Raw genomic sequence first — 65460 nt, forward strand, 5'->3', positions numbered from 1 at the left:
TCTTCTCGTTCCAAAGACTGAATATACACTTTCTTTCAATTATGGATAGCTCTGTGGGATCTATGGAATATCTCTCTCTCAACCACCCAAGTGAAGAAGAGTGAGAAAGATAAATAAAGATCAATCCAAAGATTTCTATATCACCTTTCCCTTCGGTCAAGTAGCTATTGCCCCGATCCATAACCTGCACTGATGACTTGAGCTACTTTGTTCGCACTTGAGATAGATTTCTACCCTTGTACTCTAGAAGAGCCTTAAACCTCAACCTTTCCTCTCGAGTCTATGAAAACCTCTCCTTAGTCTGGACAACAGCCACTTCCTCTTTTTTTATGATAAAACAATGGAGGAATAAGACGACAGTAGCATATTCCAACTCGGGATAGACTTCTGACTATTTTCCCCAAATCTGATGAATGAAACAGAGACATATTCCACATAATGAAAGGAAACTGCCACTGAATCAACTACAAATTCCTTGACTGCCAACCCTACAGAGGTCTAGCGGACTCATTCCCTTGATTTCGAGACTTCTGGTTCTTCAGCAACTACTACAGAGACAACCTCGTTCATTAACTTGCTATCGAAAAAAAGATCAAATTCTCTTGTTAGCAGAGAGCTTCTTTTCGGGGTTTATTCAAAATGAACCTTGAACTGCTCTTCCTCTTTCTTCCTCCTCAACTGGAACTGATCCCCTTTTATCCTACCTATCTGCCTACCGCCTTAATGAACAAGAGGGAATTAAGACTAATCGGCTGTAGATATGTCTTTCAGTTATGCTGCCGCAACCGTAGGCTTTCTTTTTCAGTCTCTATGTAGTGGCTTTATCTTTTCCTTGCATTCATCCCTCTAATAGTCATTGATTCATTCCACTTAAACTTCGTACAAACTCTCAATCTGACTGGAACGCATTCCTATGGGGACATCACTCAGGGAAAGAATATCCTTTCCTCCCCCTACATATGGTAAGAGCTATTTTTTTAGTCAAGACTTTTTTCAAATTCTTTGACCCCCAACCCAAGAAAGAAGATTAGCTCCGATCCAAGAGAGAATGAAAGAGAGAATACCCCTCCAACTCAGTCGAGACGGATTCCTATTGTTCTGACTCATGAAAGTGGATTCCTCTTCCATTTGGGAACTCTTCTCTTGTTTTCCCCTAACTAAACTAATTGAGACTCGGTCGAGAAAGCTAAATTATTCTTCACCTTGTGTCAGTGTCAACATCTGACACAAGATGAGTTAACTATTGGGTTGGCTTGTCTGTCTGAAAAGGCTTTTCTATGGGCTTGTATATGGCCCTCTTATAGCGTGGATAAAGCTTTGATAGGTTGGGTGTAATACCAATAATAGCAAGAATTCTTTCCTTTGCAAGTCGTTCATAAGCCCAAAAAATGCCAAGGCCTTCCGCAAAAAAAAATGGTGGATGAAGGTCAAATGAGAGAATTTCCCCTTCTACCTACAGATGAGCTATTTAGTTCTCTTTCCCCGAGTAAAGCACTATGGAGAGCTAAAATGAGACCACGAAAGAGCAGTGAACAAGGAAGCTAGTGGGTTATCTGGGTAGAGTGCAGCATATCTGGAAACTGAGGATTCTTACAACCTCCAGGCAGCGGAAGCGAATAGTGAAATGAGAGGAAGGGAAAATTATGCTTTTCTGTAAGAAGTAGTTTGTAGGCTAGCACTTCGGGAGTCCAAGTTGCACCCATTGTCTCACTAGCTTTTAAAAGATGAAGAAGTCTCACTCTCGTAGTATTGCTGCATGTATCTACTGAAAGAGAAGGGGGCTACCTTCAAATAAGTTGGATCATTGGAAAATAAGCTTCCACAATGGAAGGGACATGGAGGATGTGGCTATCGTGTGAAGTTAGGAATAAAACCTATTTTAACCTCTTTCTAGAGGCTAAGGATAATTGGGCCTATCCAACCCTCTCCTTTACAGATGAGATCTGGAACTCCAACTTTTTATCTTACTTTTATCTTCTTAGTTTAGTTACTTAGCTTACAAAAGATCTCATACTCAATTATTCTAATAGAAACTTTTTAGTGGCACTCTGTATCCACTCAAGACCCTAGGCATGAAGTTGAACCTTCTTCTTACCCTATCATCGACCGCCTTGATTCTACCTCTGAAGTGCCTTCTTCACTGATTGCGCTCCTCAAGACCTTTGGAATTGCCTTCTTTCTCTCTATCTCTGCTCCGGTCTGAACCCTCTCCATTAGAAGTATTATGGAAAAGAATATTGTGGGCTTTCTTCTTCTCAAATACTTTAAGCCTTTACCTTGAAATTAGTGTCAATATTCTTCATTCTTTGTGACTATTTTTTGGTCCGAAGAACTAAGTCTTTTAGACAAAGACAAAGTACTATTATCTTCTCGAGCTTTGTCATTCTTTGAGCCATAGAAGTTGTCTGAAATGGACTCGCTTTTTGCCTTCTAAAAGTAGTCTTTTGACTCAATCTTAGACTTTTCTTAGATAACGATAAAAGATCTTTTTCAACCTTATACCTTGCTGCTTTATATAAAGAAAAGAATAGCCAAAACCTTGCTAAAGAGGTTTTTCTTATCATCACGCAATATTCTTTGCACCGCTCCGTGGGTAGCTTAATATGCTTCAAATCTTCCACCTCTTGCCTCTCGCCTCTCCTTTCAATTGAGCCCCATCATCATCAAATTTCATTGATCCAAAGTCTACGAAATCCAATTTAACAAAATCATGACTCACATATTAAGGTTCCATGCAATATTCTTTGGTCATAGGTAGATGCACTTTGCACCTTCTGACTTCTTTATATCCATATTAACTTGTCTAAAGGACCCGTTGAATTTCTTTATCAAGCTTAATCTTGAAAGAAAGGTCCAGGTGACAATTATCTCAAACTTCCCTTTCAAGATCTGACGACTCCCATCGCGGAGGCTAATCTGCCTAGAGGAGTTCAGTAGTTGAAGAAGTGCTTTGTTTTTTCTCTTTCTTTAGAGTATTAACTTAGTCGATCACTCGAAGAGAATTAGATGGTAAGTTGTATTGCCTACAGCTTTCAACCCTTTCTTCCATAATCTCCAGAACAAGAAACCCCATATTCATCCCACCCCAAGGAAGGGAAGACCTAGTCGGCAGAAAAATAGGCCTCGTAGACCAAGGAAGAGTCTGAGGCTCAAGCCTCATCCCTTGAATAAGAGGAGGCGCAAAGAATATTGCGAAGATTTTTGCTTTCTTTTGTGGTGCAAAGAATATTGCGAAACTTTCCAAGTCAAAAGAAGCCAGAGGAGACGATAAAGGAGGGAGAGAGACTGACATCAAGATCAAGAGCAAGCCTTTCTTTTTCAAGTGTCGTTGCGGTGAGTTATCGTGTAGTCTATCGTGGCTTTTAACGAGCTGCTGATGAAAAGACAAGAAGAAGAAAGCCTACCCTTGAACTGCGGAGTATGAGTGAAAGGTTAGGCCTTACGAAAAAATTCCCCGATCGAAGAGCGCCTAACCGCTTGGGATAGCCTATGAACATTGATTCAGTCAATCCTACCTCTCTCTCAAGTAAACTAGCTGAAGCAGTTCCATTCCTCAAAATATGAGAAAGCTTCTCCGACTTGAGTTAGCTAGCTTTACCGTTTGTGACCTTGAAAATAGGCTTTCAATCGATTAGATAACCTCTTTAGTCGAGCTAGTCCCACTTACTATGGCAAGAAATAAGGAGCCCTTGCACTCCTCCTTATTGTCCCACTCCGAGAACTATGTTCGGAGTCTACTCTCCCCTCGAAAAGAGCCCACGTAGCATCAACTCATCTGGAGCTTGATTTTCTCCACTCCTACTTACTCTAACCTCTTGAAGTATAATAACCTTCCTTTTAGAAAGTCTGGAAAGACGGATGACTCCTACTGGTCAATATTTGGTCTAGTCGTCTGACTTTCCCCTTCTGAGCCTTAGCAAGTGAAAAGAAAGTGAGAATTCCACAGAGAAGATTAAGTTCAGGGGGAGCGAGCATCGAGGCTAATCTCCTTCACTATCTTAAATGGGACAGGTCCTATTCTTTCCTAATAGTGCATCACATGCCTTTCTAGATGATAGATGAGGAAATCCTAAACTCCCGACTAGTCTCTAATCCCAAGGATGGATAATATTCCACCTGAGAAAAGTCACCCATGGGGCGGTGAATTGGTCGTCTTTTAGCTTCTTACTCTACCCTAAGATGGAAAAGAAAGCTCTTCTTCTTCATGGTTTGAGGGCCTTTGGATTGATGGGACGGAAAGAGCAAAGTTCAGCAAGATCCATCATCAATAAAGAACACGAGGTCTACAATCTTTAACAGATGTCGCTCCCCTCTCGCCTTTACCTAGCCTATGCTGAATCGCTCCTCTTTAGACTCTTCTTTGCTCTTGGTCTGCGAGATAGCAAGATTGAATGCTAGGTAGTCCTCTTTTTCACCCTTTGCCTAGGCCTAGACACCTATGGAAGTGAGCCTTTACTCATAAGAACCGCTACTGATTACATTCCGTCTATCTTACCAGAAAGACTATTTCAAGGAATGCGGAATGAAAAAAGAATAAAAGCATATTCACTAGTACTCTCCAGCTGCTATGGCACCAACCATTCATTCAATCTCGATTCCTTTTTGCTTCTCAATTTCATCGAGCTCTTGTCCAATTCGTGCAAAGACTAGTTTACTAGTGTTATTTCTACAAAACGAATGTTCAGATAAGAGAAACTTCATCGAGAAAGAAAGCGAAAATTTTCACTGGGTTAATATGGATAGTCCTTCAGACCTGTCTCGCAATATGCTTTGCGTCTTATCCATAGATCTTTGCACCTTGCCTCTAAATTAGAGTAAAAGGCATAAATATAAATCATGATGATAAGGAAAAGTCAAAATTTATGAGATCAAACTCAACCTCTGTGCTCAAAGGGGTATGTACTGATTCCCCACCTCGCCCAGAGGAAAAGAAGAATGAAGGAAAGGTGCAAAGAGTTATGCCTTCAAACTAAAAAAAGGCGATCAAAAGGACAGGTCTTATCTTTGTTCATTGGTTCTTCCTACCAAGAAAATTGATCAGTCCCTAGAATTATATTTCTTACTTGATGATGGAAGACTTGAAGCCTCATTACTTGGAGTTGACTCCTTTGAAGCTACTATAGATGCTTTCGTTGAACCTTCTGAACCTGGGGTTTATGGTAAGCTTTCCTTTCGCCCTAGGAGAAGGCTATGTGGCTTTCTTTCTTTGTGTCTAGTAAGAGGAAAGCCGCCAAGGAATAGGAATCACTCAATTCATTCAACCTTAAGAATCGCTTCACTTCAAGCCTTCGTAGCTTAATAATTCATTCTTTCTCAAATTCTTTGATCATCTTGAGCCAGCCGATCTGGAGGACTTAAGGATTCGCTAAAGTTGCAAACGTTAAGAGTATTAAGGCCACTCCAAAGGAGTCTTACCAATAATATCCATCTTGATCCTTTATAAATAAATTTCAGACGTTAGGCACAAAGAATATTGTGAGTCCGCTCCTCTTGAGTTTGATTCCAATAATATTTTTCATGATTCTTTATAAAGCAGTTTCAAATTTTTGATGAATTTTACAATGAGCCTACCTTCCTCCCGTAGATCAATCTATGAGCCTTATGGTTGGGGCCTTTGTCCTTATGGCAAGAGTTTCGTTTGTCCCTGCTAGTTCATCCCTCTCCTTAATAAAGAAAGAAGAGGATATTCACAACAAATAAAGAAAAAAGAGCAGCTAATACGGCTAAGAAAGTGCCACGCCCCGCTCCGAGCACCTGCTTGCTCAACCCGAGATGTAGCGTGAAACCAACTGATGTCATTATTCTTCTGAACAACATTAATTGACCCTAACTATAACTTACTTCTAACAACCTATATGAATTAAAACTTATGTAGCAGAAACTAAGAGAAATAACTTGAACAGCTTTTTAAACTTTAAACAGGTAGTCGAGGCTAAATGCCATTAATTACAAACTTTACTTACAGACCAAACAAAAATTAAACAACTTAAACTTATGCAAACCATGTACATGATAAGATTAAAACCGACCCTTAAAAACTAACTATCAACAAGTTTCACACTGCAATCTGAAGACAACGGTCAGGTTCTCGAATCACGACCTCTACCTGGAAAGTGAAAAAACATTTTGAAAGGGTGAGCTAAAAAGGCCAGTGAGTGATAGTTTTATAAAACAAATATACTTTAAACATTTCAGAAATATAACATAAAGTCTTTAAGAAATCTCCTTTAACTTAACACTTTATAACATTCAAATACTTCTGTCATAAACAAGATAGCAGAGTGCCTTCTGTCATACTATCGCGTTAACCTCGATTAAATACTCGGTTAGGATAGCAGAGAACTGATCTTTTTATTCCTGCCTGAACTCGGTCAAGATAGTAGAGTACTGATCATATTATTCTTGCCTGAACTCGGTGGTAGCGACTAAGTGGTCAGCATAGCTCTATACCTCTACTGTGCACATTGACCATCGAGAACTCGATATATAGAGTACCATGATTTTCTCTTTAAAAAAACATTCTATTGAGCTCATGCTTTTTATAAATCATTGCTTGTAAGTCTTATAAATACATGCTTGCTAAAAATGTTTCTAAACTCATGTTATAGAATACTTTTTTAAATAACATGCATTAATATTTTTCATAAACATATTGATAAATAGAAATAAGATTCACTTAAAAGCCTACTTAAATAATAGCTCGAAAAACATATTAGAATCATTATCATTTTGCAAATTATAAGTTGAAATAATCGTAGTAAATTTATTTTTCACTCACTGATCGCAGATCAAACCCTTGGAAGATAAGCTTGTCTAATTTCCCCTTGTCTTGAAATGACGGAAAACAACTCCAATTAATTCCCTTTTATTCTAAAACATCAAATACATCGCCAAAACTCTTAGAAAAACCTTCCTCAAACCAAAATGCATGCCCAACATGCCATGCTAATTTCTTAAACTCGGCCACTGCCCAAAACCTCATTCTCGGCCATAACTCAGCTTCTTTAGAGCTTTAGAACTTAAAATCCAGAACTCAAATAAACATATATCCTTCTACAAAGTTGTTGAAAAACGTCTTGTTATTCATACCTAAAATTTTCAACTTCAGATTCCAACGGATGTACTCTACAGCCCTCTGGAAGTCCACATTGTTCAGAACCACCAGTATTCTGACCTTTCTTGCTTTCTACCGCCAAAACGCAACTCTCCGTTACTCAAATTAAATCAAAAACCCCAACTTAGAAAATAGACTCAAAATGAAAACTTTTAAGACTAATTTCACTCAAAACACTCGAGTGGATTGTGAGAAACTTAATACTAAATTTGGCCTATTTATAGAGTTCATTGCATGAGTACAAGTTGACACCTCATCCTTGCTTAAATTCACCTTAAACCTTCTTAGGGAACCTCCTACTTACTTTACACCTTAAAATGCATGCTAACAAGGTTTTACACCTCACTAAAACCTTAAACCGCTTGCCCTTATCATGCCACATAGTTGTCCAAAACGCATAGCTAACTTCCAAGGTCATCTCACCTAGTTTCTCGCCCAAACTACATAACCCAACTTAGAAAAGTTATAACTTAAAATCCATAACTCTTTTGACAAAACTTTCTTCTACAAAGTTTCTCTAAATGTGTTTTCTTCCCTAAAAAATTTTTCCTGAAATTTTGAGGGAAGAAAACGCCAAACGATGCGTTCTGTAGCGTTCTAAGAGTGTAGCTTGCTCAGATTCACTCGCAAACTGACCCTCTTGCCTTCTTTTGTCCAAACGTCAACTTTCTCATATCCAAAACGCCCAGCAACCTTCTTCAATAAACTAGACTCAAATTATGAATTTTCAAGTCTAGATTGAGTGTAATTTTCCGAGTTGTGAGAAACTCCTTTCTGAAGTTAGCTAAAACACCTAACCTCTTTAATCCTTCTTTCTTGCCAACCTTAAACACTCAAAACCCTTTCTAACCTCTAAAACCATTTTGCCAAGTCAACCCAATACGCCTAAAAAGTACTATTCTTTGATATTGAACCAAAAACTTTCCTTCTTTCAAACCTCTTAAACTCTTTGAAAAAGACTACACTACCCAAAGTTTGGGTCTTACATAAAGAAAGAAGAAGATAGACTCAAGATATAAAAATAAGGAAGTTAATCATCTCGAAAGAAAAGATATAAGGAGAATTTCATTTTGATGCCTCTTGATCTTTAACTCATCTTCGCTATTCCTTTCTACCTCTTTCCCCTTTATGTGGAAAGACCTGGTTGGATAGCCATAGGTCCAAGGTTTCTAGTCTTTTTACTAGTTTGGAAAAGCCAACTAATTCAGTTTAGTAGAGGTGTAAAACGGAGATTGCTTGAGTTCGACGAATGAAAGAGAGCTCGTACCCGCAGCTTTTCCTTGATTCTGCACTCTTGTGGGTAATAGGCTTTCCTTCCTTGTCGTAGGTTCCTTTTGTTGGGACTTTTTCCTTCCCTCCTTCTTACTTGTTCATCATACCATAGTAATAAGAATTTCTTAGAAATAAGCTACTTTCTCTCCTTCAACTACTGATCAATTAGAACCTCGCGTCTGCACGCACCTTGTTTTTAGGACTTTAGGAAATGGAAGAATGTCAAATCGAATAATTTGACTTTATGTACACTAAGACAAGTGAATGGGTGTCTGTCTTTTAGCTTTTCTTGATATACATGAATATAGGACAACCATAGAGTATATGAGATTAGGGGAAGATTCTTGAGACCTCAACCTTTGCCGCGACTGTCAATATTCTTTGAACCTCTTTTCCTTGCCTTTGTCTCGTTAGTTTGGGAATCAGGAAGAAGCTAAGCAAGGCATGAAGAAATTATTAACCATTCTAGACGTCATTCAGGTTGGATGCCAAATACGAGAAAACCTTTCTGAAGAGTATGAATGTGAAATTCTCATAAGCAATGAGATAGCCACTAGCTTAACCACCATGAGCCACACCCCATGGGCGATCGTACCCCTTCAGTTCTTTTTCAACCTCAAAAAATTGAGTGAAGCATCAAAATGAAATTCTTTCACTTCGTTTTCATCTATTTTCTAGAGAGCTTTACAAATAAGGTCTTCAACGCAGAACCTAATTACAAACTGGTACAATTGTCTTTCTGTAAGAAGGTATCATGTCCATTTATCACAAGAGATCGACTTAGAAGTTCAAATGCACTTAAATAATGAGAAGGATCATTATGGGTAGTGCCAAGAGGCGCAATTCAATATGCGTGAGAAGCGCATTTAAGAAAAAAGGTTTGAGGAGGAGGGGAGATCCAGATACTCGTTGGAGACTCCAACCAGCACGATTAGTTGTCTTCCTGCTCTCAAAAGTCTACCTGGAAATAAAAGGAAGTTTCAGAAACTTTAGGATGAAAGGCATAGGAAGGCGTAGGAGCGAGGGAGTCAAAACCTTGCATTTCTGAATTTGAGCTAATACCTACGGTATTTCGACCATTATTTCTCCTTTTAAGCCACTTATCTAATAACCTCACGAATGAAAGAGTGATCCATCCTTAGCAAGAAGAGCTGAAACTGGGAATGAATAAAAGGAAATAAGAAGGAATGAGGCTTCCTGCTCCAAAAGAAGACGGTAAAGCTTTTGGTCTCGCCTTTTCTCCTCTGCCTTTCTTTTGCACTCCTTTCAAAGTCACTGATTATTATACATAATCAATTCTATTTCCCTTTCATGGGATAGATGATGGAATTTCCGCAAATTCGATTAGGATGAAGAAGCCCACGTAGCAGTTGTGAGTTTTTCACGGACTGACTCGTACATTATCGTTCTCAGCACCTCAATAGAGGGTTCCACTTCTTATGGAAAAAGTTCAAGACCTAGGCTTGATCTTTGTAAATGAGAATATATAGAAAGATAAAAATCTAAGATAGAAGAGTTGGGCACAAAAAAATATATAGAAGATTTTCGCTTGATTTTAGGCAATATCCCAAAAATACCCTATCTTATGGAGCCTTTGTTTTTGTTCAATGGATAAACAAGTCTAGAGGATGAGTAGGAGGTACGAAGAATATTGCAAAGATTTTTGGTTCATTTTGCAAAGGAAGAATATTGACAAAGATCATTGATAAGAAACTTTCTAGAATTCTTTTCTCATATGGACCCCGTCCAGAGGACTTGTTTATCCATTAAAAGAGTCATGTTCCTTTAAAAAGAAGTTTCTGATGTAGGCTTTTTATTTGACGTTAGGAGTTATTCCAATAATATCCATCCAGATTCCACTAAAGTTGCATACGTTAGGAGTATTAAAACTGGCTATCCATTAGGGAATTTGAGAGTTATTTCACTAAAGTCCTAATCCTTTATAAAACAATTTTTCACGACAAAAAAAAGTGAAAGATAAAAAAAAAAAAATCAGAACTATGTTGTATTTACAAAATATACAAGTTATTTGGTTATACATTACAATTTCTTTAATTATTTTTGGATTCAATATTTTTGGAGTTTGATTCAGTAAAAAGTTGGACAGTGTATAAAATTTCGTAAAAGAAACTTTTTTTATATTTATTATTATTATTATAATATTTTAAAGAAACTAAATACACTATAAGAAATAATATTTATACAAACTCAGAACCACATATATGCATAATGCATATTACAACTCAGAGCAATTTTATTAGTCATAAAAAAAAAAAAACAATGAAGGCATTCTTGTTGTATTATATAATACAATAATACTCATACTCAAAAGTCAAAACATTCATGTGCTTGACTTCACAATTGACAATTGCCTTCCTATTATTTTCCTACATGCCTTAAGGTCTTTCTCTAAAATTACAAACTACTGACATATTACACCAGAACAACTTAAGCCAACAATGAAGGTTAGATTAATAGATATTGTAATGGAAGTCACTAAGTAGTAATAACATGTTACAACACAAAGGTAAAGCCAAAGATTAATGTTAGTGTTACAGGAAAATTCAGTTAGCTCAACCTCTATATGGAAAAGCCTAAGAAAGCTTAAAAAGCTTAAAGGTCGAGCTATAGTCAGAGAACTCAGAAAGCTACAGAGGATAGCAGAAGAAGATGGACCACTGCACAACTAAAAAATTTGGGAAGAATTTTGTAACAGCCTGTATTTTTTAATATACCTATATAACAAAAACATGGAAAACTTAAGAAATATGAACTTTTACAACTTACACAATTCAACGGAAGCAATTTATTACAAACAATTGTTATGTCAAACTATTCACTACCCTTTATTGAACCTTCTACCTCAAAAGGGAGAATACAAGTCAATTAACGCTAACCTAAACACAATTTAACTAACAAAATTTCTCTGATGCTCTACCAAGATGTCACCAAGCTCTTAAGAAAAAACAATTCAACTGCCAGAGTCATGTCTGATCATGAAGGCTTTAATACTGTTTTCACTCATGAAATGCACTGTTATGAGACAGCATAGTATTCCTCAAGACCGATGAATGAAAAAGGACAACAAAATCTTTCATTTAAACTTCTTTATTGGCCAATGCAATATTGCTACTTTTACCTCTGGAAGAAGCTAATATGACATCTGGTCTAGGTTTCCTTATAACTTTGTTCATAAGGTGAAGGTACCGATGCCTCATCCCCATCAAAGGGTGCTTCTCTACCAAAAAAATCTTTCTTATAAGCCTCCCGAAGAACTACAGTTTGTGTTCTAATCTTGTTTGAGACATAAAATATACCTGGGTGATGAACTATGGCTTTCTTAAACCTATAACCAAACCCCAAATAGTCTCCCAAGCAGAAGATGTTCTCCTTTTCGGTTTTCTTCGAGATCGTAAGATAAAGCAACTCATGGAGAACAGCCACAACCCATTTCTCAGCTTGGTCCGTATTTGGTGCTAGATGGAATGCATTTTCATAGGGCGAAATGTAAGGCAAATCCTGCCACTCCTCCACCCAATTCATCACTTTCTTTTGCAAATCAAAACCCCTCGGGAAACTCATTGGAAATGGAATATGATTTATTTTCCTTCTCCCAAAATTTCCTTCCAGAGATTCCCTTTTCTTCAATTCAGAGACTGCAAGGTCTTTCCTCCAAGAAAGTAGCTCTAATGCAAGAGTTTGTTCACCTGTTAAACAGTCTCACACTACAAACTTGAAAATATTCAGGATAACCAGCAAGAAGGGTTGGAATGAACCTATAGGGTAAACCCAAATCCCATTGCAACCTCTCAATAACATATAGGGGAAATTTTCCAACCCCTATGAGCATCAATAGTTTTGCTAACCTCTTCACAACATCATCTCTATGCAGTCGAGAGTTATGAATGGTTGATTCTTCCTTGTGGAGAAGTAAAGCTTGTGAGGTGATTTTGACATGAGGATGGAGTCCAAGACTAGGCTGGAATTGGATGAAAACATAAGGGTATAACTCGAAGAACTTGGAGATGGTGGTAGTGGGAACTTTGAGGTTCTGATTAAGCAAAAAGACAAGAAGAAAGTGGAACAGATGTTAAAGGACTCGAAATTATTATATTCTTAAGGGAAATTACTTGTTTGAGGTTTTTCTCTCTTTGAACTGCAAAATCAAGGTATGGATCTCTAACCCATTTGACCTTTGCATCAATGAAAGCACAAATCTGGGTGAAACGATGAGGGATTATAGTAATTTGTAGAATCATAAGCAAGAAAGGTTAGAAAAATTGTCTAGATTGGGAAATAGAAATGGCTGACAATGGGAATCGAGAAGGCTAAACTGACCAAATTAGACAAGAGTTTGTAAAGATCAAATAATCAAAGGAAACGAAAATTCAACTTAGACTCTGCTTGGTGGCTGCTTCAGAATAGAGTCACCCTAACTACCCTTTAAAACTATCACCTGATTTTCCATCTGAAAACACTTTGAAATCAAAGATTAGTACAAAAATACTCAATAAGCAATTCTCATATCAAGCTTTGAAATTCACAGAACTTTCTGTCAAAATTTTTCTAGAAGAACTTTCAAAATCAAAATTTGCAAGCAAATAAGTTTTAAAACCTAAATGCTTCAAGCTGAAACTCCTATAATGAATGGTATTTTCATTTTTATATTTATTTAATACTTTCAAATGAAAATTCTTCAAAAAAAATTTCGATCAACAAATACATCCATACAAACAAAACTTTCAATCATTCAGTTCAAATACAAAGTAGGAAAAATGCATAGTTCATGTAGCCCAGCAGGTATGGCTACCCTTGGTAAGATCAACAGTTCATTCAATCCGAGATGTCAATTAACAATCGACCACATATGAATCGCCATTTAAAGCATGCAAACAATTTTGAAACTAATTACCTCGATCGACAATCATTGAAAATTCACTTCCTTGGACAAAGATTAACACCTCTTCCACGAGTGACACTTATCCCTAAGCCAAAAACGCCGCCGCAGCCGGAAACACACACCCAGTCATTGAAAACGTGATCTAGAACTTGTTGTTCGTTCACGCTGGAGTCTCGAACGAAGAAGAAACAATGCTCCTGAAGCCGTACAGAGTGAACGTAGACCGTCGACTACAGAGCTGGGCGTTCGGTGTGTGGCCGCTGGAGTGTCGCCGAGAAGAGGGTCGGCTATTTGATAGAGAAAGGAAGACGACTGATGAGGCTAGTGTCACGTGGTTAAAGTCTGAAGCTAACCATACGTGCGGCACTTGGCTAACTACAATGCCACGTAGCCAAGTAAGCCTTTTCGGGAAGGGGTAGTGCGCCAAGCACTACACCAACGTGTTGCAGCGAAATTAATTGGGTTGGTTGCAAGACACGAGAGAGGTTGGAAGGATAAGGGAGTTTGGATGGATACGTCTTGGGAATGATACACTGCATTCCAAGAATAGATTAATACACATTTGGGTACAAATATGTTGTCTCTTGCCATGGGGCCATGGGCAAGGAGACTTGGTATGGCAAGGTGACCTTGCTTGGCTAAACATGCAAAGTTGCAAGGTTGCAAGGCTTGGTACAAATGAGGCCCTCCCTAAGTATTTATAGACCTTCCCCACCGACCTTGGGCCTTAGAAGGTCGGCCAAGGGAGTTTCTAGATGATACAAGATCATTTAGTACATTACAAGGAAATTCTAGAGAGGATTAGACCTTTTATGACACTTCTTAACCGTCATAATAGCCTTCTAAAGTGTTCCAGCACGTTTCAGAATCATCCAGCACATTCTGAGGCCTTCTCGGGAGCTTCTCGCGCATTCCAGCACGTTCCACAGCACTGTCTAGGGCGTTCTAGAGGCTTCTGAGGCTGTCTAGGTCGAGCATGGGCGAGGCAGCACGCACATGGGCGTGTCTAGGTCCTTCTTGAAGCTTCTGGAGGTTCTCGGAGCATCTGGAACTGGGCAGACACGGCGAGCGCACTAGGGGCCGCGCGCGCCTGTCGCTGGTGTAGGCTCGCGCAATGTTAGCATCGACGAGCGTGCGCGGGGTCTGCGCGCCATACCTGGGCGAGCATGGGCGCCGACTGGAGCCGCGCGCGGTTGCTTGCTTGCGCCTGGCCATACGCATGGGCCATGCGCATGGGCCCATGGTGGGTGCTGGTGTCGGGTGTCACGGACATATTTTTCCAAAGTGTGTTTACTTTGGTTATATGCTCCGATTATCCCAGTTTATCTCATCTTTAGTTTCCATGACTAGTTTAGGTGTTTGCTTTTCATTCTAGATCATAAATCTTGGGTGTGACGTTTCGGCATTTTCATATGCAAGCCTGCCAGAGCTGAAAATGTTCAAAATGTATTATAGGGGAGGCATACCAGTTGAATCCTCGCTCGAGCTTAGTTGTACTCTTTGCAAGCACCCTTTTTCGTGGGCGTGCGGGGCCTGTGAGCTGTCCTCGAGAGGCCTGCCAATGTCGTGGGCATATGTCCTGGCCACCCTTGGTATCTCGGGCCACGTTGGCTACTCCTGGGCCATGCTAAAGAGTCGTGGCACGTATTGGCGCAATTTTGCGGTGATTTTTGGGGTCAAGCTTCACATGTGGCATCAGGCTTACTTCTTTTCATTTCAACAACTTCTGAAAGATTGAAGACTTGGAAGATTAAACTTCTTGATTCCAGAAGATCGAAGTTCAAATCAACGTGCAACTACAACATCCTGAAGATCGAAGATAAAAAAGTTCTAAGTTTTAACTTGTATTCGAGAAAAAACATTAAAAGAGTAAATACTAGAGGTTGTATTCACAATATTCTTTAATATATAAAGTTCAACTCCACGAAATACATTTCTTCAAAATCTCGTGTGAACAGTTTGACACGTCCAGTGAGACAATCTCACCTTTCATCTCTTCTCTTTTGAAGAACATCTAAAGAATCATGGCCGATTGACGAACAAATGACATCGGCAAGCAGCAAATACTCACAGCCGCTCAAGGGTCTTTGTTGAAAACAACAAATCATGATCATTGAAGATTAGCCTAAACCCAAAAGATAAATAATTTTTTGTAATAAAAGTAAACTAACCTTTGACTGAACAATTTTCTCTATTCTTTTGACTTCTTTTGGATTTTTTTTCCTTTTCAAAATAAGAATGGTCACTTTGATTCTCATTTTGTCGATTATAATAATTTATACTCACAACATATTATAATAACTTGTACTATAATAATTTACACATAAACACAAATTATAATAACTAATATTATAATATTATGTACCCTAAACACGACTATAACAACTTAAACTATAATACTATGCAACAAACTTCTCCTAAAAGAATTTGTTTATATGAATATGATGTCTCTCTAAAGATGAAGAAACAATTTATTTATAGAGAGTGATATTGCAAAAAGTTACTGAAACTTAGAAGTGAGCATTGACTTTAAAAAAATCAATTCAAACAATCGAAATTAACCAAATCTATTTATTATTTAATATTAAATAAAACAAACCGCTTATAGTAATTGTCTCATTCCTAGATTTGGTCGATTTCCTAAACCTGACGTCTATATTTTCATTCTATAGGTTTTGTTTACAGCACTCGGGTGAAAAAATGGCGCCCAAGGGAAAGAAAACCAATAGCCCTACTAGCGACAGCGACGAGGACGAAACCTTCTATTATGGTATCCCTCCGCCCCCTCTTCTGACCCGTCGCTGCCGTCGTCTTCACAGTCGCACTTCTCATCGCAATCGCACTCACACTCACACTCTTCCACTAAGTCTGGCGGTGGTTCTGGAGGTTTGGTTCCTTCGAAGTCTACTCTCTATGTTTCCAATTTCGACTATTCACTCACTAATTCCGACCTCCACACTCTCTTCTCCAACTTTGGTAAGATCGCTCGTGTTACGGTGTTGAAAGATCGACAGACTCGCAAGTCTCGCGGCGTTGCCTTCGTCCAGTTTATTTCTCAGGACGACGCGGTGAAGGCCGCGAAACAGATGCACGGGAAGATTTTGAATGGCCGTGTTCTTAAGGCTGCTATAGCGACTGATAATGGTCGTGCGGCTGAGTTTATAAGGAAGAGGGTTTATAAGGATAAGAGTAGGTGCTACGAGTGCGGCGCAATTGATGGGCATTTGTCTTATGAATGCCCTAAAAATCAATTGGGGCCAAGGGAGCGACCAGAACCGAAGCGGGTAAGAAGGGGTGGAGTTGGTGCTAGGCACGAGGAGGATTGGGGATCGGATGTTGGAGAAGGGTTTGAGGATGACAATTGGGCCTCGGTGGTGGACGGAGATGCAGACCAGAGACTCCTGACTGGCGGTGAGAACATTGTAGAGAAGAAAAAGAGAAGAAAGCAAGTTATTTCAGTGACGAGAGCGACGAAGATGATTAACTGAGCCTGTCTCTTTGGAAGAGTTTGTAAAAGGTGCGTGTTTTTACTATTGTATTGTTTTTATCTGCCGTTCCATTATATTTTGAACCTCTATTCTGGTTGATTTTGGTGCATGATTTTTGGGTGGCATTGTTAGATGAGATAAAGCTTACAGAGTTTAGATTTTGGGCTGCCGGGTGCGATAAGTAATAATGAGTTACAGGTATGTAGTCTACACTTCATGGTAATGTCAGGAGTAGTCAGGATTGGAATACTAACTCTTAACCTATGGCACTTGCTCTCCACCAATAGGTTAGTAATTGAAACTAGAAATGTTATGTTGAATTCAAAGACTCTCTTTGGAGAGCTGAAATGTATGAGTTTAATTACAAATCGGCTCTAAAACGCTGAATCCAACCATTGGTTATTGATTACATTACATTACAATCTCATCCGATCACGGTCTACCGAATACCCCAAGGATTTAGGCACCGCTGTTAACAGTATATGAGCACTACACTGGAATTTGGAAGTGGTAATAAATACTCATCTTCCAATGCCTCCTGTTTTCTTTTAAGAGTTAAGGATTTCTGCAGTCAGAGAGTATAAGTTGCTTATTCAATCTCATGAGCATGAGTAATATTTGTATTTTTGTACATTTTGGAATTCCCATATCATGATCTCGGCGTTTAATGCCAAGGGCTTGATTTCCCAATGTGCCAAGACTTGTCCAAAGGTTTTCTTTGATCAAACATTATTGTTATTATTATTCTTTTGATGAGACATTTCTTTTATCAGAAACATATAAATAATTTCATTGATGGGATGAAATTACAAAAGAGCACATATGCTGCGAGAGATTACAAAGATTATTCCATTGTGATATAAGAGAAGTAATTGTAATAATGAAAGTGTGGGGTGAATTTACACCAAGTGAAGGTTGTATACAAAAGATGATCGAAAAGTGAGTGAAGTCGGATTCCTTATCTTTGAAAGTACGATGGTGGCATTTGTTTCAGATGAGCCAAAGAGAACTCTTCACTAAGATTAGATGAAAAGCAAGGGTGGGGAATCCAGAAAACCCAAGGGACTTGGGAGAAAAATCAATCCAATCACATCAATCGATAATGAGAGTGAAGTCATTACTTAAACCTTTAAAGTGGACGTTCACCAATTTTAAGGTTCATACCTTGTGGTTTGGATCAGTGTTAGGTGGTCTGCTCTCTTCTAGTTAGCATCATAGTTCAACATTTTAACCTAATATATTGTAATCCTCTCTTCCTACTGACTATTTGTCCATTTAGGCACATTTTCTAATAATTTTGCTTTTAGTTTTGTTTGTTTTCTTCTGTTCAAAGACTAGGAAAGAAAAAGTAGTTTTCAAGAACATTTTTATCAATTGTTCAAAGAAGTTTAGTCATAAGTAATTTTCATAAGCATAATTTTGTGAAACAAAATTGTTGCCAAATAGAGGCTTAAGTTTTTTTAGCTTTCAACTTGACTTTGTGATCAATCTCTTCATGTTTGAAAGAAGAAGGCATTTGCCACATTTTAGCAAAGAAGGCATTTGCCACATTTTAGCTTTCTCCCCTTTACCACTTTGTTTTAGTGGAGCTACGTGAGGAAAAGGTGCCATGTCTCTGAACTATTTTGATTTATCATTCATATAATTTCTTACTTCTAAATCTCTTATGTACCCAGCAAAAAATATTGCTAATATATTTGAATCTATCTATTCTATAACTTATATTCTTGCACTTTCAATGCTTTGATCATAATCACAAGATGTGTGTGGAAACAACAAAATGCAACCTTAAACATATTGGGTTAAAGAAATATTCGATATCACTGATTTCAACTTTTGATTATCACTGATTCATCTATAATTTTGGCTGGATCCATGATCTTCCTAACTCATAGTAGTATATGTTTATCATAACCAATACGTCTTCCTGTCGTTACAACATCTTTGTGGGTTTTTGTTATTGTTTTGCTTTGTTTTAGCTGTTGGTTTATTTGACTAGTGACTTACATGAGATTTTGTGATCATGAGTGCTGAATCATAAAGAGACAGAACTTTGCTTCATTGTACTTCGTATTAGTGAAACATTTTGATAAGCTTTCTGAATTAATTTGAAGTATTTTTCAATAGAGAAGTCAACGGCTTCATTTTCACTATTGGTTTAGAGGTAGGAATATAAGAAGTTTGAGATTTGCGACCATTGTGTAATTCTTTCGGTTGCTGTGAATTTGTTTGATCACTCACATGGTTTATTCTTTTTTTCATACTTCATTGTGTTTTTCTTATAGCCAAAAGTCTGATGTGTTGTTTATGAAGTTTGAATTTAGGATTATTGTTTGAGGTTAGAATATTTACAAGGACTAAAATGATTTTTAGGTGAAGTTTAGAAACTTTTTCTGTTTATTGAAACATCATTTAATTTTTTTGATATTAACAGGTTACATTGATGGTTTAGAGATGGAAAATAACACAAAGGTACAAAATTAGTTCTAAATAAATTTAAAAGGTAACTTTCGTAGTTACAACATCGTTGATTAAGAACCCAAAAGCTTTGATGTTGAACAAGATTACCAACCATGTGCAGTCATTACAATACCAAGTTGAGGTAATTATATTTTAGAATAAAATATGAAAAAAATGTGGTCCAGTTTGCAGTTTTCAAATCTTAGTTTGGCTTTTTAAGACAGAAATTTAGAGATGGAAAATGGTGTCTATAGGCTTAATTTTCAAAATCTAAAAGTACAAAAATTATCAGAGCAGCTTTTGTTTTACTATTTTTTTCCTTGGAACAAAATGCAGTGCCTTTCATTTGTGAATTTACTTTTGTGTGTTTCTTTTCTGTTTATATGAACATCTGAAGAAGTATGATGTATGATTCACTGTCTATGCAGCTCTGCGAATATTGGCATGTTTATATGCTAATGTAATGTCGTGCACAAAAGCCTTGGAACACATATATCAAAGGTAATTCTCACCTTTCGAAGATGAAGATTATGGTTTGCATTTCTTTAAATGTGTCACTAGAATAAAAGTTATTTTTATTTAAGTTTCTAATTATGCTGAAGGTTGGTCAATGATGTTGTTTGAATATTCCTAAAGAAAGAGAACACTAGAGGGGTTTACTCCCTTTCTTGTATTAGAAAACTATGCTTGAACTTAGAGCTTTTACATTTTTGGTTCTGTGTTGTGAGGGCTAAATAAAAGTTGTAGTTCTAAGGACATTATTGGTTTTGGTTTAGGTTTTGTCAATAACATTGGATAAACGGTTTAGGTTTTGTTTGTCTTTGTTTGAATTACTGTAGAAAATGGTTGTTTGGGTTTAATTCGGTAGGTTAGGTAGAACAAAAATTGAATACATCTCAATAAGCTATCTCTATTGTTCAACCTATACAAGAAAAAAAAGATAATTGAAACAAAACAAGAGCTAAAAATAAATTAAGGTTAGAGATGAAGATGATCTTCTCAGATAATTGAAATTGTTTTTTATGCATAAAAATGGTCTGGTTCTTCAGCTTGAATAGTGCCAAGAGAAATGACCAAATTGAGGTGCTACAAAAGGCATGAATTTACAGTTTTCTTTTTTCGAAAAGGCCTAAACATAACACTTTAATTAACAAAATGGGCTGTTCAATTGGGTTTAATTCTAGATTATGTAGAGCTAATTTTGGTGATGTTAGGCTTGATCTTTGCTGTCATATGGTGTAATATTTGATGTCAAACCATTTGCTGAGGTTGCTAGTGTTTGCATGATGAGGTATATGATTAGACTGTGATTTTGGGCTTGATTCTTTCCTTGTTTACGCAAGCTAAGGATCCCTTTAACTTGCTTTCAAAAACTTTGAGCCAGTATGTATTGGCTGGTGTTATTTACTGCAACAGTTCTTTTATTTCAGCATTGATGGCAAGCAACATGTGCAACCATTTTCTTTAGTTCACCGTTTAGTTTAAGATTTATCTTGTTCCTCCAGTTTTTTGTAATTTTTCTGTGCACACGTTAGATTGTTAAACCTTTTGTTAGATTTTCTTTTGGCAAGAACAACTCAACTAAGAGCAGTTGGCACTATGTGTTTCTTTGTTTGGGGTTGAAAAAGTTTATAATTTACTTTGTTAGGATAATCTTTATTGTGATATTTTGCCTGGAGAGTTTGTATACTTTGTTGAAGAACTATTTGATTGAGTTTTGTGTAATATTTTTCTTGAGGGGGAAGGGGTGAAAAATTGATTACTGGTGTGTTATTTTCCAAGCTTATTTATCTGTATTTCTTTGCTTAATTGACTATAGTATTTCATAGTCATATATTGATATATATTTTATATATTCATGTAGGTGTGGATGAAATGATATCTTACCAAAGCAAAAGATAACCAACAATGACAACTCAACTACATTAATAACATAACCTTGAATATTTGATGAATTGAGTGCATTTGGAGAGCTTGTGTACTTTATCGTAGCTTTTTTAGTTTGAATAACAACTTTATTTCAGGAAGTTATTATTCAATACTTTATTTTGTAATGTTGATGAGTTGATAGAAAGTTATGGTGTTTGGTTTGTTATGAAGTATTTCATGTGTTTGGTTTTCTATTAAAAATGAATACTTCAAGTAAAATTTATGAAAACCTATAAAGAAATTAGATATTTTATAGCTTCGAGCAAAAGGTCCATAAGATTTTGTATAGCAAAAAAGAAAATTAATTATAATAGATTAAATAGTATTGTTATAAAACATAATTACAGCTATAAATAATATATTATAACCTTGTCGTGGTATGTTAGTAAATATATTATAGCTTTACTAAAAAAACGCTATCAAATAGATTTATAGCAACATATTTAAGCTATATATTTATACACTATTATAACATCAATTAAAGCTCTACACAAATGCTATAAATGTCATGGACTTTTAATAACATACTTGTCAGAACTTTCAAAAAAATCTATTGTAGCTTTTCTTTTCTTTGTTAGCTATTATTTTTTTTTGCAGTGGAGGGTGGCAGCTAGTGGAAAATGAAGATTGAGTTAAAATATTTTAAAGGTTGTTCAATTTTAGTCAACTTAGTTTTCAACTTTTAATAATATATTTTAGGGTTTGTTCAATTTTAGTAAATGTAGTTTTAAACCTTTAATAGTCAATCAAGAAGTGTGCACAATTTTTTTTTTTTTAATTTTAAAATCAAATTTTAGTTACAATCTCCATTGTCGGTTGAAAAAGAATCTTTACAATGAGTATTCACCAAGTGTTTTGTTTTAGTAATGTGAAAATTTGTAGAGATTGTTATGGATAATTTCCTCTTAAACAAAAAAATGAATGAAAAAAGGATATTAGAAATTTACACGAGATATACATAAATACGAAACAAATCAAATATCCACTTTCATAGGTTAGAACCCAATAAACAATCGATCATAAAATTGTAAATAAAAAAGCGTAAAACAAAAAGAATAACACCAAAAATTATACCAATTCACCTCGAACTTTAAATCTAAATTAAACCACACAAACCTCCATTGTTGATAATCTTGAACTTTAAATATGTAAATTTTTAATTGGCTCACACGTTCAACATGTTATATATAATATATAGTTAAAGTGTAGTAGATATAGTCATTCATGATCCTTATAAAAAAAATCAAAATAAACATATTGATTTATAGTCTAATAAGATCATCGGTATGGGTGACCATCGATTAAGGATTATTTTATAAATTAGAAAGAAAGAAAAAAACCATTTTCAAAATTTGATCTTTTTATTTCCTAATTTTAACAGCAAATCAAGCCATAATGGAGTTGGGTTGAGCACAAGATCTAAAAGTGATCAAAACATAAAATAAAATGACCGTCGAAGGCTTATTTGAAGAGTTCAATTCATTTCTTTTAATATCTTCTTAAAACACTAAAAAAAAAAACAATTTAACCACACTTAAAACAAATACGAATTTACATGCATTGATTTCCAATTTCCAAATAAGATACATTATCAGTTAATTTGGTAACAGTCTCCAACTTCCAAATAAGATCTACGGAAGTAGAAAAAGCAAAAAGGAATGAATCTATATGTAATATAAAAGCCCGAAAGCTACAAGTTGCTATGCTATAGTTTAAAGGCTAATTGTGCAAGATTTCCTAACTTTTAATCAACCGTTGGAGAAAATCCTTTCCCAACCATACTTATCATCACCCAAAGTATTAACATATTACACAACAATAATTTTCTTCTTCTCATATATAGCTATATTCTTTTTCTTCCATACATAGCAGAATTTAGATCTAACGAAATCTGTCTATGATACATGGGTTGATAAAGATTTATTAGCGATCGTCTATCGATAAGAGATTTTAATATACTTTTAAAATTTTGAAAATGTTATTATACACCTTAACTTAGTTACTTAGTCCTAAAAGTGCACCTTTGGCAACTACAAAAAATTTGTACCTGTTTAACTAATTTATAAATTATAAATTTAGAATGAATCATATCACAACCCAAATGTAGAATTAACATTTTAAAACTATTATTTCTTATATAATCTCGATTAAATTGTTTAGAATATTAATAACAACAAAACTTGTATTCTAAGATTATATATTTAGTTTCATAAAAAAAATTACTACTTACTCTCCAAAAAACATTGAAATGTAACTTTCTCGAATATATTGACGTTAGGTTGCAAAACTTTATTCAATGCTTGAAAACAGTTCTATAAATCAACAAGAAAATTGCGTGATAACATTTTACCTTTTATTGTAAATCAAAAAGAAATGATTAGATGACTATTTAACAAAGATGGTTTTTTGGGTTAAAAAAGAATTTACAACCCGAATAGTCGGGTTACTTGACCCATGGCCACCCTACTTCAAAGTTAAAAAGTATGTTCTTTCCTAGGATTATTTGACAACTCAGTTAGGTAGAAAGATGAAAAAAAAAATGATGACGAAACTAAAAAGGGAAAAGGTAAGATCGAAAGCTATTTAGTTTTCATATGAAGTTTAAAATTAAAACTGTGTGGACATGAGATTTAAACATATCCGGAAAGATACGAAGATATCTACATACTTGGGATAACAAATGTCCACTAGGGCGAACACTGCTGTATTGTTGCCCGAATCACATATCCGCGACCAAGATTTGCGGATTAGATGATTTTTCATAGAGTGTGCCCCGAGTCCACCTCTTCAGCATCTCTAATGCAGCTTTGGGCTGATCCATGGGGACCATGTGCCCCGCATCATGAACCTGTTGTGTTGAATAGCATAAGCACAACTAAGGTCCTATACTCTCAATCGTATAAAAACTAATACGACAATTAATTTTTTACATAAGAATACCTTCTAAGTAGATTAAGATTTGAAATTTATTGAATTATAGAGGAACTACAAGTCAAACTAAGTACAAATCTCCCTCTTCAGTATGCTAACACTAGGCCCAATTGTCCACCTTCCCTCAATTCTCTCCCAATCTCTATTTTTGACCAAATACGCTAACTAACTCCCTAACTAATTGCCTTTTGACCCTAACAAATAGCCTCAACTAGAACACAAGTACCTTTTTCTTCTTTTGATATCCACTCGTGTTTGAGGTAGCTTATGTGCACCTTAACTAATCTCACGGGAACTCATCGGACCTTACAACATTTTGGTGTTAAGGAAACTCATAGGGGTTAATTTCTAGGCAAGTGACCTAAGTACTTTTAAGTTTTGAATCTCAAAACCCATGTTAACAAATTCCATGAAAACATACTAACATGTGCTCATGAAAATGTGTGTGAGAGAGAGAGGAACCTTGAGAAAACTGAGGGGGCCATGTCTTTTAAGCAAGCCTGCTTCTGAACCATCAACCAAGAAGGGGACCTTAGGAGAAGCCACGAACTCCTCCTTACCGGACCATTGCATTGCATGCACCCACCTTGAATTGCCTGTCCATATACAACCATACTCAAATCTATAAAAACATGCAAATGATGGGCATCATAGATTAAACTATTTGTCCATGAATAAGATCTAATATCATATTTGAAGAATACCTACCTAGCCAATTGCAGATCAAATCATATTCGCCTGCGTATACAAGCATCTTGATCCATCCTCGAGTAGAGCAGGTATGCCCACTTCAGAATTCCTCATCCAGTCCACCAGCATAGCCTTATAGACAGTAGGACTGCATGAAACAAATTCTATATCCCCAACGCCAAGGGCTTCCCTAACAGATTGTTGGTTCAAGAATTTCTCCATATTTGAGAAGTCGTAGCAAAGGCTCCCTTCACACTTTTTCCTAATGTCATAATGCTGAAGAAGAGTAATGTTAATTGCTTCCCAACGTCAAAAATCTACAAAAACCTTTTGCATATGCACGATTCCCATTTTTCATCAAGGTTATTTAGACATTTTTTCTGTCTTGAAAGGGCATTTAGATTAGACTGATAGATATAGTGTGTTAATTGCTTCCACCTCGTATGTTATCTATAACAATTATTTCAGAGATCAAACAATAAGTCATCAGAAGTATCGTTAATTTAAGACCTTAATGCTATTGATCAGAAAGAAAAGTAGCATCTTACATTCATATCACCGGCATGGAGCATGATGCTGGTAAAAATGGCATTGCAAACATAATAAGAAGTCATGCAAGAAAGTGTGCCATCAGTACCTGGAAAAGGAAGGCATATTAAACAAAAATATCAGCAGAAGCCATTACAAGCTAGAGGCAAGAGGGAGGAATATCACATGCCAAAATAAAAAATATACGCACCACAAGCACCTATTGCCAGTTCACATGGTGGTACCAACAAATTAATACGACGATGTTGGGACTTTGTAATTATGCCCATGTCCAATGCATAATCTGGGTAGGTTTTGTATTGGATAGCAGGATCAGTAAGCCCATTGCCAATAGCAAATCCCTGGACAACGTATTTAAAGATGGATCAAGTTGCTAGAACAATATTTTATATATTTATGCTATAATTCTAAGACACAATAGCCATACTTTAAGGTTTATATGAGTTCCTTCTTTAGCTTTGTTTCCCTGATGAATCCGAGAAGCCAAAGCAGGAATATAATGTCCAGCATAAGATTCTCCGGTTATGAAGAAGTCATTCTCACAAGGTCAGGATGTTCATCAAAGAAAGTCTGATTTGAAGAAAATCCAGAGGTTATATCATTAAGAGTCTTAAAAAATTTGTCAAACAAATTTTAATATCTACACATTCCTCCACAGCGAGTGAAACAAAGATTCGAAGTTACACAACTCGTGAAACCAATATCGATAACATTCAAGACAAACCTCACACCAAAATCAATGAGTGATAACAGTAGCTAAACAAAGGAAAATTACCTGTAAAAGGTCATAAAGGTCATTGCTAACACCATTTTCATCGTGACGAATATCTTGTCTATCAGAGCTATAGCTAAAACCAGTCCCAACGGTTGGTCTACGTACAGAAGATTTGAAACCTGCAGCAACCGAAGAAATTTTTTAACACCTTTCTCTTACAGCAAGTGAAACTCAGTAAATTGCATATATAAGATGAAATCAACAAACAGTTTGCCAAGTGCTCTGCTAGATCCTGAACAAATAAAAATCATATCCAACCAAAGAAAGAAAAAAATAGTAAATCTACCTTATCCCAACCATATTCATTCCAAACAAGAGACAAGTTCTTAGTAATTTTAAAAGGACCATTTTCGTAAAACATAGCCAATTCACTACTGCATCCTGGGCCTCCAGTTAACCAGATAACGACAGGATCTGATTTTCTGTTGCGGGACTCAAAGAAAAAGTAGAACAACCTACACAAAAAGTGAACAGTTAGAACTCTAAGCACACAGCCCATTTTACTATAGAATCGCAAGATTAATAACCGAGATAGGGTAGCTTGAACAAAATAATCAATCTATATTCGTACGAGAAAAAGGGTCCAAATCAATAAATTGAAATTAACTAGGAATTGTAATTAAATCAAAACATAGATTATAATGATTAATTATAATATCCACTATCTGCATCAACATCGACCCTTCTATACCAACACGTTCAGTTTGTAAACTCGCGAGAAGGAAAAAAAAAACCAAAGAGTTCTGCAGAAAATCCTCTTCATGGATCAAAACGTTGCAAGAAAATGAACTATATATATATCATTAAAAGAATCACACTACTCATTAACAGTAATTCATTGAGATACCGAGCATAGAAAATTAAACATGCAGTATCCAAGCAGAGCACGTAAAAAGCCAAAATCTTAGGGTTTCAAAGGGCTCACCTGGCAGCATGAGAATGCTCGATCTTGTAATATCCAGCATGATGGCCCAATTCCTCCAAAGAAACCCCAGAATCATCAAAGAGAGGGAATCTCAACCGCCTCTCAACGATTTTCTTCTCTCCGGCGGCGAGCAGAGAGGAATTTTGGATATTTCTATGGATGATATTGGTATCGGATTTAGGAAACAAATTGAGCTCTCTGATGAGCTTCTCGGCCTGAGCGGAAGGAAAATCGGAAGGAGGAAGACGAGGATCATCGAAGATTCCAGCAAAAGAGGAAGGCGGAGAAAGAATCAAAACAGAAAGCAAAAAACAGAGAGAAATGGAACCATTCATTTCTTGTTGGCTCTCAAATTTCTCTCTGAAGATGAAATGGAAGCTCTTAATTTCAAAAGAGAGTATATAGAAATGGAGGGGAGGGAGGGAAGGGAAGGGAAATGCTGGAGAATTTCTCACTCGTATGGCTTAACCGTACGTCAAATAGATCCTAGCCGTACGTGTGGCCCACTTTTATAATTAACGGCTTAGATTAGCGTAAACCGCACTCAAATTGAATCGGTAATTTTCCTTTTATCTCTTTTTGTCTAAAGTTATCAATTTTTCATTTTAAATTATCTGTTCGAAGCAATGAGGTTCAATTACCTCTATGCCCTTGTATGTATAACCAAAAACCCAAACCAATTTGGAAAAAATTCAAATCAGCGTCTTTTTCAAAAATAAATCAGAGGTTTAAATTAACTTAAACCACATACCAATGGAATGTTTGTACTCATTTACTATACTAAATTGATCAAATCAACTCTCATTCCTGTTTGGAACTACATTATTTTAGAAAAAAGAGTTGTGACTTTAAATTTTTAAATAACGTCAAATCTCCAATTAAAACTCAATAGAAAAAATAGATAAAAATCCAAAATTAAAAAATAACACTAAACCTGCAATTAACTTAGATGCAATTTTATTTGTGTATTTAATTCTAGAAATCCAGATGCATGTTTGGAAATGATGGTTCATGGTTGAAGTATAATTTTAGAGAAAAGGGACATAAGTAGAATTTATTATCCATGAATCATTTTCGAAACCACTCAAATTATTTACAAAATTGTTCCTATGAATTTCTCTTTAAAATTGTTCATATGCTTGTTGAATTTCTTACCAACATATTCAAATTAATATTTAATTTTCTAAAAAGTCCTAAATTATTATATATATCTTCTTCACAAAAATAAACATATAAAATATTAATTATTACGTTGATTTATAAAAAACTCAAATACTTCATACCACACGTACTTTATCATTTGCGAAAATGCAAAAACAAAGCCCAAATAACACATGAAGAGGTAAAATATCACAAATATCATCGTTATTAATATACGTTTGATACAACTTGTACACGTCTGATACATCTGATATTTCTTAATGCATCTGATACATTTAATAGATACATTTGATACATCTAATACTCTTTGATACACTCGATATCTTTTGATACACATCTGAACCATCTTGATACACTCCTTATTACACTTGATTTTTCTTGATACCACTAATATAATAAACTTTTTATGCTTCATTGGTATACTCAACAAATTTGGCATGCTTGTTCTACATGATATGTTTGATACACCCTATGCGTTGCAGATACACTTAATTAGTATTCTTCACTTATACATTTGATTGATTAAATACAGTTAATATGCTTGAAGTTATACTTATACACTTTATATACTATTGATATACACTTGTAAACTTGATTCATATACTTGATAATAATTCATTTTACTAATATGCTTCAACAATATATTGTTGATATATTTGATAATGATACATTTAGTTATATTATTCATATACTTAATAATACTATAATGAACTGCATAAAATTTAAAAAAAAAATCACGTAGTAAATTATATCAATCAACTAATACATATAATATAAGTATATCACAATACTGATATATAAAACTAAAACAAAAGTAAAACCAAAATAAAATCAATGTAAAAAAATAAAGCAAAATCATTTGAAATCATATTCAACTCAAAATACACATCGAAAAAGTTTTTTAAAAAAATCATAAATGAAGTTAAAATTACTCTAATCAACAACCATTATATTTCATATTGCAATTATTGCACTATTGATTTCTAAAATCAAGATTAAGTCAGAAATAACAAATAATTTTTTTCGTATAAGAATAAATAAATAATTGTGAACCTTAAAAAGTGAGAGAGAATAAATAAATAATGAGCATTCAATTAAAAAGAAGAAGAGAAATAAATTATTGAGGGGTAGTTAAGAATAATAACAAATTTAATATGAAAAGTATTTTTATATATAACATTTTGCCATATTTACAAAATTCTAAAACAATCCGTTAAATTTGCTATATCATGTTATGATAATACTCCCTTATACAATTTCTTTTATATAAGTCCAAAATATATTAAAATAATTATGATTTAGTAAATAGATGTTTGACCTTTTGTAAATATACGTAAACTTAAAAGAAAAAATCCTAAAAAAAACACATTCATCATAGTATTCCCAAACCCCTCTAAATATTCCCATTTTTTATACCTATATTCCACAAGAAAAGAAATAGCTAAAGCATGTTTTAACAAATTATTGAAAAATTAATTGTAAATAATTTTAAGGTTTTTCTAAAATCAGTTTCAACTTTCAACATTGATAAAAAAAATAATAATAAATAAATAAATAGATTTTTGGAAACATTTTTGGCCATGTTATGTTTATAGTTTGTAAATATATTTGATACAAGTCCACTGAGCATATAAGATCTTAAGGGTGGCAGTTGTTTCATACTGTGCATGTGTATATAGACAAGTGACGCAATGATGGTGACTAAATATATCATTGAGTAATAACAACTAATGAATAAAGAAACAAGTAACAATGACAGATATAAACCTTTTCTAACTAAGCGTAGAAGTAATAGTTCTTGACTCATTTACACTTAATTCTTGGTCAATACTCAATATTGAAATTTGTGAATAAAGACAGAAATAATGAAATATGCAAAAATATCATGTTCCAAAATTACAAAATTCATTTGCATCTTAACACAGATTTGTTAATATGAGATGCTTGAATCTGAATACACAATACCATTCATTAACCATATAGAATGTACCATAGACTAATACATTGAAATTTTAAAAACAAAAACAAAAGCTTCATCAGAGTTATTAATAGCAACTCTGAAAAGAAAAGAAAAGAAAGAAAATGAAATTATTTTTAAAAACAATTCTCCAAATAAGTTTCCATGACCCTGAACTGCTGCATAAATATCAGGATGTTACCCCCACCACAAGAAGGCCAATGATACAATGCTGAATTACTTGTTAGTTTGAACATAGATCACAACAATGTAAGATCATATAATCTTCATAGAATTAGTAAATGGAAGAACCAGTAGTAGTTTGGAGTATGAATACATCATGAAACCCGGTATCATGGTATCCGATCCTGTCTACAGTTAAATATTTTTTGTGTTGAGTTATCTAAGTCGAAAAGCCCTTCATCATGCCAAATATCAACCAAGAAATCTACCATCTCCTGCCAGCCACGTCACAAGCATCAAAAAACGTTAAACATAGTTCGAAAATCAACCGATAGAACCTAAAATATATAGTTATATAAGAGATATGTGCTGCTATATAAGTCTCCCAAGAACTCTGGAACCTCCCTTTTCGAGTTTTCGTGTTTTCGTGTTTTCGTGTGGATGCCACTGAAGTCTGTCTAATCAAAATGTCTAACTTAGTCCATTCTAACCCACTCTATTTACCAGACAAAATCTCCCAAACACTCTCTCAACAAACTCATTAGCTTGCTTATCAGGGCTTTATTGGTAACCATTTGATGATGTATTTTTTTGTTTTTGAACATTAAGTCTATAAATAACACTTTTATCCATTGGTTTCAATGTTTTGTTGTCTACATTTTAGGAGTGTTTTCAAATCAAAACCAAAATTCGACAACTAAAAAAATAGGTTTCAAATACTTGTTTTTGTTTTTAAAAATTGGATTGAGTACTATAGGACATGTATTTTAGTTCGTATGTTAATTTACATTAACTGGTGTTTAATTGTTTATACAATATTTTAGAATTAATTAGTTTTTAATTGTTTATACTATATTTTAGAATTAATTAATTGTCTTTAATTGTTTATACAATATTTTAGAAATAATTAGTGTTTAATTGCTTATACTGTATTTTAGAATTAATTAGTTAATTGTCTTATTTTCTTGTAAAGGCTTAAAACTACAAATACCTAATTTAAGGTTGTAATAAGAATTTTTTTGTCATCAATTTGAAAATATATAACTTGTGATCTTTGGAGAGAGTTTTCTCAACGAGGGATGAATTTCCCTTCTTCAGGCATGAATTTGACTTAATATCTTTCTCGCTAGCAGCATTGTTCAAATGTTTATATGGGAAATATGAAAACCATGAGTAACAAATTAGGAGAAAACATGCACACCTTTTTTTTTAAAAAAAAAAGGTTACTAAATAGGGCCTAAGATATCCATAATACCTCAAGAACTTTCTCCTAATGATGTACCTATCATATCAGAACCAGGAACACGTGCAACAGCAACAGAAGAATCAACGAGCAATTTATTGAGCAAGCATATGGACTAATATAGTGTGTATATATAACTATTAAACTACCAATTTACCAAAAAGCTTAAAGCTTGTGGTTGAAGGCAATTTTAATTATATATCACCAACACTCCCTCTCACTTGTGGACTTGAAATATTTGAAAGGCCAACAAGTGAAAATCGATTTAAATTGGGAGGAAACGACAATGCAGAGGCATGAACACCTACTCTGATACCATATTAAACTACCAATTCACCCAAAAGTTTAAGCTTGTGGTTGAAGGAAAAATTATATATCACCAATAACAAAACAGCATGAACTTTTCAGAAGCTTACCGGAAGAGGTATTGGCTCACTGAAGGGATCGTTAGTGGAGAGCAGATCTTCATATGCTGTTGACCAGCTGCAAATTTAAAGTGAACAGTTCATCACTTAGATTATGTTCATATTGAATATTTCTTTATTGGAAAGGGAGAAAGTAAAGAAAAGCAACAGATGAGATCAAATATTTGTTCATTAAAGAATGGAAAAGGTGTCTTCCTTCAAGAATGGAAAAGATGAGATCAGCATGAACTTTTTGTTTTTAATAAACAACCGCTTTCATTTACAATGCAAAACCTGTTGCCTCACTTACAATGATGAGTCCCAGCTACTCAGAATTACAAATCATCTTAATTTGTTAGTCATGGGGACTTACGGTGATATGAATCAAGAAATCAGAATTGAATCAAATGAAGAAGTTGAAGAGGTGTCATGCTTGGAAGTTGAAGAGTTATTTGAGCAACTCAAAAGTCATAAAATTAAATGTTTAAGGAATTATGTATTTATGTTTTTTCATTTATTTTGGTAGTTGAAAGGATATAAAATTAAATGTTGTGACCTTTCATTTCATATTTTAATTAGTATAAACAGAGTTGTAGTTTCCACATTTAAAGAAGAATTTGGGATGAAATCTAAAAACTCTAAAATGTAAAATTTTGTTCTTGTGTGTTCTTGTGATAGAATGCATGAATATTTGGAGCATTCAAGTGAGGATTGATCCGTCTTGTTTGTGGAGTGCTTCAAAGATCAAGGGTTGATGGAAGTTTCAAAACTTTGTCCGATCCTTGGTTTCTTAGATCATCTAAGTAACTTGAATCTAGCATTTCTTAGGGGTTGAAATCAAAATGATTTTGTGGCTGCTGGGGTTGTGTTCTTTCTAGTCTTGTTGTTTAACATGGTTCTTAGATCCAATGTCCAAGGGTTTCTTATCATTTATGGTATATGGTTATGGACAAGTTTGTGGAAGATACCACATTAAAAAAATCAAGAGAGCTCAAGATGGATGAAACCTCAAATTATTTATTATAGTGTTTGAGTCCAGTCTAAAAAGCAAAAATTGGGACATGATTCAAGAGTGGTGTACCCAAAGAGGCATCATCTTGAGGCAGCACATGAATAATCCCACATTAAAAAATAAGCCTTACAATTTTTATAAAAATAGATGAGCTACTCTTCCCATCACCAATTAGTTTTTGAGATGGAATTGGTGAGGCCCCTAGTTTGGAAAATAATAGGATTATTATGAGAATATTAGTATGATTATTACTTATTAGAATGAGCATATCAGACAGTGAGTTTTTTAGGACTTTTAGTAATAAACAGGGGGAGTGGGTTGAGGGCAAAGGGTGTGAAGAATTTTACGGGATTTTCTTTGGAAAATTTGGGAGACGATTCTCAACCTTTACAGTGTGCTGAGGTATATTGTAGTTTTTCATTGATATGGTAATATATATTTCTATATTTAGTGTTTTTGTTTGTTCTTTGTGTTCTTGAGTGCTCTTGTTAGGAGGGATCCTAACAGAACCCCATGTTATCTAATAGAGTTACTCCCACCAAAGAGTTAATGACTCAAGAACTACTGGACATTTTTTTTATTTCAACCATTTATCTAATTTCATTGGGGTGCCCATAGTAATTTGTACCTTGACATTTTAAAAAGGTTTGCTTAAATTCTATACGCTCAAGTTAGTAATATATTCAGACATGGTTTGATCCTAAATTCTATACGCTCAAGTTAGTAATTTGCTGTTATTTTTCTGGGTTCACTTTAATACTATTTTAGTGTTTCGTTGAACTTCATAACCACAGTAAGATTTCTTGTTCAACTTTCACTGTACGTGCAGAAATCTCCATTTTATTATGATTATGAGCTTCCTTTCAGATTCTATCAACTAAACTACTCGCAAGCAAAAGCATGACATGGAACGATAAACTATTCTGCAACTGAGATATCACCTTATCATTGATTCCCTTTCCATTCTTTGTTGTTGTTGAGAATTTTTATCGACCCACTTCTTTCTACTCTCGTGCCAACAAATTGCAGCTACAAAAAAAGACGTGGGTTATTATGATCAGGGAATATATATTTAAACCAAACATAATGATGAAAAAGTTACCGTCACTATTTTAAGAAATCTAAGCTTGAAGAAACAAAAATTCCTTAAAAGGACACGAACATTTAGATGTCAGAAGTACAGCTGTCGCATGAATCAACCAACTTCCTAATATCTATTTGGGCTGGGACTTGGCCGATATATCCTACTAGCCCATCCAGATGTTCTACTTTAGTTGGATGACTATAATAAGTAGCCATTTTAGGAATAATACTTAGTATATAGCAACAATTTTAAAAATTTGTAAATATAGCAATTTCTATCGGTGAGACTTCTATTGTTAATAGACTCTTATAGTATATTAGTGATAGACCAATATTTGCAACATGGTTTGTCGTCTGAATAATTCAATCCATTAAACATAAAAGTATACAGTGTTGAGATTTCCATATTCCCTCACAAAACCTCTTCCTTTCTCCAACCATAACTACTGGTCCATTTTCCTCAGTCTTTCTTTCAGTTTTGCCTGACTTCCACCTTTAGCATTCACGCGCATTTACCAAATTCAGAAAACTCAGATCAATTCAATGATTCCGTCACCATTTCATTTCGCAGTTAAGAAAGCAAGTGTAACAATATCAACACCTTCTAAGATTAAACTGGGATTTTTTATTATTTTTAAAGAAACAGAGATTCCATGGAGAAATGTGGAAACATATAAGGGCATATAACAAACAAGCCCATCAAAAGAATCCCCAACCCTAATTATAAGAAAGGACTCCAATCTAAAAGAATGATCAAGCTGGAAATTAGAAACAATAATAATAAGTATTAACGGAACTCCCAATGCTCACCTCTAAATCCCTCAATCTCTCTTAGATCTTATATTGTTCCTCTCCAGCTAAATACCCCCACAAACAAAATGGCGAAAATACAAGTCCACCACAGAGCTACCCAAGTGAGGGAGTAAAATTGGAGCATCTAAATTAACTGAAAACACAAATTGCAATAGAGAACCTCAAAACAATTCACATGAACAGAACCAAACAACGAGTTGTGCGTCTTCTTTTTCTCTTCGAGCATTTATTCCAAACTTCCAAGCTCCACGGGGTCATCAGTTATAGGAAACATGATACAAGCACAAAAGAAATACTAATCCCCAAAAACTAACAAACAGGTGGCTTATCCCTATCAAATTCAATAGATGCTTGCTTACCCTGATTAACAAACGTGGGGAGCTCAAGTCTTTTTCAGCAGGCTTTTTCACTTCACTAGAAGATGAAGAACGGCCCATAGTCGGTTTCTCTTTTGAATGAGAACTTTTTTTATTCATCTCCATCTTCTCTGAAGCAGTAGATTCAATCCTTCCTGCAACGATGAAGCAAGTATTTCTTTTAGAAGCCCAACAAGCAGTACTCTTACTAAAAAGAACAGAAAGTTCTGACATAATAATTATCCCTATCTTCAGAGAACAACCAGTACTTAGCATGTGTGTGCAATACATACATTCATATACACTTTTTTTATCCTCTGGAGCCTGGAATCAGAAACAAAAAGACATGCTGAAAACCATTTCAACTGACAATAGAAATCAATATTCACAAAATTTCAACAAATATTCTCACCACAAGTTTCATATATGCTGCAATTAAAACAATCGCCTAGTTTCACAAATGAAACCCACAATCTAGTTGAGCCATCAGAACTTGTCCCAAAACAAAAATCGGTGAACTTCTTATTTGAACTGCTTCACAGAATAAAACTGGCAAAGAAACTAGTTGGTGCCTGGTGGTCAGCTGTAGTGAAAAAAATTTGTGAAGACACATACATAACATAATACATGTGAAATTTGTCTGAAGTTGTAAAGCGGTTATATCCATTATGAATCCAGTTAACAATTGAGTTTAAATCAGGACCTAATTTTCAATAGGAGAAGGAGAACATATTGCAAATAAGTTTTTTAACAGAAATGATTTCTTTTATTGAGAAAGAACAAAGGCATACAAAAGAAACCACTCCACAGACGATCCTCTAAAGAAATGAGTTCCAACTGACAATAATGTTACCAAGCATTTAGTTACAAAAAGCCTTCAAAAATGAAATCTAAAGATAAAATGAAACTTCACGGAAAACGAAAGATTACTTAGAAGTTGGATCCTTATTGACCACCACCCCCCCAAACACTCTGGTATTTCTCCTCTCAAATGTCTCATAACAGAGAGCATACTCCAGTGAGCCACATGAAGCGCCACTTTCCAAACATAGGCAGAGATGCCGAGTTTATAAACAAATTTCTTAAGTAACCCTGTGACCTCTAAGAGAAATTTTCAAATCATGAACCGTGAAAGTTTCAGGATCCTCAGATTTTCCTTGCTTCCCTAGTCTAAAGTATGAACTAAGCCAATACATATTTAATTATTTATAACCCTTGTCTCTTGAACTGAAAGATTTAAACCTGTTTCTTGCATCATAGTGCAGACGAGACAATTTTTCCCTTATCCATTTCGATGATATAAAATGCATACAACTGAATCATCATTGTCCCTTTTTTGTCAAGAAACACAAAGAGCTTCCACAATTTTCCTTGTAAAAATCAAACATCACCACAATTTATCGTCGTGGTCTATGAAAATTCAGACCATTGATCCAGATTTGAGAACCCAGACTCTCGACTAATGAGCCAGACAGGTAAATTAACAGAAATTTAACACCACTCCTCCCATAAAGAAATCAAACACAAGATAGATCTTCATAGTTCAAAGCATAAGGAATTGTATGTATCTCAAGGAAATGCTCAATTCTTATTAAAAAAGTACTCACCCGACCTCAAATTCCTTCGCCTTCAATCGTCAATTAAACACTTCCAATCAGTTTAGTGGATCCAGATCATAATGGAAAACGAGAGACAACAGTTCGCAATTCCTCAACCTACCCTAACCTAACTGCAAAATTCACCCATTTTCCAAAAGAAAAACGTATTAAACTCGAAAGAAAATGAAGAGTACAAAAAAAGGACAGATTCTTCGGGAACAAATAAAAATCCAGTAAGAAGACCCACCAGCAGATTCTCGACAAAACGATATACATTTGGCCCAATAAACATCCAAGCGCCCATTTCCATGGGAAAAAACCCACAGAATCGAAAATCCAAATCAAAACAACAGAAAGAAGAGAAGAAACAGATTCCCCAGAAACAAGAGCATCAAAATCCATACCTCGAAGTGGAAACGTCACAAAAGCATTATTCCAGTGGATACAGAAGAACAAACACAATGCGATTAAAAAAAATCCAATCTCGGTATCTGGGTTCGATCGAAAATAAACAAATCCCGATCACGAAGCCCACAGAAAATGGAATTGAAACGAGGAGAGAAGAAGAAAAAAACCGGAATCGGGAATCGTATTCGTCAATTTGTGTTTTTGGTGATGCATGGCGTTTTCTTCTCCGATTTGACGACTCAGCGTCGATTGCTGACATGGACTTTGATTAAGAATGGATAATGGATTTAAGCTATATTTTATTACTATTGACGTGGATTGACGAAAAGCCCCTCTACCTAACGAATGGGTAAGGGGTATTTTCGTCATTATACGCGGCGCGGCGACCCTTTTGCTTGTATTGAAATTACCAATTTGAGAAATCAAAATTAGGTTTAATAATACTAGTAAGGATTTATGATGCACTCACCTAATACTAGTAGGGCGCAATATGAAAATATGTAGAATTATTCTAAGAACAAAATAAAAAGTTGGCTACATCCTTCTCGTCTCTTCATCGTCATCGTCGCATGAAAATAAAATTACCCGATACCTTTCTACATTTGTACAGTAAACAATGGATAACATATGAGTTTGATTCATCATTGCAATCAATTTAGTTAAATAATATTTTTTAAAATACTACTTTGCATAAAGGGCATTTAAACAAAAAAATATATATATATAATATGTAACATGGGAATAAAATAATTGTATATATAATACAAGAATTAGTAAAAGACTGAAATAACTCATTTATAGTTATAATTTTGGACGTTCCTTTCCAAGTTTATTGAATTAAGAGTTATTAGTGGTCGTTGTTATTATTGATAATTTGTTATTAGTTGCTATGGCTGATGGCTACTATAAATGATTTTTTATTTGTCATCGTTAGGAATGTTTCTTTTCGTTTTTCTTAAATTGAAAAATTTCGTTAATAGTTGTCATAAGTTTATGTCATAAGTTTATGTCATAAGTTTATGTCATTGGTAGATAATGTTGTTAGGGATAACTTTCAAATTGAGAAATTCATTGTAAGTTGTTGTCATTGATCTCAGTTATTAGCGATACTTCTATCAACAATAGCCACTTAAAGGTATACTTGACATTGGTCAACTTTTTTATATATTTGTAAATATTTTATGATTGTGCTATATTTTAAATTTATTTATAAACTAGTAAGTGTAATAATTTAGAAAGTTACATGGATCCATTGTTATTAGTTTGAAGAATGATACTTGGAAACAAACCATATTGTTTATAAAATTTGAGATTGGTTGCATTCCTGGATTTGATTCTTCCAACATATGTGAAATGCGTATGTAAATAGAAAAAAGAAAAATTCATAATGAAACTTATATATTATTTAAAAGGTAATTTTAGGAGATCAAAATCAAACATTTAGTTATAAACAGAAGTGGAAAACAGCAGATCTATAGCATATATAATAAATAATTTAAATTTCTTAGTATATAAATAATTCTAGTAATTTTGAGATATATATTTTAAAATTTTAAATATTCATTAGTTATAATAATTATTATGCCGTTGATTATACAAATCCGACCTTAGCTCAGTTGGTAGAGCGGAGGACTGTAGTGGGAATATCCAATCTGTAATCCTTAGGTCGCTGGTTCGAATCCGGCAGGTCGGAGTCTTTTTTTCTTTTTCTTTTTCTTCTTATTCAAGTCTTTGACTTTAATTGGCATATTCACATTTTGTTCCTTTAAATGGAAGACTAATTGATCCAAATGACATCTATCTTTAAAATTAATAAAACCTAGTCTTTTACATACATTGCTAACTACTATACCATTAAATGTCTTCTCTCATAAATTTTTAAAACGTTTAGTTGGTTTACTGTGTGCTTTAAAACAATTGTCATACATCACTTAAGATATGATTATCCATATCTCGTCTATCTCGATGGCATATGTATTAAAAGTCGATCATAATGCTCACTCTCTTTTACATAATAAAACGAAAGATAGAAATATATTTTTCATCCATATTCTTTTGAAAAATGAAAGATAATTTTAAAAGACTTTGAATCACAAGCCATCAAATAATTAATTAAGAAAACAAATGGATAAACAAGAAAAATGAACCATCAATTAATAATATTATTAGATACAAATATATGATTTTATTCCTCATCTCACCACACCACCACATCACGCGATCAGTATGATGGCTGGCACAGTTTATGAAACAACAATCACTCTCAAATTTAAGCCCTTTGAGATTCTCAATTTATGAATAATAATATTAATAAAAAATAAGTTACGAACAAATTGTGATTTTTAAAACCAATAGCAATTTATAAAACATCCATGTGTTTACTTACCCTTTGTCATATCAATACTAGCTTGATATGATTATACAATTTGTCTTCCAATAAATAGTCATCTATTACCTATTATAAAACAATATGAATGGTTCCAATCTGGTAGGTTGAAATTTTTTAACTTTCATTTTTTATTATTTTCAAAGAAAATATTGTTTCCATCCATAGGTTTTTAGTTTAGATTTTATTGAGTCTTTAATTCCAAGATGTTATACATTTAAATATTTAATTTTGATTTTGTTTTAATATATAAGTATTAAAATGTTACAATTTTACCCCTAGCATTATAGCTTTGTTTCAATTTGATTTCATATATTTCAAGATACTACATTTTTAACCTCAAAATTTGAGTAAATACTCGCTTTCAAACACCTCTTTATTTCTTTGATACATAACATCTCATCACTCAAATGTCTGATATCCCTACCGTCTTCCTTGATCGTTACCTCCACTTTAGATGTCCTACAAAATGTTATATGCTATTTCTTTCTGATCGATTCTAACTACCACAACATGACTTTAAAATGCCACAAGTGTCGTACCCTAAGTTCACTCTATCGATATTAACATTTTCAAAATTTTTACTTTAGCAAATTGTGTGTGTGTGTTTTAATATTTTGGTGTGAGTTGATGTTAAATGGGAGTTTTGGAAATTTTTTACATTTTCCCTAACATGTTCAAGATATTTTCTCTAATTTTTTTGTTTTTTGGTTAGAATCTTTGTTATGAACAATAGAATTCCAAAGGATTTCGTGGTTGAAAGTGTTCATCTTTCTTCTTTCGTACTCTCTCCCAAGTTTGTTTATTCTATTACAAATTTGCAACTTATGTGATTTAAATTAATAAACAACGTTTAAGTTAAAAGAGGGGTTGATTGCAATCCTTTAAAAAGCACAAAAAGTACAAACTGAGCAAATTGAAAATATGAATGTGATTATAACTAACAAAATAGAACATGGGTGGTTCTTGCAATTTTGTTTAGGATTCAAGGTTGCATTTCCACAAAGAGTTCCAAGCAATTGGCCAACAAGGAAATGGATGATTTTTTCAAAGAGTTCCAAGGATTTGGGTAAAAGAAGACAATTCTATTCAATTAAACCTTCTTTTCTTCACTTTCATTTTTGTCCAAACACAATAATAAAAATGTGTGGTCTTCTTTAAGTTGCTACATCCTCCGATGGCTTCAACGGTCAATAACAGCTCGTATCTCGCTCTTGTGGCTCCCACTTTCCCTCCAAAATCTTCATCCTGAAAAGGAGATACTCCGAATCTTCTTCTTCTTCTTCTCCATCATCAATCTTTCTAGTTCAACTCATTCTCAATCACCCCACATCTGAGGTTCTCTTCATTTTGAATTTCGTAACAGGAATTGGGTTCTCAGAAGTTAAGGAGTTAGTGAGGATGAGAGCTTTGAATTCGCATTTTTTGCTGATTGATCTTCACAGTTCATGGCATTCGGCTAACCAAATCCCTATTTCGACTCTTGCATATCTGCAAAACTCTCATTCCGTTTCGAAATTCCCCTCGTCGTTTCGTCGAACACGTCCCGTGCGTAAAGGGGTTATTTCGTCTGAATCTTCGGCTCCGTCGTTTCGTTCCCCTGAAATTCGTCGGCCGTCGTCTGATCGGTTGTTTTCAGGTAATGGGTTGTTGACGAATCTGTCGAATTCGAATTCTAGCTTGGATTTGGACTCTGCTTCGACTTCGTCGCAGTCGAAGGCTACTGCGGAGTTGGAGATGTTTATTGAACTTTTGCCTTCGAGGATGAGGAAGGAGCTGAGATCGCACACTGAATTTCGGGAATTGATTGAAGTGGTGTTGGATTTGGGGAGGAACCCAATTGCTAGGTTTCCATCGGGGACTGGCCCATTTCGGAAGAGCCTGTGAAGCATGAAGATCTAAGCCACGCGATAGCTAAGGTGATAATTTGAGTATATTTTATCCTCCAAAATATTTATGGTTCACTGTCACTTGGATTATAATTAATGTTTATTTTCTGTATAATTTATGCATAAAGTTGGGAATTGTGGATGAGCTGGAGTTTATTTTCATATGGAATGCTATGTAAGAATTAAGATTCAGCTCCCCTGTTGATGTATTTTACAATACATATTTTGCAGCGTTTAACTCGGTCCCTTTTGTGATTGGTTGTGTAGAATTTTACTGAAACATGGCACAAATTTGTGCTGTTAAATAACCAGGCTAGAAAGAAGACCGTATAGTTAAATAGGCCATTTAGAGGGTGAGATGAAATAAATTTGGGTTGGTTTGTTATTTAGGTTGGAGACTTCTCAGATGACAACCGATCTGGCATGGACAGATCTTTGCATCGGATAAGTGCAATTCGAAACCGTAAAATGCAAATTATTGGCCTTACCTGTCGGGTGGGACGTTCTATCTCTGGAAGTGCTGAGATCATTCGTGATTTAGTAGAGGGTGGAGGTTCCATCTTGGTTATTGGACCGCCAGGAGTTGGGAAAACCACACTAATCAGGTATGTAAATTTACTAAGATTCTAAGAACAACCGGAATCAATACCTTATTATTCTCAATTTTTTCTTGATTCTTGATTAGCAGCACATTGTACAAAGAAGTGTAAGAAAACTATTAGAGGCTACGTGTACTATAAAAAGTCTTTGCATCAATGATCTCAAACCCCACACCATAAAAATGATGATATTGTTTTTCAACTTCCAACTCCAAGAATAGGCCATAAAGAATGAGCTAAACTGAACTTTGATTGAAGTCTTACATTGTTGAAGTTATGGTCTACCCTCCCTTTACTTACCATATCGAATTATGGAATAAAATCATTCTTTTGTATTCTTTGACTTGTGCAGAGAAATTGCTCGGATGTTGGCAGATGACCACAAGAAACGTGTTGTTATTGTGGATACTTCCAATGAAATTGGAGGTGATGGAGATGTTCCCCATGCAGGAATAGGCAGTGCAAGGAGGATGCAAGTCCCTAATGTTAACATGCAGCACACGGTGAGAGCACAAGACACGATTATGGTTTTAACCATTACTTCATTTGATAGACCCAAATCAAGGTTCGAGTTGGTTTCTTTGTAGGTTATGATTGAAGCAGTGGAGAACCACATGCCTGAAACCATAATCATTGATGAAATTGGAACAGAACTTGAAGCACTAGCTGCCAGCACCATTGCTCAAAGAGGGGTTCAGCTGGTAGGGACAGCTCACGGGATCACCATTGACAACATCATAAAAAATCCATCATTGCAAATCCTTGTTGGCGGCATCGAGGTGTGAAAAAAAATCCTTCTATTTCTCTCAGCCTGCATCCAATGCATTTGCATGTGTCTTTAACTAGAGTACAAAGCAATTGTTAATCCAATGTTCAATGAAGATGTGCTCCATGGCCATCATTTCTAGCACATCGTCGGGGAGGAAAAAAGTTATCTTGTGAACTGCTAGCTGTCTTGCAAATCCTGTTTTCTAAAGGGAAGTATATTGATGAAAGTTGCTCTCATTTTTGTTTTCTTGGACATAGAGTGTGACCCTCGGTGATGAGGAAGCAAGGAAAAGAAAAGTGCAGAAGACAATTCTTGAGAGAAAAGGACCTTCTACTTTTACCTGTGCAGTTGAGATGATATCCAAAACTGAATGTCGTGTTCATCACAGACTGGATACAACAGTTGATGCAATATTAGCAGGTACTTTCTCCACTAATTTGGAATTGTTAAACTGTAATCCTTTCCTTCTTACATTCTTGCAATTGATCATCTGCCATCTGTATTCTCATTGGTGTAGGAAAACCTCCTCTTTTTGAAGTACGTCATGTAGATACTTATGCTAACCATTCTATGGGTCATCACCAAATCATGTCAAGAGTCTTGGTCTTCACGAAAGATTACCTTCAAAAGATAGTAACATCATTGCTCATAGTGACTCTAACCTGAAAGTACGCCAGATGGAGACTTATGCTAACCATTCCGTGGAGTCGTCTCCAAAACACGAAACGATTCTTCAAGGAAGAGTAAATTTAAAAGATCTTAACGTCATTGCTGATAATGATTCTGACATAGAAGACGTTGGCCACTTTTCTCATCAGCCTAAGAGTAGATCTGTGAGCAAAAAGAGCTCACCAGTGCAAGTCTATTCTTATAAGGTAAATCACCTATGTTTGATTTATAAATTATAATTAATACACTTAAACGTTCTTCTGTTTATTTTTGGTTTGGTGTTGGGGCGGTTGCTTTGGGATGGGATGGAATATTGTGGTAATCATATGCACTTTTTTATTACTGTATCTCACCCTTGATTTGGCACTTCCAGATTCTTGAATCTGATCTACTTCAAGTGGCACAAGTATTGGAGCTTGAGAATGAAATAGACGTAACTGATGACATTGAAACTGCCGATGCAATATTAGCAACCAGCTATGAAATGAAGCAAAACCCATGGATCCGAAGTGTAGCAAAATTTCACCACTTGCCTGTGTTTGTAATCAAGGTACTTTTACTTCTATAACTAAAAAATATACACATTCTTCCTTTAGATATTTACAACTTTATCGTTATACAGTCGAACACAATGGCTCAAATGGTGAAGGCAATACGAATGATTATAAAGATAGATTCCAGCTCTACATCCAAAAAACCACGAAAGACACCTGACATTGTAATAGAAGATGATGCACCAAAAAGAAAGCCATCTCTAGAAGAGATAGATGCATTGGAGGTAATTTCCTTGCACATTGATGCTTTTGTTTGTGTGTGTACAGGTGCGTTGTTTTGCATTTAAGTTAAACGCCAAACTCGACATTAGCTTATTCAAATTATTCGTGTAAGTAAAAAAATTTGAATTTTAGTCATATTTCACTGGTTCTGATTGTCAAAATCCTTAGCACATTGTTGCGATTAGCACTAATTATTAACAAGAGGTTTTATCCAATTAGAATTATAAATTCGCAGCAAATGTCTTTTTTTTTTTTTGGAATTTTATAGCATGATGTTATTTTTGATTTGATATGTCAAAGTTCCATACCAATTGATAGCACGATCTTCAGAAAGTTAGCACAACTTCTAATATAATTTTATTATTATATGCTGAAACTTCTATTCATTTGGTACAACTCGCGCTGTATGTGGTTACAAGTTACAAGTAGCTTCATTGGCACTCTATTCCAATTTCAACTGCAATTCTATTGTCTTCCGCAAGCATCATAGCGTACTATGATATCCCTTTCTAACGAGAAGTGCATCACATGTGGCTAGGATTCTACTCCTGTTCCAAGAATCTAAATTCATGTTAATCTACTCACCTAATTCTGTACAATGTATGAGCTTGTTTAGGAGTGATTCTGAAATTGTTAAAAACTTAAAATCACTTTGAAACATGTTTTAAAAAACCAATTTTAATGATTCAAAATTTGCATTTTTACACTTACTATTGCGATTCTTTGGACATATATTCTTGTTCTGTGGTCTTAATCTTCTCCTGTTCCGAAATCTGACAGGAAGTTAGACTTGCCATTGAATATATTGTCATTCCTGGTGGAGAGCCAGTGGAACTTCTACCTCGATGTTCCGAAATTGTTGCCCGGCAACTTGAACTTGTTGAAAGTTATCAGTTAGCGGCTGAGTACTCCAGTTCTGATCCAAACCCCAGGTTGCAAATTCTTCCGGTAAGGTTGAAGAACAAGACTCTCAAAGAACCAAAATCGATTTTAAAATCAATAATTGATGAAGGAACTGGCATCTCTAGGCTGCCCTTGCTACCTGAATGAAATTTAACTACATCCCTAAACATGGTACAGTTGTCTTACAATTGTCAATTTATGATGTACAGGCATGTGAATAGTACATATAATATCTATATCTCATTAATATTGTTATTTATATCTTATGCCATCCTGGTTATACAACATTGTAAGAATTTCTTCAATAAAACAGTGAAATGGCTGTTGTAAATGAATACTTGCTCCAATATTCAACCAAATCTTGATCCCTTCTAGCTAGCTAGTATCTTTATTTCTTTTGATGGAAAAATGGGAAAAGGAAAACAAAAGAAATGCAATTAGATTTTGCATTTTGATCAATTAGCCATAGAGATATTAGATGGTTATTTTTGGATTTGGATGTATTTATGGAAACATTCTAGAAGATATATACTTAAATTAATAAATAAATATTTTGCACTTTATTAGAGGGTTACAATGCTTTGTGATTTATAATTTTTGTATTCATATTCTTGGATACTGTGTTGGTTTTCCAATGTATCGTTAGCTTTTTGGTGATATGATGAAAATGTTCACTCACACGTTATGCTTTGTGATTTAGAACTGTTTTTTTCTTAAAATATATATATATATATATATATATATATAATGTGAATTAGAATGAATTAAATAATAGTGAAATTTGGAGCAATTATTTAAGCTCAAAGTTCAATCGGATAAAAGTTGAAATTTTATAGTTCAAATTAGTATAACCTAAACCAGTTTAAAGGTTAATTTGTTAGGTTTTTTAAAAAATATAACAAATTAGCAAAATATTTAAGCGAAACAATTTTGAAAACGAAAAAAAGAGTACAGGGCCACAATGTAAAATACCAAAATTACCTCAGGCAACATGCTCGCCCAAGTCTACAAGATAAAATATCAAAATTACTCCCGTCAACACGTAATAATTGGTCACGCGCGCGATAAACGATCGTATAGATTTTGATACACAATCTCGGGCATACTATGCCTCGAGATGAAATAATTTGGTCTTTAATTCATTCAATATTTAACATACAATGCACCAAAATGGCCTAAGATGAAAGACATAAGTGTAGATCTACATGATTTATACTTCATTTTAAACGATAACTTTCAAATTAAACGATCGTATAGATCATGATACGCATTCTCAAGCCTTAGTTATAGTGAAATGTCCAAGATGAAAAAATTATGTATTTAATTCGTTCAATCTCAGGTATACAATGCCCCGTGATGAAAGAATTATTCCTTTAGTTATTGGATCTCAGGCTTTAGTGACACCGAGATAGCTCAAGGTGAAAGAATTCTATCTTTATTTTATTCCATCTCGGACATACATTGCCCCAAGATGCCCTGTGATAAAAGATTTTTGTCTTTAGTTATTCGATCTCGAACCTTAATTGCATCGAGATGGCCCGAGATTAATAAATTGCCCGAGATTAATAAATTGCAAGGGGTTATATGAAACTTATGAAAAAATGATCACACGTTGTGAGCTTATATTATTTTGTTATATAAGCCGTAAATATTTTGATTTTTGTTACATTTATGTAAATTATTCTTAATTTTTTTACAAAGTAATTTTTATCCTTTTCTATTTATTAGGGATAGTTACAAATATAATTATATTAAAAATAATTAAGTATATAGCAACATTTTTAAAAAATTGTAAATATAGTAAAATCGGTTAAAATCTATCATTGTGATAAACCACATAAGTCTATCAGCAATAAAAATCTATCATTGTTATATTTACTATTTTTAAAAATTGTTGCTATATACTTGTTAATTATTCAAAAAAATTGCTACAAAAAAAATCTTCAAAAAAAACCTAAACGATCATATTTCACAGATATCTTAAATTTTCAAGTTATTATCTAAATAGAAGATTGTGCTATTTCTTTTTACCAGTTTAATTTTAACTTAATTATTTAAAAATAAATTACATCAGCAAATCTTAGATATTTTTTTAATATTTTTGAAAATCTTAAGAATTTTTTCTTAATTATCAACCACATAATTTATTTTAATTATTATAATATATACTTATATTTATTAATGTAATATTTATTAGTTGTTTATGATTTAAATATGGTATAAATTATATATCCTTATATGATACTTATATGTCACTTTAAATCATAAATCAAAAATATTTTTTCATTTTATCGTCAATAGGCTACTCATTCTTTTTTCTTTTTCTTATTCTTAATAGAAAAATAAACCTGTTATTTCTTATTCTCTTTCGATTTGACGATTTTGAATTAGTTAATATTCTTTTAGTATAATATTTAACTTCTATTTTCTAGCACATAACTTTTTTCCTTAACAAATTTGTTATTTCTAATTCAATTAATCTTCTTATCATGTTCGATATATACAGATTATAGGATATGTGTTTGTATGTATATTTGAAGTAAATTTTTGTATTATATTACATATATACTCATTATATATTGGATAATACGTTCACAATCTTTTTAGTCATGCCATTTTAATACTTAATTTATGTACCACTGCATACACATATTATGTAACAATTCATTGTTTTTGCTAATTATTACATATATATACTACTCCATAATACATATATATTATGTGATTTGTTACATATATATATTAGCTCATTATGTAGTATTGTTTATATATATACACTTCATATATACAATAAGAGATATATAATGACATACAATAACCAAAAATATTTTCACTTCAGACATGTTATTTGTTTATCATATAGTAATATTATGTTGTTAGTCATATAAACATTTATCTTAAATATACGGTAAAATATATGTAGTAAACTACATATTCTTTAATAATTAATATTTAAAATATGTAAATTTATTTAAACAGTATAATACATATTCTCAATGAATTTATAATATGTCGTGAAAATATCATATATACATATTCTCACTTCATATAATTATATATTTCTATTTGTCATATATTTTTTAAATGAACAATATATACAACATACCTGTAAAATATAACATGTATGTTATGTGATTTAGTGTATATATATATATATATATATATATACTCCTTCTTATTTACAACATAAATATCAAGTGATATATAGTTATAACATTTGTTTTTTGTAGGATGGCCAAAAAAACATATTGTTTGTTTTTTTTCAATATTGATATATGCCTTTTGATCACGTTTTTAAGTTTTGGTTGTTCATCATATCTTTTGGTCATGTTCTCAATATATTGTTTAATTACGACATGTTTATCTTATCTTATTCATATTTTTGTGGATGTATTCACTATAACCAAAAGATATGCAAAGTTTCTTTATTATTATTAAACTTTTAGTATATTGATTCAAAATTTTATTTGAAATTATCATATTCCATATTTTAATTAACTTATTTTATTTCCATATTTTTCTATAAATTTCCATCTACGGTACTAAACAAAGTTTTTCAATTTATTATATTCAACATACTACTCTTTATAGATAATCATTATTGTTTCAAACACAACTTATTATTTATTACATATAATATGAATATTTAAAATAAAATACATAAACCAGTTTGACAAATTGATAGCATAATATTTTATTCATAAAATATAAAACTCATTGTTTTCTATATACTATTCATAAACCAATTTAACATTCAACCATTTTTTCATACAATTAATTGGATCTTCAATTATTTCGTCAAAGTCTCTACATTGTAAACATATTCAGTTTTTCTCAATATTACATATACCAAAGAACAACCAATATTTTAATGACATATATTACAAATACTCATTATATTTTGTTCTCATTCATGTTCATGTAAACATAAACAACTTTCATACATAATCACTATTATTTCAAACACAACGTATTATTTAGTACATAATATATGAATATTTAAATAAAATACCTACAAAAATTGATATAAGAACCTTTAATTCATAAAATATACAATGTATTATTCAATATACTACAATTACGTTGAATATATGAACAACACAATGCACCAAGAGAACGATTGGAAAGTAAGAGAGATATGGTGAGAGAATAATTTTAACAAAATCACACACAAATAATAATTAATAAACATTTTTTATTACAATATTATCACGATAAAATTAATAACTTACCATATTTACCTAAAATATCTATTAAAAGTAAATCTTAATTATGGTTCACTTTCTTTTTACATTTTTTTTTGAATATATTATTAAATAATAAAGATGGGTAAATTGATGATTTGAGTCCTATATTTAACGTAAAATATGAGTTAATTTGGAATATTTTTAAAATATTTGAGAAATTCGAATAAATCTTATAATATGTTTATAATTTTAGTCGTTCATGTCCACCGCCAGAAAAGAGAAAAGAGTAAAGCCCAGGCCCAAACCAAGCCCAAGACCAAACTAAAAAAACTTTGAATTTAGTACGGACGGCAGAATAAGTCGACCACGGACCTTAGACGCTAGGGTTTAAACGTTGGACCCTAAAAACCCTCAACCTTTTGGAGTTCACTGCTTCACTGCACGTCACAAAGGCGAGTGTTAATTCTTTTCCGTTCTGCAAACTCTTCAATTTTGATTTCAAATTGCCCATGTCGAATCCAACGAAGACGCTACATTTCTGTTTTTCTGAGTTTTTCTTATTCTGTTTCCGGTTTTCTGCAGGAATTTTATCTGATTGATACCCGAAAACTGTAATGGCTTCGAAAGACGAGTATCGAATATTTGTTGGAGGCCTCTCATGGAACATTTCAGAGCGTCAGCTCGAAAACGCTTTCATTCGCTTCGGCAAAATGCTCGAACTCAAGTAAACTTTCGTTTTTTTCCTTTCTTTCTTTTTTCGTCATATTACGCTTCGTATTTGTTCATCAATCTGTAGAATATTATGAATTTTTTTTGGCATGCATGCGGTAGAAGATGAGGAGTCTAATGTATTTTCTTAGCAAAGACTATCAAAGATGTGAACCCCTTGATTTTTAATTTTTCTTTAATGAAGATGCCTGCTATTATTTGACGGCATTCCTTGCCGTTTATGGGTTTTCCTTCTCTACAATGCATGCCAATTGAATTTTATTAGTTGTGTGAATTTTGTTTATAATCTTATGTTACTTATTTGTTATAAATAAAATTTTTTGCACATGGACGTTGGATGAAATTTCAGGATTTATTGATTTATTTAAGCTATATGAATCTGAATTTTTCAGATCAGTTGTACTTACAAGATTATAGCAAATAGTTTTTTTTCAGGCTCTCTTTCTTACCATCCTTTGATCTTTTGTTATGTAGAATATGGTTCAGGGAGTCAGCTTAAAGCTGAATACATGGATCTGTTCGTACATTTTCTGCTGAATTCTTTCATAAAATTGAAGAAATGGTGTTAGTAGACAAGAAATCTATCCATCAGTATGCTTACATTGGAAGAAATTGGTTGGAAACTGATGGTTTTTTATGTGAAAAACGTCGTCACAATAGTGTTTCAGAAATTTTACTTGGTTCCCTCTCTTAGGACATCTGGTGAAGTGTTTCGTCTCGGGATGAGAATCTAAACTTGGCACAATTTTTGAAATTAGATCAAGACTCTTTTCTCCCAAAACTAAACTTTTTGTGTCCAACATACGGTTTGTTGATGTAGTTTCCTACTTGTCAAAGTATATGAGAAAGTAACACTTGTATTTCATGGAAATGTATCAGAGTGGCGTTCTCTTGGTCATCTTGCTGCCATTTATTGTTAGTACACCGCACTTCACTGACAATTCAGAGATTAGATTTGGGCATAAGTTGTATTGAACAGATGCTTCTAGAACTCTTAAGGTTCAGATTTTTTTAAAAAAAGAATTATTTACACCGGGCCTCCTTGTTAAGAGATTTTGCAAAGTTGTCCTTAATAGCATTCAAGATATATTAAACTTGATTTTTATTGCCTAATGCAGCGGAGTTTGGTTATTTTCTTGCTCTGTCAGTGTAAATAGTGAATAAATGCATTCAAGGGGAGTACATTATCACCTGCCTCGCTGTTGGCATACCGTCTAAGGTTCTTGCTTGGCAACTCTGTGGATTGAGAACTTCTTATAACCAAATTAGAATTTACGGTTCTAGACGTCAGGATTTATTTTAGTTGCTTGGCTATGGAAGGAAGCTATTGCTGAAACATTTTAGAGTTAGTTCACTTGAGAAAATGTGAGACATTGTATTGAAATTACCTTAGTTGTCAGCACCAGCTTGTTCTGTTTTAGATGACCAGACTTCGCTGTAAATTGAATTAAATTGTGGAGATGACACCAGAATGCAGAAGAATCTGAATTTTGATTTTGCTATGTTAGTTGTTCAGTGAAAAGGAGGAACTCAGTTTATATGAATAAGCTAAGAAGTGCATTTCAGGTGAGGAATATTTTTAATGCATTGTTGTACTTACTGCGGTATTGAATTGGGTGGTGGCGTGATGTTGAGAAACACTAGCAAAAAATTATCTCTCCAAGAATTTTTTCTTCTCGATTTTCTCATGTTCTGGGTTCTGGACTCTAGAATGAGTGAATTGTTTGCCTGGGCTATTATTTTATTTTACCTTTTGGATAAGAAACAACTTTTTTCTGACTGGGTTACGAAAAATGCAATATTGTCTGAATGCTACAATAAATTAAGGCTGTGCATTGGTGGTGGAGTAATTTCAGCAGATCAGTAGGAATGTTGTCTTGGGTAATCATCTTCATGGACGGCTTTCTTTTTAGCTTGAAGAGCTTAAGATCCTGACTTTTCCATGGAAAATTTCCTAGTTTGGACCCAAAGAGGTTGTGGGTATTGAGGTTAAAGTTGCTCTTTAATTGTAGATTTTAAGTCTTGGGTTCAGGTTGTTGGACACACTGCAGAGCTTTGAAGGGAAAACGGAATCCTTCCAAGTATATCATTTAGTCTCTCTTTAAGTGATTTGCTTGGAAGGAAAAGTAAGTTGTCAAGAATTTTAATTGTTTTCCACAAATTATATTCCCTGCATTAACTATAAAACATTTTCAGTCAGTCTGTTGGACGTGTACTGTGAACTAATTTAATACTGATTCATCTATAATAATGGAAACTTGTTGGATGAGCTTCTCTTTTGATGTTTATGTGTAGATCATGTTAGAACGAGATACAGGTCGTCCTCGTGGGTTTGGTTTTATTACCTTTGCAGACCGTAGAGGGATGGATGATGCAATAAGAGAGATGCATGGTCAGGAGCTTGGTGAGCGGATTATCTCAGTAAATAAGGCTGAACCCAAGATGGAGGGTGATGATACTGAGCAAGGCTTCAGGGGAGGAGGTTATTCATCTGGTGGTAGGGCTAGTTTTGGGAGAGGAAAAGATAGATCTGTGGGGCAGGATGAATGCTTCAAGTGTGGACGCCCAGGGCATTGGGCACGAGACTGTCCTCAGTCGGTGGTGGACGTGGTGGAGGTAGAGGTTCATTTTCTTCACGTTCTCGATTTGATAGTGATGGTCGTGGGGATCGTTTTGGAGGAGATCGTGACCGATATGTGGATGAGCGTTATAATGGAGGGCGATATGGTGATAGAGATCGTTTTGATCGTAGAGACGACAAGTATGGAAGTCGAGACCGCTACTTCGACGACAGGTTGCTTTACATCCTTTCTTTGTTTTAATAACAATTACAATAGTGATCTACATGTGTTAACACCCATTCCAACTTTTTGTACTCGTACATTTACTTCAAAATATGATTTGATTGACATGTTATTGAAATTTTGGCAATTGTATGCAAACTCTGCAGGTACCCATCTGCTGGAGATCGCTTTACTGGTAGTGATAGGTATGATGTCAGCGATCGTTATCCTCAAAATGGCTACGTCAAAGACCGCGTCTACGATAGGGATATTGGTCCGAGGAGTGGCAGTGATAGGTATGGTAGCGGAGGTCCTGGCCGTCATGAGGGCAGAAGTTATAGAGATAGGACAGGCCCTTACGATCGCCCAAGCAGGGTGGGACGACCATCTTCCTACGACCGCTATTAAAATTCAAATGTACGTATATCAGTAGTTGTTGATTAACATTTGCAAATCATTCTATAGCTAGGATATGCACTTGCAATGAATTGGCAGTCTTTATGCAAGCTTTGACCTTCCTTTTGTGGCTTCCAAATCTTCATTGCCTTTGAAAATATTTAGTAATAGAAATTTTGGATGTTACAACTTACAATATCTAATGTTTGTAGGGAGGTTGTACCCTACCTCCAGCCTCAGATATTTTAGTTCTCAATGTGGTGAATTTCTTGGCTGCCCTTGTTGACTTTGTTTTGTTCTTTTCTTAGGAACAACAGACAATTGACCCAACTTTCATTTTCTTGAATCTCTGAATTCATTATTTAAAGATCTTTATCTCTATATGGAAAAATATTGTTGAATGTTATTTATAAGACCAAAGAGTGATGCTGATTCTTTGATGCCATTTTGTCAAATATGTAGGACTGCCAATTGAGAAAACCATTGCTGTATTGTGATAACCATTGACTCTTATCTTTCCTCTCACGTCTCTATGTTGGAATCGATTTTTAGTAAATAATTAAAGTTCTATTTGTTAACAAGTTCACTTTTCGTTTTTTTTTTGTGTTGTTTTTGAAATCTATGTTTATTTTCTCAAGTTTTTCCCAAGTGGAATTTATGATGAAACTAGTGTTCACAGGTAATGAATCATTATACACACGTATCTTTTTTAACAATATGTCGGTGTGGTATATACTTAGACTTCAGAGTTGGGTAGACTGTGGTTGGTCTAGTAAATGTTTTCGATTGAGTACAAATCGATCGTCGGCCAATCAATTGATTTTTCTTTTAAATGTTGTCAATTTGATTTTTCTTCAAATCTATACTGACTAGTCATCTTTGGTTTGGTCGGTCGATAAGTTGAGTATTAAATCATGGTTGGTAAGAAGATTTTTTAAGTTCTATAGTATTAAAATATGGTGGGTGGGGTGTCATGCTTAAGACATAATAAATATATTGTTTTTTAGCATAATAAATATATTGTTTTTTATTGACAAGCTCTGAGTTTTTTTAGTAGATAAAATTAAAATTGTCATCACACAATAATAAACATACAAAATTATATTTGAAACTTTAGAATCTTTGAATTTGAAATAGGATAAGGTTTTTCCACATTAGATGTTTAAATGTCCCAATCCACAATGGAACATGCATTAGATATTAAAATAGTTTACTATGAAACTTCAAAGTTTATTTCGGATGGGAATTACTTTTAAAATTGTTATATATCATATAATGGTTTTGCATGCACTTTTTAAGAATATTAAACCCAACATTAAATCAATTTGTTATTAAGTGTTTTTCACTCATTCTAAAATGTTAATATAAGAATGTTTGAAATGGTGAAAGACTCACCTTTATTAGTATTCAAATAAACAAAAATGAATTTGAAACACATCTTTTATTATTCAAAGTTAACTTAGAATATAATTTTGAATACATTTACAAAAGATAAGACATTAATTTAATAAAAAAATTATCATTTAAAAATTATTTTCTTAAATAAGAATGAAAATATTTTAGGGACAATTATAATCTTTCATTAATTATTAATTATATAATACGAATATTATTGAGATATTATATTCATAAGATTATTTGAAAAATTACCTTATTTAAAATGGTTTGAATTTAATATAAATTTCACATCTTCTTTAAATTTATTTGATTAATTAACATGGTAATAAGTTCTAAGTATCTTTTAAATTAATTATAAATTATAATTTTTATAATTTTTTTTTTAAATTTGTAGTAAACTATTTATATATTCTTTCCAAAATTATATCTTTATTTAATTCTTTTTTCTGTTTGGCAGTCACAATATACCTATTCTTCTTCATCACCGACAACTATTTTTACTTATTATTCTCCGTCATTTGAAGTTTTTAGATATTCAATTATAAAATTCAAACTTCTTACTACATTGCTTTCTCAATTTGTATTCAAATTTCTCATAACTGTAAGCTGCAGAATTTTAACAAGTCGCCGACATATACAATTCTCCATCATCTGAAGCTACGATAAAATCTACAGTAAGTCATTTGTTCTTTTACCAATTTAAAATTAAATAGTTAAACAACAAAACTACATAATTAGTTCATTCTGAGTATATCATCTGCGTATATATCGTATATATTAACAATATACCCATCATTTTAATGTTATTCTGATATGATTTTATAAATATATACCACATATAATTTATGATTATACTAGTTTTATAATATTGTTGCATTATAATAATTTGTATACATGGTTTATTATATATACCACATCTTATTTACATTTATATTAGTTTTATATGTTAGTTGATGTTTTATATGATATATACCATATAAAACATCAACTAATGTTTTAATGACATATATTACATATACTCATCATAATTATTTCTCATTTATGTTCCTCTAGCCATGAACAACTTTAATACATAATCAATATTATTTCAAACATAACATATTATTTACCATATAAGATATGAATATTTAAATAAAAAACATAAACAAATTGATATAAGAACTTTCACTAATAAAATATACACTGAATTTATATATGTTATTTAGTATGTATACCTCATATTACATACAATAATACCTTATACATAATTCCTACATAATTTGTGTTTAAATTTTTTGTTTGTAGAATAAATATTACTAAAACAGTATAGTAAACGACATGATCATACATACATATTTTTCCTTTATAAATGTATTTGATTACATTATACTTTAATATATCCGCAATCTATAATAGTTATGTTCAATGTTTTAGTATATATACCTCATATTATATACAATAATACTATATACTGACATATAGTTCTATTATTTTTTTGATAGGATGACCGTTCTTTTTCAACGTTGAATTCTTAATAAACTCTAAAATGTATCACATTCAAAACTAAATTTTCGTTTGTTTGCCTATTTAATGAATATTTAAAATATACCTAATATATCAAATGTTTCATATGTATTGAATATAATCTAAAATATACCTAAGATACCGAATGTTTTCATTTGTTTTGAATATATATAATATTAAGCACAAAATTTCTAGCTAGATTATGTCGTATAAGTTTTGTATTTTTCGGCCATCGAAAGTTTTCTTCTTTACCGCCGAAATTTCAATAAACCCTAAAATGTATCACATTAAAACTACATTTTCATTTGATTGGCTATTTAATTGAATATCTAAAATATACCTAATGTTTCATATGTGTTGAATACAATACTAACCTCGAAGTTTTTAACTAGATTATGTTCGAGAAGTTTTGTATTTGTCGGCCGTCGACTGTCTTCTTCTTCACTTCCGAACTCTCTAAAATTTCAAAGTAAAAATTGTAATCCACGTTGGAAGGAGTAGACAACTGTTTTCGTAGAAGGAAAGCATGAAAAGTTTTCCACTTCTTTCCAAAATCGTATTCATTATTTTTTCATTTAGATATTTGTTATAAATCAATTAAATAATAGAAATGAGTATTAAAGTAATTTGAGCCTACATTTATGTAATATACTAGTACATTTAAGACTTTTATGAAATTTATTAATAATTTGGATCATTCCTGTAATATTATATAGGAATTTAGGCTATTATGAGTTAAAAGACCATTTTCAAAATCACTCTCAAAATTAATAAAATGTGAGTTTTTCAATTCATTAGCATTTGAGGTAGTAATTGATGTGTTGGATCTATACCCACCCACCACCCATATATTAAGTTGATAATTTTGATTTTTCACTTGTAAGATAATAAATGCAGATGGTGACATTGGTCAATTTGTTAAATGAGAAAGTGATGGGAAAGCATGCACTTTTTGTAGGATTACGAATTCATGGCGTCAAGAAATGTAATGCTACCGTTTCTTATCTCTTCAAATACTTCTAAATGTTAAATGTTTTGGTATCCATTATTTATAAAGCCAAAATAATAATAAGCATCCGAAACTATTTGATTTTTTTATTTTAGTTCTAAAAATCAAGTATGCTTGTTTTCGACTTTTAGAATAATTTGTATATTTTAGTGGATTTTTAGTCCAATTCAAATTTAGACAACAAATGGTTTTAAAATTTTAACATGAAACCTTGGTAAAAAAAAGAAGTAACAAGTCAAAAAATTTAGAAGTAGAAAAATGTGTTTAACTTTTTAGATTGGTTTTTAAAATATGTTTTTGTTCATTAACAACTTTTTTAGAGTCTGGCCAAGAAGTAAACCATTTTACTAAAAAAAAAAAATAATGCAAATTATTATATCAAAACATCCAACAAATAGACTTAAACTTTAGAAACCAAAAAATAAAATTTGAAATCACTACCACAGCACATTTTGGTTTTTGGAATTTGAAAATTGAATATTTAGCCAAATTCTATAAACAAGACATGATTGGAAGATAAAAGATTAATCGTAAGTTTGGATTACATTTTCAAAAGTATTTAATTCAAAAAATAAGTTATTTTGAAAAGAATTAGAAACATAATTTTTTAAAGTATATTTTAAACAACTTTTACAAAAATGAGTTTCTTCAAAAATATTTTTATCTTAAGTAAATCCTCAAACGAACTCTAATCCTTTGAAGATCATGCCAATTATCGTTTAACTAAACCAACTTATGTGATACATCTAATAAACAAATAGACTTTATATTAGCATTTAATTGTTTTTGTTTTTATTAGCCAACTATTTTTAAAATGAAAAAAATGTAATGATTCATTTGTCCACAAGTAACATATCATCTTCACTAATCAGTGGCTTCACTCAATCAAAATCCTCAACTTGTTTATACAATCAAATCAAAACAAGACTATGTTTCTTGATTCACTAATCAAATGATAAACAAACAAAAAAAAAAATTAGGCAAGACCACAACCTCCAATGATTTTTGTTTTATTTTATTTACCATTTTGGTTTACATGAAAAGATAAAGTTGCAAGAAATAGTGAGGAGTTGTATGTGGAATTAGCTGTCAAAGAAAAATATTATATTTGAGGAAGGACTTCAAAATTTGTCGTTATTTATTTATTTATTTTTAAACATGTAGGTGTGAGAATCGATCTTATTTTACCCACGTATATATTCGTCTTCTTTTAAAAAAAAATTTAAAATCCCTAAAGATAACAATAGTTTGTTAATAGATTATGGATAGTATAAAATTTTACTCCCATTTATAAATATTATTTTAATTTATTTTGATATAAATATTTAGAAAACTGTTTATCACAATAACCTCATTCCAAAACTATTTATTAAGGCCATAATTTCTCTCACACTGCTCCCTATTTCAACACTCATCATTTCTTTTACCATTCCTATATTTTTTTTTCACGTCCAAATATCATAAGAGGACGAGCGATGAACACTCATCTTCTACCCTTTTATGTCCCTATCTCTATTTCAAAGTGCATTCAATATATAATAAGTTTTTAAAACTACACTATTTTAATAAATTGTCCTATTTAAGTACTGAATGTAAAATCAATTTTAAAATAGAAAAATGAAATTAATTACTAGTATTGGTAAAATGATTAATTTGATGAACTTATATCACTGTGATGTATTAATAAATGAAATAAATAATAAATTTTAAAGAATTAATAAACTAATTATAAAGTTATTAAGAAATAAATTGATATTATATTAATCACAATCATCATTAACTAATTACAAATATAATCAGTACTTTTATTATTGCATCCGTTCTTTACCATTTATGTAAAAATAAATATGAGTGTATGTGTATACACATAAACTAATTTATTAAAAAAAAAAAAAGTATATATTAAATTGTTTCATTCAAATCGAGCATTTTAAATGCTTACAGTTAATGGAGATAAATGATGCAAGTTAATAGCTTATTCTTGTGTTTAAACTACAAATTTTGTACCAATGAAGGACATATACGTATTCTCAACGTCCTAGTTCTCTCAATCTAGACAACTCTTAAAGTGTAAAAAGAATATTTCAAGTAAGTCAAAAGTGATTATGTTTTGAAGAAACATTTACTTTTAGTTTTTTCAATAGGAACACAAGTGAAAGCTAAATTTATTTTCTTGTTTTAGCACTCAAAATTTAAGTCTATGTGAGGTTACAGTTAAAATCAAAACTTTCCAAATTTAGGTGTCATTTGAATTATTTAAGCTTTATTAAGTAATTCTTTCCTTTTTATTTTTGGATTTTAAAAGTTAACAATATTTTTTATTTATTTTTTACAACAGTTTAATTTATTTTGCAAAAACAAAATTTTAAAAGCTACAACCATCGATAAAAGTTTTAAAAATAAAAAGCAGAAATAATTTAATAAAACAAAAACAAAATATTAAAATGGTTACTAAACCGGTGAAAACTACGGCTTTAACTTTAAATGCATTATTATTCTTCTCTTTTCTTCATTTTACAACTTTTTTCTTTTTCCATTTTTTTTCCAAGTGTCTTCTTCCTTTATTCTTCTTCTTTTATTTTAAAAGTTTTTTTTTTTGTTGTTGTTGTTTTTCTTTTTATTTCTTCTTCCGATTTTTATTTTTATTTCTTCTTTCACTTTTTCTACATTTCTTTTTTACTTCGTTGGGTTGAGTAAGTATTAGGCATATTTAACATGAATAAATAAAGTGCAAATAACCAAGTATTAAGCATTCAGTAGCGAGTATCTTATGTTTAGCTAGTATTTAGTATATAACATAGGGTATATAATCTAAAGCATAGAGCATAGAACATCAAGCATCATGCATCATGCATCATGTACCGGTCAACATTCTTAATAGCAGGTTGTTAGATTATTTAAAGAAACACAAAATATCTTCATTATCTTTAGGATCATTTATAAATAGGAAGTTAAAAGATCTTTCTCAAATATCTCATTTAAAGAAAAAGATAAAACACATTCTTTATATTTAAGAAAATTTTAAGGTAAATAAGTTCTCTTTCTTAGCTCCTTAAAAGGCAGAAGTTTTGAACGTAAAATTCATTATTCACAGTTGTTGTTTTTATGTTTATATTTTTGTGAAAATTTTGTACGTAGGTAAACCAGTTTATCTTCTGCATTATGACAAATTATTGAAGATCGTCAAGGGAGTTGGCAGAGTATCGATTAATAAGAGAGTTGACAGTTGTTGCTCTTACGTTTATATTTTTTGTGAAGAGTCTGGATTCGTCTTCAAAGAGATTCAAGTTTACCATCAGTGAGAGTCTGAGTTTATACGATAAAGTTATTAAGTTATAGTGATAACTTGTTAATGTAACTTTAGGGTTAAGTTACAAACTTTTGAATCTAACTGATATTTCTTATATGAGCAAAGAAACTCTCATATGTCGTATTTGTCGAACTAGATTATCAAAACATTCTGTGTTATATGTTATTTTGTTACTTGCCTTCTGTGTACTTTAACTATACTTGTAGTTAAATACTTTTGATATAGCTAAATGTCATTTAACCTTTGTTATGTTAGCTATTCCTGAAGTTAATCACGTTAGTAATAGCTGGAGGGTATTATTTATCATCTCACCTCTTTTTCACACACAACTGGTCTTAAATTCACAATGTGCTAATGCAAACAAAATGCTTAATTTAAAAATGAAGCATGGTCTTAAAATGAAGTTTAATTTTTTTAAAAAGGAAAACATAGTTTTTTAAAAAAGTTAAAAACAAAAAAGTCTTATTAATCAATTGTCTTTTTTAAAGATAATAACCGACTACTTTTTTTTACTTTTCTTTTTAAAAGTACAAATTCACACCACACAACAAAACCGATGTCTATACCTTATCAAATCAGCGTCATTAACCAGTTGAAAAATCTCAATTTCCAAAAATACGATCTAGAACTAATCTAATCTCATCCAACTTACAATTTCGTAAAGCATCATAACACTCTATATTGTATATCAAAATATTCCAATTTTTGTTAGCTAAACTAGAGTTACTTATCATATTTTCATTATTATAGCAAAAACGAAGAAGAAAAGGGGAGAATAATAGTTAACCCTCCCTTTAATTTTAGAATATTTGAATAATGTTCAAAGTGTTGAAATGTCAAATAGACTATATATTACTAAACTTTTTTTTCCCATAACTTATCCAACTCTTTGTTAAGATGGTAAGTTAGAATCTTATATGTTATTGTTGTTGTAATGTTTTAAAATAATACAATAAATTCAATCTATTATAATTGAATTGGCCATTGGATATTGTTATTGTATGATTATCCACAATATATCCGAAAATTAAAAAATTAATAATAAATTTCAAACTTCAAATTTAAGGTCAACACTTTGAATGATATGAATGATGTCAATATCATCATGTCTTTAGGAATAATATCTTATAATTTGAGGTAATGAATGTATAATAATTCATAATTAATAAATGTAATATCATATACTATAAAAAAAACAATATCAAACATTTATCGTTCATTTTTATAGTATAGATTACCAAGTTGTGCCTTAAAAATTATTTCAAAATAAAAGTGTCACACCTTATAAGTTTTCAAGTCAGACATGGATGGAAACTCATATTTAATAATATGATCGATTTTAATGAATATTCGATGGACATTAATTCTTGCAATATAATTAGAGTTTTTCTTTTCTTTTCAAAATAGAACAAAACTTGAAAATATTTATACAGAACAATTTTTAAATAAGAAAAGCTTACAAACCCACAATATAAAATAACAAAAATACCTTTATGATTAATCAGTCACACACGTGAAAAAAATGATTTTTTACTCAGTCTAAATGATCTCGTAGCTAGCAAGTATAAACGATCTTGTACCATTCTACTTAATCTAAACGATCTCGTAGCAAGTCTAAATGATCTTGTACCATATCAAAACGTTTTGTTAGTGATGATAATCTATCTCTATCTATTTGGAATAGACAACTGATCGTTTAGATATTAGTATATGATCGTTTAGATCATGTACTAATATCATTTAGATCTTGTACAAGAAGAAAAAAGTGAAGATGATAAATGAAGATGAAAAATAAGTAAAAATGGTCAACATTATTTAAAGAAAAACCTAGAATTTATAAAAATATCATAATTGTTAACTACAACAAATATTTTGATATTTTGTTATAAGTATGAATTTGGTTTTTACAACTTTTATGTATATTATAGATTAGCACACAAAATATAGAAAACACAAATACATTAATTGATAGGAATTGCAGTGACACCACATGAGGTGTATAAAATGGAATTGTTTGAAAAAAAAACATCAACTTTTTTTCTTTGAAAACAAAGAGTTAATCCACGTGAGCATTGAAATTTTGAACTTAAATTTGGTTCATACACGAAAAAGCATATATATATATAGAAAGAGAGAGAGGATAACTATCAAACTAATAACTAAAATAAATTAAATTTTATAGTAAGATTATCAATACAATGATTTCAATCCTCCCATGCATTGAAGTGCTTAGAAAAAGGTTAGACCTTTTGTTTATCTAAAAATTTTACGTACCCAATAACTAATCATTTTTATACAATACTACATAAACCACTTTTAACTTTAAGCCATAACCTTCGTATTTAAAGGAGAATTATTAAAAATAAAAATTTTAACCATTTATTTTATTTATAAAATAATACAAAATTTCATAAAAAATTTTTGATTGAGACTGATGTCCTTTTATCAAATATTCTTCTTCTCATGTCTCATTGATAGATAGTAATATAAAGTTATCAATTTTATGATTGATATAATAAAAAATTTGTTCGTTATAATTTGTAAATATTTTAATTAATTTTACTATATTTAAAAATATTTCAAACTTAAATTGTCAATAATATTAGTTTAGCTTTTAAAAACTTTTAATAAATATATTTTAACAAACCTCTAATCGAGCTTAACCAACATTTTTCTTTTTTAGATATGTGAGAGGTGGGAATAGGTCATCTCGAAAGAACATGAAAAGTGACATAACATCCCTAGTTATCCACATCGAACATCTATGTGCATCTCATCAAATTGTTCACATGATGAAATATTTGTTTGTTGAAAATATGATGAAGAAGTGAAATACACACGAATATTATTCACACTTGATATTATAAATAAATAAATAAATAAAAAAGGGAAAAAAACGACCAAAATTGGGTAAACATGAAGTCAACTCCAAAGAAACTAATCTCTATATAAACCCATATAGTATCAATAATAATCAAAATCCCCAAAACTTATATATATATATATATATATATATATTTGAAAAAGAATAATAGAAAAACCTTTTAAAATATAATGGAGGTTACGGGAGCGCAGAGCAAGGGACCGCGGCGGAAGTTCATCAATGGAGATAGAGCGTCGTTCCCTAAGAGCAATAACGACCTCCTTCTTCGTCGAAGTTCTAACCGGACCTTGGTTCATGGTATTCGCTTCATTCCTAATCATGTCCACCGCCGGAACGCCTTACATGTTCGGCCTTTACTCCGGCGCCATAAAATCAGTCCTCGGCTACGACCAGAGCACTCTGAATCTAATTAGCTTCTTCAAAGACCTAGGCACAAACGTGGCATAATTGCCGGACTAATCGCGGAAATCATGCCACCGTGGGTGGTTTTGGCGATCGGAGCAGGGATGAATTTCGTGGATACTTCATGATTTGGCTATCGGTGACGGAAAAAGTGGCGGCGCCGCCGGTGTGGCTGATGTGCCTTTACATTTGCATAGGGGCGAATTCGACGTCGTTTGCGAATACGGGGGCGTTGGTGACTTGTGTGAAGAATTATCCGGCGAGAAGAGGAGCGGTTTTAGGGATTTTGAAAGGATATGTGGGATTAAGCGGTGCAATTATGACGCAATTTTATCATGCGATTTATGGAGATGATTCGAAATCGTTGATTCTTCTTATTGCTTGGCTTCCGGCGGTGATTTTGGTGGTGTTCTTGAGGACGATTCGGATTATGAAGGTTCAACATCGGCCTAATGAACTCACAGTTTTTTACAGGTCACTTGCTCCAATGATTCCTTTCTTAGTTCTTTGTTTTGATGGAAATAAATCTTTTTCATTTCATACCTATGTATATATTGGATTTTAAAACACCTCTAAATTTTTAGTTTGGTATATTTTTATTATTCGTCGGTTTTAAATTAGGATGGTCATGTTCATAGTTGGTTTTTAAAATCTGTTTCTTTTTTCTCTACAAATTTTTGTATCATCTTTTTATCATTTTTTCTAACTAAAGTAGTTGGATTTTTAGTTGAAGACTCTGAGATTTGCTTTTTAAGTATTGATATTTTCAGTGGATATTCAATTTTAGTTTATGGTATTAAAGTCTACCAATTAATTTGGAACTTACATTAATTTTCACCTAATTCTCTTTATTTTTAAATTTAGTCAAACTTTTACTACATAATTATTTTTAATTGAATAATGGAAAGTTAACAAATTTCAAAGGAGATATTAGCTAGTAAAAACTCAAGAGTAAATAAACGTATAAAATAATAAAATTTAGAGATAAAAGTGGATTGTCTTAATTACATAAAAACAATCGTCAGAGTTTATTAGAGTTTTTCTTTTTAATATAGATGAAAAGTTGCTTTTTTTTGTTTCCCTTGATTTTATTACATAGTTGAAAAATGGAATATAATACACTCCACAAAGATAGATGCACCTTCGTGTTATTGTTATAAATTTTAAAGTACAATAACAAGGGCAGAAGTAAAATAAATAATAATAATAAAAAAAAGAAAAAGTGTTTGCAGTGTTAATTATACGCAAACCTAAGAAGTAACGTATTTACGTTAAAGTATATTTAATAGATATATAAAAGTAGCAAAAAAGAAAAAAAGTACCGACCAAATTATTATTACTACTTAAATTAGAATACATGGATAAATATTTATTTGGAGTCTCTTATTTATTATTTGAAAATGAAATATTTGTCCTCATCTGCTAAGCTGTGTTAGACTCTGAAGTCAACAAGATTTGTTAGAATTTTTATTTTTCATTCCAAGATTTCTTACATTGTTTAGATAAATTATTTACATTTACATTATTTATTGAATATACTAACTTTAATCATTTAATTAATGGTTTTGTTTTGTTTTGTTTTTTTCTCTAAAAAGATTGAATTTTATTATTGACAGA

General features: G+C 32.6%; 3 protein-coding genes, 1 long non-coding RNA gene, 1 other non-coding gene and 3 pseudogenes across 10 annotated transcripts; 4 read left to right on the forward strand and 4 right to left on the reverse strand.

The window, feature by feature from the left end:
- Positions 1 to 11140: 11140 nt before the first annotated feature.
- On the reverse strand, positions 11141 to 12659 carry LOC116402022 (annotated as a pseudogene).
- A 3312-nt stretch (positions 12660 to 15971) lies between these two features.
- On the forward strand, positions 15972 to 21382 carry LOC116402242 (U11/U12 small nuclear ribonucleoprotein 31 kDa protein-like). 6 transcript variants are annotated; one of them, XR_004214720.1, is made up of 5 exons: positions 16039 to 16172; positions 16268 to 16803; positions 19209 to 19246; positions 19663 to 19735; positions 21099 to 21336. XR_004214720.1 is itself a non-coding variant. In XM_031881504.1 (4 exons), exons 1-2 carry the CDS (start codon positions 15987 to 15989, stop codon positions 16772 to 16774), a joined length of 693 nt encoding a protein of 230 aa, XP_031737364.1. In that variant the 5' UTR covers positions 15972 to 15986; the 3' UTR covers positions 16775 to 16803; positions 19663 to 19735; positions 21099 to 21336. The 6 variants fall into 6 exon arrangements, 2 of the variants coding, with proteins under 2 accessions (XP_031737364.1, XP_031737365.1); XR_004214721.1 differs by lacking the exon at positions 21099 to 21336 and adding an exon at positions 20665 to 20996; XR_004214722.1 differs by lacking the exons at positions 16039 to 16172; positions 21099 to 21336 and adding exons at positions 16907 to 16972; positions 20665 to 21043 and having other exon boundaries at positions 16718 to 16803; positions 19209 to 19376.
- Positions 21383 to 23723: 2341 nt separating this feature from the next.
- On the reverse strand, positions 23724 to 27475 carry LOC116402232 (serine carboxypeptidase-like). Its single transcript, XM_031881484.1, is given in 12 exon segments — positions 23724 to 24011; positions 24557 to 24690; positions 24803 to 24853; positions 24856 to 25060; positions 25333 to 25421; positions 25524 to 25674; positions 25761 to 25876; positions 25879 to 25903; positions 26109 to 26197; positions 26200 to 26227; positions 26395 to 26563; positions 27034 to 27475. Coding segments are annotated over 12 exon segments (1521 nt in total). The 5' UTR covers positions 27369 to 27475; the 3' UTR covers positions 23724 to 23882.
- A 2660-nt stretch (positions 27476 to 30135) lies between these two features.
- On the reverse strand, positions 30136 to 34292 carry LOC101206806 (hypothetical protein). Its single transcript, XM_031881180.1, has 4 exons — positions 34175 to 34292; positions 33935 to 34022; positions 31994 to 32060; positions 30136 to 30609 (listed from the first exon to the last, which is right to left on the reverse strand). The coding sequence occupies exons 1-4, from the start codon at positions 34290 to 34292 to the stop codon at positions 30505 to 30507; spliced, it is 378 nt and encodes a 125-aa protein (XP_031737040.1). The 3' UTR covers positions 30136 to 30504.
- Positions 34293 to 35688: 1396 nt separating this feature from the next.
- LOC116402254 lies at positions 35689 to 37401 on the reverse strand. The gene is made up of 3 exons (XR_004214760.1): positions 37248 to 37401; positions 36853 to 36974; positions 35689 to 35828 (listed from the first exon to the last, which is right to left on the reverse strand). It is a non-coding gene; the product is annotated as an uncharacterized LOC116402254 (long non-coding RNA).
- Positions 37402 to 38852: 1451 nt separating this feature from the next.
- On the forward strand, positions 38853 to 38944 carry TRNAY-GUA. Its single transcript is given in 2 exon segments — positions 38853 to 38889; positions 38909 to 38944. It is a non-coding gene; the product is annotated as a tRNA-Tyr (tRNA).
- Positions 38945 to 40766: 1822 nt separating this feature from the next.
- LOC116402239 lies at positions 40767 to 45620 on the forward strand (annotated as a pseudogene).
- Positions 45621 to 49761: 4141 nt separating this feature from the next.
- LOC116402161 lies at positions 49762 to 53718 on the forward strand (annotated as a pseudogene).
- Positions 53719 to 65460: the final 11742 nt, after the last annotated feature.

This window comes from Cucumis sativus, chromosome 2 (assembly GCF_000004075.3).
Source record: "Cucumis sativus cultivar 9930 chromosome 2, Cucumber_9930_V3, whole genome shotgun sequence".
Taxonomy (NCBI): Eukaryota; Viridiplantae; Streptophyta; class Magnoliopsida; order Cucurbitales; family Cucurbitaceae; genus Cucumis; species Cucumis sativus.

What these genes read in the sequence shown, in the direction of transcription:
- LOC116402242 (XM_031881504.1), top strand. Translation starts at nt 15,987, where the DNA reads ATGGCGCCCAAGGGAAAGAAAACCAATAGCCCTACTAGCGACAGCGAC. An exon ending in GTCTGGCGGTGGTTCTGGAG is followed by an intron (nt 16,173 to 16,267) that starts GTTTGGTTCCTT and finishes AACTTTGGTAAG; the next exon opens with ATCGCTCGTGTTACGGTGTT.
- LOC101206806 (XM_031881180.1), bottom strand. Translation starts at nt 34,292, where the DNA reads ATGGCTACTTATTATAGTCATCCAACTAAAGTAGAACATCTGGATGGG. An exon ending in GAAAGGGAATCAATGATAAG is followed by an intron (nt 32,061 to 33,934) that starts GTGATATCTCAG and finishes TTAAATTTGCAG; the next exon opens with CTGGTCAACAGCATATGAAG. An exon ending in GTGAGCCAATACCTCTTCCG is followed by an intron (nt 30,610 to 31,993) that starts GTAAGCTTCTGA and finishes CGTGGCTGGCAG; the next exon opens with GAGATGGTAGATTTCTTGGT.